We start from the raw sequence: 72,089 nt of genomic DNA on the forward strand, positions 1-72,089 counted from the left end.
GTGATTCCCCAATAATAATAATGGTAAGCTTCTGAACAAATACTTTAACCTCCCACCCCATCCCCAAAGCTTTGACCTTGGCCATGTTATCAAATTGTTACTACACAAGCTTAGGGGGTTTTCGGTAGATTTTCAAAGAGGGAACCCCAGAGTAACCTATACATTCTGATAGGTTAAACCTCATGCAATGCCTGGCCACCTTCATTCTTGAGAAGTATTGTAGATCATAAGACTACGGAGTTTGGAAGTAGAGCAAGATGAATAATGACTTCCCATAACACCTCTCTTACAATCCTTGGAACTCATGGATGTCCTACTACCTTATACAGCATAAAGGATGTTACAGATATGACTAAGGGTTCTGGGATGAGAAGGTCATTCTGGGATACTTCAGAGGTCTCTAAATATAAGCAAAGTGTTCTTGTTAGAAGGAGACAGGAAGAGAACTCAAAGTCACAGTGGAAGCAAAGCTACCATCCTGTTGGCTGTAAATATGGCGCCGGTAAACATAGACAGGTCTGGGAAGTGGGAAAAGACTGGTTCTGCTCTACAGAGAGCAAGCTTACCTGGATGCTTATCATTTCCCTCCCGCCTCCCCACCCTCATCTTCCTTTGTTTCTTTGCTGTGCTGGAGGTTGTATCCAGGACCTCACAGGTGCTCTGCAAATGAGCTGCATCTGTAGCTCCTGAGCTATCCTACCACGCCAATGGAACTGGTTTTGGACTTCTGACCTCTTGAACTACAAGAGGATTTGTGTATGGTACTTGAAGGAAAAATGCATTTGTGAGTTTGCAGATGCAGGAACCATTACACACACACACACACACACACCCCCACCCCCAGTGCTTCAATTCTAACAGCCCTTCATGGCTAAACACAGAATTTAAGCCAAAGCCTCAAGGCACTAAGGCCTAACTGGGTCCCAACAGTTTATTGATAATGTGGGCTATCTGGACTGAGGACCTTCCCCACAGTACTACTCCCATGAGGACCCTGTTGGCATCAGAAGCAGTCTACAGCCTCCAAATTCAGAGATGATGTCACCTCTAGGCAACAAGGGACCCCCCCCCCAAGTTGGTTGCCATGGCAATTGCCACACATTCCCAGCGAACACTTCACCTGCCCGCTATAGTGCATTTGGTTGTCAAGGCCCAAATAAAAGGCAGAGACCCCTGACCTCTTGCCCCTTCTTCTCCATCGCCCCCTTCTTCCTCTTCTCCTCCCCACTCCCCCCCCAATAAACTTCTTGTGAAGCTGTGCTGGCCTGGTATGATCTGTCCAAGCCAACTTCTAACACAACAGACCCCATCACTGAAGAAGAAACAAAGCTGTGGTGAGGGCTTGTGGCCAACAACTGCATTTTCCAAAATCGAACCTCAGTCTACAAGAATTTGTCACCCTCCTCCTGTGTGCTCAGCATTCCGCTAGCTACTGAGGCAAACAGGGAACAGGGAGGTCACACTCTCTCCTGCTGAGTGAGACCTTGCAGAAATCACAGACACTCAAGTCCCACTTCCAGGAATGTCAAAGCTGAGACTCTCCTGCTATAAAGGATTGCTTAACTCAGGAACAGGACACATACATCACTGCTGCTTAAGGGAATAGATGATGTCAAAGCATGGGCTATCCACTCATACTTTGATTAGAAGAGCTGGAAATCAAGTCATTTCCCCATTGGTTTAGGAACCTAAGAGTACTGGGTGTATTCCAGGGTTGGTGAGGGTGTGTGTGTGTGTGTGTGTGTGTGTGTGTGTGTGTGTGTATTGGGGTTGGGGAGAATCTGTGTATTTTATCAGTAGTAGTCCCTATCAGAACATTTCAGCGAAAGGCTGGAAATTTAAAAAAAAAAAAAAAAAAAAAAAAAAAAAGATGGCAGCTGCATGGAGCTGGGGTAGCATCTCGTTTCTATGGCAACAGGTCTGCTTTGTTCCTAAGCACCATCTGGTATTTTCAGGACAACCAGGCAGGTAGTATGCAAATGCCTCTTGTGTGTGTGGGGAGGGGAGGGGAGGGCAGATATTCTTGGGATCAGATACAAATGAACCTACAGCAACACCATGCCCTTTCTAAGACTGTGAGTCAAGTAGCACAGGTATGGCAGCTCTTACCAATCTTACTGATTGTCTCCTCCTATTTCATCCTTGCTGATTACTGCTTGCTGAAAGCTCCACAGAAAGCAGAAGTAGGCAAATTTCACTCTTCACTGTGGTCCCTGGGACCCAGAAAGAAAACTATGTTTAATGCAACCTGTGCAACACTGATGCACCAGCCCCTAGCTCTCTTCGGAGCATATTTATCTCATGAACAAACCTCTCTTGATTTTTCTAAGTAAGTCCAATGGGATATCTTTACTAAGTCATAATTTACCTAAAGTACAATGTAACTTTAAAGATTTATTGCCATGCTTATTTGAAACACACAGTGGAACATCATTTGCCGTTTGTCAGGCATTCAAGTTTAATCAAGCAGGGTATATTTTTGTTTGACAAATCTTGCAACTCTGTACATAGATCAGAATGTAGGCCTTTAAAATCATTTTCCCATTTAGGCATTGATAGGGTTATAAAAACACTAATATGCTGAATTGAGTATTGATTTCCAGACTTTTCTTGTTACTGAAACGAATATTTAAATGCTTGTTGTTTTCAGTAGAAACTGTTGTCTCCTAATGCATGCATTCTCCTTTATTCCATTTCTCTTACTTCATTAAACACCAAGTGATTGAACACCTACTACTTACCCGACCCTTCTGGAGGCTGCAGTCAGTGCCTAAGATCCATGGGTCCAGCCTACCACTGGACTCCTGGTTCTTTTTTGAGGACATTCACTCTCATTGTGTACGAGTCCGTGTCTGACCCACTAAGATCCATTAGATATGGCTCCTGCCACTCAAGAGAAGATAAAGCACAGAAGATTAACTATCGATTACATATCTTAACATTTCCCCAAAGCTCTTCAGCCAGTCCCATGGGTACTGAATCACTGCATTCAGAGTGTCAGTATCTTCCATGACAGGGGATGACTGGGTATGGAAGAGTTGCTGGTACACATTTACAGCAATGTATGGAGCCTCTTCTTTTCCTCATTAGCCTCCAACTGGAGGGTCCCTCTTCCACCCTACTCCTCCATGAGCCCTCACTAGAAATTTGGACCTTGGCAGTGAGAGAGACAACCTTTCCCACTTTTCCTCAACTACTTCTCTCTCTCTCTCTCTCTCTCTCTCTCTCTCTCTCTGTGTGTGTCTCTCTCCTCTCTCTGTCTCTCTGTCTCTCTCTCTCTCTCTCTCTCCTAATTGTTTCATATTGTTACTTACCAACTAAGAGGAGAAAACTCAAAGTCTATGGTGCTCCTGGAAGCTCTTGAGATACAGGTTTACTCAGGTTTTTCTGTGTAGCTTGTGGTATGTATTTCATATTTCCCCCTTTTGATTGTGACACATTTTTATGAGGATTCTGATTATCTCACTGCATATACTACAGCGTGATGGTTAAATATACAACTACTCTATAGAGAAAATAATGGCCCCGAAGGAATCTATAACTCAATCCCCCCTAATCAGGTATATGATATTTCTTTCACACGGCCAAAGGGATATTGAAGACGTGATAAAATAAGGATTTTAAGATGAGGAGATTATACTGAGTTACAGGATACAAGCAAGGGAGCCCTGTCGTGTGGGATAGTGGGGAACCCTGAGGATATTATTTACTGTCCCCAAAGAAGAAACCAGAGACCAATGAGGATGAGCAGATTTTACAAAGTGGACACAGCAAGAAAATGTATCATCTCCCAAAGTCCCTAGGGAAAAAAATAATTTTGCTCCTAAAGACAGACCTCCTGTCAGAGTTCAGGGATTGCAGTATCACACAGCACAGTGGCCCTGGTAAGGCTGTTTAAGTCTGCAATGATTTAGGAGAGCGGCTATAAAATACCAACACTCCTGTAGGTCCAGGTGCTGTGCAGACAGAACTGACCCAGAGGAGGAGCCCTGGTGGGTTTTGCTAAGCCAGGTGTTTCCTGGCTACAGAATAGGATGTGGGTAGATCTGTGTGGCAATGGAATTGGACAGCAGAAGTGATGTGTTGGCATTGTGGGGCAAGGACAGTGGCTGTTTACAATACCCGTGTGATTATTTCCACATATTTAAAGTCAGAATAGGTATACCTACCAATGGATTTCTATAATATACAGGCTGACAAACAATTGACTTGGAGGGATATAAAGAGATTTCTCCCACAGACCATGGACTTTCTCTTCCCTAACCTTTAACTAAAATGGCCAAGGCAATGGTTTTGATAGATTGCATGATTCTTGTCGCTGTCCGTCACGATCTGAAATCTCTGCTCGTAAGTATGGCGTGTTTCTGTCTCCTTTACTCCTCTCTCTGCTCATAAGTGTGGCATGTTTCTGTCTCCTCCCCAGTGGCTCCCTTTTCCTTTACTCTGCCTCTTTGATTCTCATCTGAAAACAGGTGAATAGAAAGACTCAGTGGCTCTCTCAAGGTCGCACAGCTGATGGCCACATCAGCCAAAGGGAACCCTAGACCTCTGTCCGCGTGTGCCCTCTATTCCACTTAGGGAGCAGAAGGCTTTTCTCACTCTCTCTCTTCTTTTTTCATCCTAAAAGGCAATACTTTCTCCACACAAGCCTTTAGAATCAGCCAGCACATTTTGAATAACATCCAAACCCCCTGCATTGTCTTCTGAGGCTCAGGATGGTTGGGCTTTGTGCTGGCCCTTCTGTAAATCAACACCATGGCCTTTTCTCCACTCTGCGGATGCCAAGCCGGCCCAGTCTGAAAAACTGCTGGAGGTTAAATGTGTTGTCCTCAAGTGCCTACCCCACATTAATATGTTTGAGGCAAACACTTACTGCATTTGTTTTTAAAGGAATGAGTCTGTGTGTTATGTTTCTTGGTGTCCCCGTAGAACTGGTTTGTGTAGAAAGATCACTGTTTTTTCTTCATTGTTGTGTCAGAGTTTACCACACCAGGTCCCCAGTAAACATTGACTGGCGTCTGTAGTCAATCCTTGTGGGTGCACCCAAAGGCTGTAACGAATGCCACTTAAGGCACACAAAAGCTAGTTGTCTTGTAAACCTTCCAAATAGTCTGCCAACCAAATGCTGGGACATAACTAAGAAAGAAAAGGTGTCTGGTCAGTTACATAAAATACCACACAGTGCTGAAAGGAAGTGAAATCCATTTTGTGCCCTCTGCAATCATCATCTTACAGTCAAGCAGATTTAAATCTCCTCATCTACACCTGGATGAGAACATTACATCTCACGTGCAGTTACAGCCCCATGGACAGAAATGTCACATTTTATGAGTAATAGCATCTGTAAGTAAGGTAAAAGACATCACAAAAGGAACGAAAGCGTTTAAAATACAACAATTACCAAACTAAAATCATCTTGAGGACATTCTTCTGACAAGTTCTCTCAGGCTCTCTTAATTTCCTCTAAGAATATCGCCATGAATCTCTTTTATGAGTGTTGGCATCCCGTAAGCACAGTCCTTGGGTGTCTTCACGGGGCGGGGGGGGGGGGGGGGGGGGCTGGGGAGTGTTGCTAAGCCGTGTGCTGAGTTAGTCGGCCTCTGTGGCACCCTGGTTACTGCCTTGAGAAAGGTAAAGTAAGATTATCAAATGGGTTTGGAAACACATTTACACATTTCCTAAGTTGAACTGTGAGCTCTGAATGGAGACAGTCTCCATCTCCTTTGTCATCCTAACAGGTTGCAGTGTCTCCCTGTGTGTCTTAGAATTGAATTCCTTTGCTTTTTGGTTTGTTGTTTTTGTCATCCCACTCACTTAACTGTGAGATACTTGCGATATCCTTAGGTATGGACAGTGTCTCTGTGTGTGTGTCTGTGTGTGTGTCTATGTCTGTGTGTGCCTGTGTGTGTGCCTGTGTTTGTGTGTGTGTCTCTGTGTTTGTGTGTGTATGTGTCTCTGTGTTTGTGTGTGTGTCTCTGTGTGCCTGTGTGTGTCTCTGTGTTTGTGCCTGTGTGTGTCTGTGTCTCTCTCTGTATGTATCTCTGTGTTTGTGACTGTGTGTGTGTGTCTGTGTCTCTGTGTGTAACTCTGTGTGTGTCCGTGTTTGTGTGTGTGACTTTGTGTGTCTCTGTGTTTGTGATTGTGACTCTGTGTGTGTTTGTGTGTGTGCCTGTGTATGTCTGTGTGTATGTCTCTGTGTGTGTCTCTGTGTTTGTGTGTGTGTTTATGTGTTTCTCTCTGTGTTTGTAACTCTGTTTATGTGTGCCTGTGTGTGTCTGTGTCTGTGTGTGCTTATTTATTTAAATGTGAACTAATTATTTCCTTTAGCTCTCTCTGGGAGTTTTTGATATTCTATTATCAACGGCCTGCAATGTCAAATAAAAGATAAGGTTTATGAGCCATGTACACTATGATAAAACATTTTGAGCTGTCTGTGTCATTGTAGAAAGAAAATAGTGGCAGTGTCTGGATTATATAATGTAACACTGCTGTACTACGGCCAAGAAGGTCATTTTAAGCATTGAAAGTGTGAAATAATTTTATCCTGATAAATGAACAACTTGGCAAAGTATTTTAGAAATAAATAGAATTTAAAGCTCATCCTGCCGATTTATGCACAGGTAAATACGTACAATAACTTTTAAAAATGATCCAGTGTCATTGTGAAAAAAATTCAGAGACTTTAAAATTCACCCAACTTCTCAAGAAATCACATTCACTTAAAATAATAAAAAAGTCATCATTCACAGACACTGCAGTAACAAAGCATATAAGAGAGCAACATGTGGTTTAAATTCAGACTCCTTAATTAAGATTCAATTGTTTAGGACCAGGGAGACAGATCACCAGCTAAGAGCATTTGCTGCCAAGTAGGGTGACCTGCCTCACATCTCTGAGACTCACACACTCGAAGGAGAGAACCAATGTCCACAGTCGTTCTCTGGCGTGCACACGTGTGCAGGGACACCATTCCCTCAGAGAGTCAAAAAAGTGTAATAAAACTTTTTAGAAAGCTAAAATAGTCAATTATTTAGTGAGGATGCATTAGATAAGCAAAGACTATACTAGTAATTTAACAAACGTGCATGCGTGTGTGTGTGTGTGTGTGTGTGTGTGTGTGTGTGTGTGTGTGTGTGTGTATGAGCACACCCACATGGGCAGGCCACAAACAGAAGGTGAAGGTCAAAGGACAACTCATAGGAGTCAGTTCTCTCCTTCTAGCCCGTGACTTTTAGGAGTGAACCTCAGGTCACCAGGCTTGGAGGCAAATGCTTTACCCTCTGAGCCGTCTCCCCAGCCCTATATGGATAATTTAAATAAGGACTCAGTAACAAGAGAAGAGTCTTTAGTTTTACTTGTATTCATGTAACATCAAACCACTAAATTTTGTTGTCATGGAAACTACAACTTGACACATGCTTACTGCAAACTCCTTGTCTTACTCTTCCTCAGCACAACACACTCCTGTTGGCCTTATATATTGTACTACTCAATAAGTATTCATTAAATAAACAAATGAACTATTTGTAGCCGAAAATATGATTTCCAAGTGTTTTTGTTTTCCAGGACTGACAGCCTGCTCTTGTGAAGAAGGCAACTGATACACTTTTGTGTTCTCTATGCTGGGGTCTGAGTTCAGATGTTATAAAATTCCCTGTCCCCAGACATGCCACAGATTGTCCCCAAAGGCTTTGACCTTCAATGACCCTTAAAGTGATGGTGGAATTTTTCATACACTCTCAGAGCCAAGAGGAAAGTGTTCTGTCAAGTTATCACTTCATTAATGACTGTGAGGTAGGGGTATAAATTAAAACAATAACTGTGACACACCTTTAATCCCAGCACTTCAGAGACAGAGGCAGGTGGATTCAAGGCCAACACATCCTTGTCTACCCAATGAGTTCCATGCCAGCCAGGGTTACACAGAAAGACCCTGTATCAAAAAATGTGGAATGAGGAATGGTTGTATACGATTTCTTTTTCCTTTTCTTTTTCTTTTCCTTTTCCTTTTCCTTTTTCTTTTTCTTTTTCTTTTTCTTTTTCTTTTTCTTTTTCTTTTTCTTTTTCTTTTTAGACAGGTACAGGTGTCTGTGGAGGCAGGAACATTGAATCCTCATATAGCTGGAGTTATAGGTGGTTCCAAGCTACGCAGCATGGGTGCTAGGAACCAAATGAGTCCACTTCAAGAGCAGTGCACACGCTTAGCCACTGAGCCGTCTCTCAGTCCCTGTGTGATGTGTTAAAAGCCCCTTTAAACTAATATGCTTTGATTACAATACTGAGAAAAAAAATCTGCTTTGTTTCAAGAAAAAAAAAGTAAAAAGCTTAATAGTTTCCTACAGCTTCACTTTTCAGTCTGTTCTGGATAGAGTGTCTTCTCCGAGGGTGTGCTGAAGTCATCACCTCCAGAGCTACCAGATGTGACCACAACTGGGATATTTGCAGGTATGATCGGCTAAGATGAGGTCATACTGAGGAGCTGTAGTCCTCTTATCCAAGATGACTGGTGTTCTTCAAATGAGAAAGGAGAAAAGAGAAAGACAAACATGGGGTTGGGGGTGGGGGGTAGGGTGAGAAATCCCATATGACAACAGAGGAAGAAATAGGAGATCCATGCCCCCAGAGTCCCAGCAAAGACCGGAAGCTGGGAAGAGGCAACCAAGAGATTCCCTTGAGAGCAGCAGAGGGAAGCAACCATACCAGTACCTTCGTTCTGTGCTGAAGCCACCTGGGCTGTGGTCATAGTTCTCTTGTCCTGAACCCCTGAGTGTGGCGTGGTTACAGAACAATGCACATATGGAAAAACTAATGCAGCACCTCACAGAGATTTCTAGTCTAGCTTCATGCACCAAATACACTGTTGAGGTTTGGTCTGTTGCTATGAATTGTAATGCTAAGTACTGGCCCTGGTTACCCCCAGGGAGGAGGAGATTTTTCACATAGACACAAGGGATGCTGTGTAACCTTGCTCCTCACCCACTCAAGTTATCCCTGATTAGTGACTAAAGATGCCTACAGCCTATAGCTGGTCAGAAGAGAGATAAACAGTTTCGGTTCCCAAACTTGGGGTCTGAGGAAGACCACCAGGAGAGAAGAGAGAGAATAAGCTAGGGAGAGAAGATGCCATGGGGCAAGAGATAATGAGAACTGGCCATGAGGGTTAGCCAATAGGAGGAAGAGCAGCCCAGATGGAACATGGCAAGTCATATCTTAGGGTTATTGGCAGGAAAGTAGAAGGTTGCCCGGCTCTAGTGTTTTAAAGACTTATTATAGATATCAAGCTTGTGTGTCTTTTATCTGGGAACTGAATGATTAAAGGTAGGGTAGAAACCCCTGTTTGAGATTAAAAAGTTGTAACAATTTAATTAAATAATTACACATGGTTGACTAAATATGTTTCTAAAAGCGTGACCCTTAACACAGAGTCTAACTCTGTAGCCATGGCTGACCTCAGACTTAGAGAGATCTGCCTGACTCTGCCTCCTGAGTGCGAAGATTAAAGGCATGCGCCATCAACTTCAACTCACAACTACCCTTCTTTCAGTCATATTTTATTTAAACTCATATTAAAATATGGGATATATACCTGAAACTGTCTTTATGGCGATGAATTGGTAATAAGCAATCTTTTTTATTTTTATTTTTTGAAGTGTCTATCTTTAAATGGAACAGATGCTGAAAACATCTTTCCTCCCATCTGGAGGTTTCAGAGACTGGAGAAGCTCACAAAGACAGAGATGCTCATCCTGACTCTGTTCTTCCCACCTGCTCCTGCACTACGGACAAGCTACCCAGCTCTCTCCGCCCAGTGTTGCACACATTAAAAGCGCTGTTCTCACCTGGCGTCCGAGTTGATTATGATGGTTCATTTGTTGGTGACTCCCACAGGGTCGGCACACGATGAACATGACTTGATTATGGTGGTTGGCACACAATGAGTGAGCTCTGATGTGAATGTTTGTGTCTACCTCTCTGCTTGTCCGACTCTAACTCATACTCTGATGCTACTACGTGTGGTGCTTGATCGGCCAATTAGACAAGGAGGGTGGGGCTCGGGTGATTGAAATTTGTGTTCCTAGGAAAAACGAACTACTGTTTCCTACTTTCTGAGTGAAGACTCGAGTTGTCTATGAACTTGGAAACAGGCCCACACTGAATGCATAGACACCCCGATGGTGAATTTCACTGCTTCTTCACGATGAGAAATAAATTTCCAATGTTTATTAACTACTCAGTGTGTGTTATGTTGTGATAGAGGCCCAAATGGACTAAGACAGCACAATACTCAATATTCAACATGCAAACAAGTAGTCTCATTCTCTTACTGCTTCTAACCCAGTGGAGTCAATTTATTCCGCACATCAATGTGGCCATCCCATTCACACACTGGAAGCACTGAATGAAGCTATACCAGTACATGAAAATGCAAAACACCTAATACTGGTCCTGTATGGCTTTCTGCCTTTTCCCTTCTTTTCAACTAAAAGTCTAGCTTCCATTTACCTCTATTGACAAGTCTCCCTAGACTGTCCATATCAGACATATCCTCTCTCCCCTACCATAATTTGAAAGCACATGTATGAAAATATTACATAGAACTTATTCTGAAGTTATTTGAGTAACCTCTACACCATTTGACTGACTGTGACCTCCAGGAGGGCAGGGCTGGTATCTTTCCAACTCTGTAGCCTTCTTAATACCCAGGGAAACAAACCTCTAAACTTAGCAGATACTCAACAAATGGTTGGTAAACTTAGTTGAACCCATTTTTTTTTCTTTATGGTAGATGTCCTTAGAAAAACATAAAATAAATGAATTACTTTTCCTCTGTTCACTGCGACATATATGCCCTGGGCTAGTGGGTATTTGCAAGCTTGGGTTAGAACTTAGGAAAGTCGTCAATCTAAGAAAGGGGAAGAGACACATTTAAATCAAAGAGCCTTGTGTAAGGCCTTCTAGCAAAACAATTATTGATGTCTGCACATCCCAGGTGCTAAGTGATCAGGAGAAGCATCAGAGGGCAGGGATAATGACCGATCCCCACTCATGCTCCAAAGGTAGGCAATTCACTCAAATGTGCACAGATGGGAAGTTTAGGTCTGAGAATCATGTGTGGGTGTCATAATGCAAATAACTGACTTTCTTTCTAAAGAACATCTGTCGAAGCATCTGAAAGCAATTGTTTATCCTGCTGCCAAAATGCTGTAAAATATAATAATTCTCTATTGAGGTTAGAATTATCCAGGGGAAGCAAAACGTTTTTTCTTCTTCTTGTTTTTTTTTTTTTTAACGTAACTCTGTTTTTATTAAATCTTGTGGTTGTTTCTCTAACATGGTGCATGGGAACTGTTCAGTAATATTTGTTGAATGACTGTTGAATGAAAAGCAGAAACTCATTAAACAGTTGTCGGATGAATCATTTCCCGTTTTTAGATTCAGAAGATACATTTTCAGAAAATAGTATGCCCACAGAGCTTTATCATGCCATATACCATTTTTATTTGGCATAAATTTAAATAATACCCCTCTTGCTCTGTACATTATGAGGTGTAATCAGCATACATTGCTATAAAAGGGAAAAAGTCTTAACACTATTCACAATGTATGAATAAAGTTGATTTTAATATCTTAATATGATGTTACTTTAATTCATCATTATGAAAACGGTAGAATTTGAATTGTGGGCTCACATAATTATGTGTGCCTCAATAAACAAAATTAAAATTTAAAACACAGCTAATGTCTATAGTTGTAATGCCTCTAAGAAGATTTTACTAGGATTTAAAGACACTAGAATGCTGTGGGGTGTAAGACGATGACTACGGAGTTTGACAATGACATCCTTCCACATCACCCTCCTCTCAAATCTCCAGTGTCTTTCTTCTGTGTTCCGATGAGAGAAAGGCAAGTGGACTTCCAACAGCTTTCCAGAATCCACTCTGCCAAGTTTCAGTACAGATGGAGGTGTGTTAAATAACAAAGGGAGTTCAAGTGCAACCAGTAAAACTGTAATGCTGAAAAAGTATCACGGTTTTGAAAACCAGCCTTTCTGTGAGAATGGCCGCCATTGCAAGCCCACAGGAAATCACTCTGAAGGGCGCGATGTTATTAGTCTTGTACTTTATCTTTAAAAAGCTCCTACCTTTGATAGTATTTGTGTTACAGTTCAGGAACCTCCAAAGGAGTTGCTCAGAGAAAATGGTTGGAGCCATAATAAGTGTCATTTTCCATCCTTGAATACATGGAAGAGTTTGGTTTCTTTTGGTACATCTAAACTAGATACATACACATATGTATCAGAGGATTATTAGTTACAAAGTATAACCATGAAGAGCTTTGAATGCAATGGTAAGTTCACTATGCTTATGGTGTGGAAGAAAATAACAGCGGAATCCAAAGCTAAATTCAGGGCTCTCAACCCCTGTTTTCTTGGTCTCGGCTTACTTTCCTGTACAAAGTATGCCTCTTCATGAGACACAGGATTCGAATGCTGATTCGGCTACATCCTAGTGATCAAACATGACTGTGGGCAAGTTACTTAGCCTTTCAAGTAACAAAAACATAGTTCTAATGGGATAATTGGCTTGATTAAAAGAATTAGTACACATCAAGGTTTCAGATAGTGACTGAACTGAATAGTCTCATGAATTCATTTTTATTGGAATATTTTGAGTCTGTCTCCTTAACTATATCAGATAAGAAATGACAAAAATCATCTCAAATAGATGTAGAATGCTCAGAAAGAGAGTGCTTAGCAAACAAACAATAAATATTGAATTACATAATAATTATTATATCAAAACACAAGTAACAAAATAATGTTATTATTCCTTATTCATGGGACTTCAAGGTTGTAAATAAGAAGTTCTTGTCAAGAAGGGCTACCCAAAAGACAGAAGATCTACCCAAAAAAACAAAAGGGCTACCCAAAAGATAGTGAGAAAATTTTCATCAATACTTGCTTCTGAATAGCTCCAAGTAATTGTTTTCAACTTCATTTCAAATTTCAGTGTGTATTCTGATAGTTCAAACATTAAACTTTATGCAGACATGACCAGATGAAAATTAAGGTAGAAATTTAGAATAGGTTAGAATTTATAACTGATTATATTGTGGCATTAATGGGCTATTAATTAAGCCTATTCTATGTGACAAAAAATTTCATTTACCTTATTTTACATAATTTAAAACACATTCAAACTAAAAGTTACTTTAAAAAGTCTAGCCAGTGTCAGTTTTACATTTATAATAAAGTCAAATATTTATTACAATGTCAATATTTTGAGCTACCGAAACTGAAAATATTTTTTAATTAAAAAAAGAAGAAAGAAAAACTCATGTAAAAGCCCCAAAGGTGCCTTTCACATTTAAGCCTTAATTAGCAACCACTTTGGTCTCTGACACACATTGTGCAGATATTGAAGTGTTAATATTACCAAGGCTTGATTACAAAAGGCAATGATTAATTTCGGAGCAGACAAAAAAAAAAAATATGCCCTGATTACGAAGGAATGATTACGACGGAATGTCAGATATTGTACGTTTGTCTTTGTGAGCCTCCCAGCATAAGACTTTGCAAAAGTTTATATTTAGAATCACTGGTACTTTGCACTTTGTAATCCTTGAAGACTGGGCGTCCCACCTCTAGAAAGACCCCAGACCCGTGAGCGCAGACCCTGCAGACTGGCCCCACCAGGCTCCCGTAGCTGACTTCTCGCGAGATCAGTGGAGGCCGCCTGCGCTGGACACACGTGAGGGGACGAGGGGACGTCGCCAGCCCCTGACCACAGGCATCTTCCCCTGGGGGAGCGAGGGAGCTGGGGAAGGGAAGCATGGCCCCAGCCAAGGCTGCCATGTCTGTTCTCCAAGACTTTCCTGTGGGAGCTGCACCCAGCACAGAAGCAGGCCGCGCTGTGGGCGAGCATGGAGGAACAGGCCGAGCTCCCCCATGGGGCTCCACTGGGCAGGGGTGGGTGGTGCGGGCAGCCCAGCAGGGAGCAGCCGGACAGCCCTCTCTCTTCGCTGTGCTTTCCAGGATCCTCAGACTCCCTTATCAAATATTAAGGGCGAGCCGGCCGGAGATGAGTCTGGAGTCCTTGTTTCAGCACATCATCTTCAGTGAGCATCAGGCGGAGGAGAGCCGCAGAGTGATGCGGGAAGGTGGGGCCTGCCCCCGGGGGGCCTTCGGCGTTTGGAGCTGGGTGTTTGCACCTCAGACTGGAGGGGAAGGGAAGGCTTGAGTGGAGTTTGCAACCTGGAGGGAAACCTCACATGCCAACAGCTCCTAAGATGGAGGCTTCAGAAAGGTGAATGCAAGTAAAGATTTTGTTTGTATTACAGTAAGGTCGGAGATTACCAGATGTCGTGGGAAAATTAAGAAAGCAACAGAGGACCTGAGTGAAGAGAAAATCAAGTTGGAATCCAAGGTATTGATGCATAGAACATGCTAAGGGTTACTTGAAGAAGTGTCTTGAGCTTGGCTTTGGGGAGCTATTTACTGTCTACGTATCCTTCAGCTAGGAGCCGCAACAGCTATATACTGTGGTTCAATGTTGTCTAGAACCTAAGATTCTGAATCCGCTATCTTTAGTTCTTAACAGGAAGTGGCTCCAAGGAATCCAGACTTACCGAATTCCTTGTCCATTTTGTGGAATGGTTAATGTTTATAAGAGAAGTGTCATTTGGAAGAATAATTGTTCCTTAGTGCAGCATATGAATTTTAAATACTAAGTAATTTAAGCGTGCAATGTGGATGTAACAGACTGTATATATCTTTCAAACGATGGCTTTCTGCTTTTCAGTTCACGACCACGTTTTTGAGTATGTCTCAGCCAAAAGAATCTCTTCCCTGCTCTCATTTCTCTCTTTGGCTGCATTTGTAAAGTTCTGCCTTTTGAAAAATAGGACCAAGGGAACCTCACAGCTTCAAGGAAGAGGTTGAACCAAGGATAGACTTTTGAGAAAGAAAAGAGATTTAGTAGGAGAGACCTTTGGTAGCAGTAGGGGGCAGATCTTCCCCAGGCACATTGAGAGAGGACTCTGGGCGCCAGCAGAGGGCTGCTGAGAGAGCTGGAAGGGAATTGTCCAGAGGGGGGGCAGTGAACGTGCTGTCAGGGGTCTCCTTGTGCTCTGATCACAAAGATGGGGGTGGACAGTGAAGATGGTGAGGGTGTGCTGAAGGCCTCAGTCCAACAGGAGGGATTCCGTGTCCAGTGAGTCCACAGTGATAATGTTCCAACACCTAAAGATGAGCTAGGGGAGCAGTGCATAGGGGCAGACTATTTTACTTAATCACTCAAAGGATTTTGTTAATAAAATCTTCATTTTATTACATATTAAATATAAATTTATATTTAACAGAAATATAAGCTATACATTTATGTATATAAAGTATTACTCTATTAACTTAGCATGTATCTGTGAGGAGTTTTCAGTTTTCTGTGGATAAAATAATTCTTGCACTTTTACCACGTGGTGAATGCTCTCTCTTCTTTCCATATCCTGCTCATATATCTTAAAGCCTTCCTAGACAGCTCTGTAAAATCTCTTAGCTAACTGTCAACATGCAGTTGTGTTTGTAGCCCCGGTTTCTTTAAGAGGAACGTACTTAGTTCTTTTAATTCACCTTTATTCTCTTTGTGTTTGTTGCATAGCAAACATTGTGCACGAGTGTATTCACTACTGAGAGAGGGTAACAAGGAAAGAATGGTCTAGATGATTTGACAAATAAAAGTTGTGCATGTTTATAGGTTCCATGTTATTTGTTACATATTTTGTAATGCTCAACTCCAGGTTAATATATCTGTGCCAACATTTATCCTGTGTTTGTGGTGAAAATACTACAAATCTTTGAATTTTTAGTATATGTCATTAACTATAGTCACCTTGCTATGTATTCTAATACCAGTATTTATCCCTCCTAACTGTGAGCACTTACTAACCAAGCAACCTTTCCTATCTGCCCCCTTCACCTAAAAGAAACTGGCTATCTTTTAAAACAGAATTTGGGACGAGTATTCATTGAGCCCTAGGTCTGATTTTTCCCAGGGTAAAAGAGAAAGTAGGCTAGTGACAGTGGGGAACCCTGGTGGGGTGGGCAGAGGTGGAGAGTATCCTCATGGAGCAGTCTTTTCCTTGAAGAAGAATTAAGATGCTTTGAAAGTTGGGTTGGCAAGTAGAAGTCAACAGAAGAAAAGGGACATACACACAGGCATACGCTCACATGCCACACACCACACACACACCCCCCAAATACTCATACCACACATACCACACATGCACACTTACCACACGCACACTACAAACACACTACATACATATACCACACATATACCACACCCACACACACATACCACACATGCACACACAGCACACACACATACCACTCACACACCACACACACACACACACACACACACACACACACACACCACATAACCCACACACATACACATACATACCACACACAGAGACTACATATACACTCCACACATGGCAAGGGGCCGAGGTGAGTTCAGCCCCTCTCTACTCTTGGTGTCTTGGCAGCTAAGTGACCATGTGCTGGGAACTATTCGAAGACTGAGTTAACCTTTTTAGTTCTATCAGAAACTCTTGAGAGGAGGAGTGATCATTCCCCATTTACAGGCAAAGAAGCTGAGACATCTTTTAAATGACTTGTTCATGGTATATAATAGAAAACCAAATAACCAGCATAATAAAGGTAACAGTTGGTTAAGGAAAACATTACTCTATTAAAACAGATTCTTGAGCTCATCTTGAACATTTTTTTCCATGACATACAATAAAACATCTGAAGCTTTGCATCTGGGGCAATATTTTTAAAGGTCACTTATGCAAGTTGTATAAAGTGCAGTTTTCTGGGGTTGGTGAAGATACTGACCTGACATGTAGGAAATGTTTTATTTTAAATGAGGTATTTTTTCTTTGTAATGTTTCCTTTGTGAGACAAATTATTATTCTGTATAATATTGTTTTGTTAGCAGCCTATTTTACCTGAAAATAGAAATGTAGTGTTGAGAGCCAAGCGGTGGTGGCGCATGCCTTTAATCCCAGCACTTGGGAGGCAGAGGCAGGCAGATTTCTGAGTTCAAGGCCAACCTGGTCTACAGAGTGAGTTCCAGAACAGCCAGGGCTATATAGAGAAACCCTGTCTTGAAAAACAAACAAACAAAACAACAAAAAATAGATACTGTACATATGTAACAAAAATGTTGATTTAATTGTTTATGCTAAAGAAAACATAGCAAATCTCTAATATTGTTTAAAGGCATTCATGAAATTGCTAATTAATACAGGCTCATAAATGTGCATTGGTTTTTAATCAGCTCATATGCATGGGTAATAATATAATTGTATTTTACTAATAAAACTAGCATATGAGGGTCACAGTTCATACAACACTAATTTGTAATTGAGGTAATTTGATTTATAATTAGAGTCAAGATGGTGTGTGTGTATTAGATTTAAATGTAGAACTAAGAAGATAATGTGAGTGAGTAACGGGAAGAGCTAAGGAAGGAATCATAAATTGATTCTCTGTTTTTTTCCTCAGAGTTAATTATATGCCTGCCAATAACAATGAAAATATATTTACTTGAACATTTGACTTGGTGTTTATTGACCCATTCATCAAGCAAGCAGCATGAAGAGAAGCTAGGGCATAATTTGAGTAGAGCAATACTTGAGCTATTGTATACTCACATGTTCAAAAAATATTTGGGCATATATTTAGGAAACTGCTTGAAGTAAAAAAAAAAACGTATTTAGGAAATATAGTATTCTTTCCCCCTCGGTCTGTAGAACCTAGGTAGCTTGCAATTAGAGCCTGAATGATAGCATCTGATTTCAGGGCTGGATGAGTCTCTTAAAATATATGGTTGCAAGCAGTCACAGATCATGTGAGTGCTTTGTGACTTGGGCAGGTACAGTGCACCTGGTTGAGCTGGGCCCTGAGAAAAGGGAAGGATGGGAGTACGGTGTGGTCTGCACTGAGAATGGGAGGGAGCACGGTGTGGTCTGCACTGAGAATGGGAGCACCGTGTGGTAAGGCTGTCTAAAGCTTCAGTTGTCTATGGAAGGTTTTATAGTGTTGATGTCAGATAAACTAAAATTGAGGCTTGTAAAACATAATGTTTTTTTCAGAAACAACTCACTGAGTTTCTTATGTGTAAAAATGGGCATGTAGTTATAATTTGGGGAGTTCTTACAAGCATCTTATATAAAACCCAGTGCTGTGAGAGGGAAAGGAGGAAGGATTAGGCAGCATTAGTGTATTTTACATATTTTTCCCTTTTCAACTTATTGGACATAAATATCTTTTTTCTTTTTACTTTTTTAAGTTTGCAGTTATAATTACAACAGTCCCCTTTCCCTTTCTTCCTCAGAACCATCCATATAGTTACCCCCCCCCACACCACAGACTTCAAACTCATGGGCTACTTTTTTATTGCATGCTTGTGCATATATGTATGTACGTATATATTCCTAAATAGAACCTGCTCAGTCTGATTAATATTATTTATATGTATTCAGAAAGATATATACATTAAGAACAATAAAATAATGTTTTATGAATTTTAAAGAAAATATTTTGGAATGAAGTAACAAAATGGCCCATTTACATTTTTACTTAAAAATGTAGATGTTCTGCCTTTTGATTGGTGAAGTTAGAACTTTATCTCTCAGAATTTGAGAAATCATGCTTTGCTGCTGAATTACTAAGTCAAGGAGGGAACAAAACCAGGAATTATTGTCATTTATAATAGTGAGATGCAAGTTTTTAGCTAGAAAAGTTTCTGTTCTCCTTATACTTAGTTTTATCACTGATTAAGATTTCTACTTAAAAACAGTGGACTCTGACAGCTTATGTGACAACAGGAATTCTGCTTAAATAACCTTTGGATGTAGCTGACTTTTAACTGGAGACCAACGTTTCACTCATGGGTTTGTCAGCTGTGATGTCGTCAGGCCACGATGGAGATCCTTGCCCTTGTGGCTTTACTGAGCAGTGGTTAGGTTTTCTCTTGTAATACAAGTCTGAAAGGGTGGGAGGGGGGGCATTTATGTTCAAAGAGATCCTGAAGCATCCGCTCATTTTGCCATTCTTGTCACCCACAAGACCAAAAGTCACTTCTCTACCATGCAGTGTAGTATTGAAAGGTTTTATGAAGGAAGATCTTAAAGAATTTCAGCCTGCTGCTGAAAGGTTAGAAATTTGTAGTAAACATTGGCAGGAGAATATAAGATTTTGTTGCTGCTGTTTGGGTGGGTGGGTGGCTTTTTTGGAGATGGGATCTCATCTCAGTCTTTAGTTGTGGCTGTCCTTAAAATCAACATCTGTTTTAGACTGTCCTTGAACCCTTGGTGGGCCACTTGTTTCAGCCTACTGGGATTACCCAAAGTCACAAAACACTTCATTTGGGAGTTTATTATTGGCACCAAACAAAGATGGAGTTGTATTAGTCAAGTAAAAAGGTAAAATTCATGACTGCCTGTGTGTCCCCTCATAGGTACTAATATCTAAGGTCGTGTACTTCTCTGTTCAAAATCAGAGTGAGAAGGATGTTCCCAGGCTACTCTGCAGGCAGGGACATTCCCACCATCTGTCACATAGACAAGGTTTTTTTCTCCCATGATCTGTGAACCAGGGATGGTCTTCCAGTACAATGAGAATGGGCCAGGTGTCAGAGAAGCATTAACTATTCAGTAAGAAAATGAAGAGTGTGTGTCAGGGAGGCAAACATAGATAGTGTCTATGAAAAAGGTTTTAGTGGTAAAGTCAGAATGACCCTGTAGAAAGCCCTACAACTGTCTAAGATGGTCCACTATGGATAATATTTATCATCCACTGCATGCAGCACACTATTCTGTATGATTCTCCCCTGCCCCAAATTCTCTCAGCTAAGAATGCTCATGCCTTTAAAAGCCTTTCAGGTTATAAAATACACTTTCATTCTGAATAAATAATTAGTGGAGTGTGGGGTACCTGGAGAGGCCTACAACCCAACTGATAGACAGGGAGGCAAAGATTAGCTTAGCTTCTAACCCGAGTCACATGGCTTCAGAACCTCAGGGTCAGGGGTCACTTTAAAAAGCCATGGAGTGATCCGAGAACAATTCATCTCCAGAACAGAGTGTGTTAAAGAACAACCTCTAGATGTTGTGTCACTGTGAGGAGCTGCCACATGTACAGAGCACAGGTCTGTCCTGTGAGGCTGCCACATGTACAGAGCACAGGTCTGTCCTGTGAGGCTGCCACATGTACAGAGCACAGGTCTGTCCTGTGAGGCTGCCACATGTACAGAGCACAGGTCTGTCCTGTGAGGCTGCCACATGTACAGAGCACAGGTCTGTCCTGTGAGGCTGCCACATGTACAGAGCACAGGTCTGTCCTGTGAGGCTGCCACATGTACAGAGCACAGGTCTGTCCTGTGAGGCTGGTAAGCGCAGTAAAGGACCATGACAGTCATAGGATGATAAATAGCACATCAAGGTAGCATTGTCCCTGAGGCAGATAACTAATCAGGGAAGGTATACAGGGCACTTTAGCTATACATCAGACCTTGTGTGTTTTCTTAAGATTAGAGTGGAACACAGCTGCTAGGTCACTTTACAAAAAATACACTTTTTGAAAGTTAGAAAGCAGTGATTTATAACTTTTCACAAGATGTTATGATCATTGATTTTAGAACATTTTCATCTTCCCATAAAGAAATACTACCTCTATTAGTAGCCACCTTATTCACCCTAAGACTCCAAGCTTCACGCAGTCCAGGTCCTAGGCATTCTATTTCTTTTGCATCTAGACATGTATGGATGGAGGTACACAGTATTAGCACTGGAAGCACACAGTAGGTACACAGTAGTAGCATTTTGTGACTCATCTGTTTTCTGTTTCCAGCCCGACACTGTATCACGCTGAAGTGTGAGAACAATGTTCCTTGTATCCACTCACTGTCTTGTGTGTCAGTTGGACCACTTTGAGTAGTTGTTTTGAATAGCATTGCCATAAATATTTGTGCACAGTGTTTTTATAAACACATTTCAAATCTGAGCACTTCATCTAGGAGTGGAATTGTTAGGTCTTACAGGACCATTGGAATTGTTGTCTGTTTTTTTTTTTTTTTTTTTTTTTTTCTATTTTTCTTCAGGAGATGTCAGGTGATTTTCAAAACAGTCGCATGCTTTTATGTTTACACCAGTGTGTGTGTGTGTGTGTGTGTGTGTGAAGGCTCCGTGTCTCTGTCCTGGTCAACATATTACCCTCTGTTTCAGTGACTTTAAAAATCTATCTTTGTGGGTATCAGTAGTACCTTATGTTAGACTGCATTTCTTATTTCTTCAGGACACTTATTGAAGACCTTTCTAGGTGCTTGTTGACTGTTTTCTAGGTGCTTGTTGACTGTTTGGCACACTTGTTCTTGGCACTGGTGCCTGATAAATGCTGTGCTCATGACTGATGACTGGTTCTTTTGAGAGAAGGCCTGGTCACACATAGAAGGAGAAGTTGCACTTCTTTTTTATGGTCACAGACCTAAGATGATTAAAGAAAATATTTTATATAGCATTTATTGAGCTCTTTTATCTTGATGTTGTCTTCATGACTTTTGGAAAATCCAAAGAATGTTTAGAATAGCAGTGTAGATCAAACTATAACAACTTACACATTTGCCCTTCTGATGTAGGAGATTGTAAGCCACTCAGTGCCAAGCTTCATGGCTTGCATCCACAGAGTAGAGCATCCACTCAGCTGTTCCTAATTGTAAAACTCAGGATTCTGCTTCCCTTCCTATTTTCAGAAGAAGTGCTCTAAATAAATTGTAAAACATGAAATGTCAGAAATGCTTTGAACAGAAAAATAATCTCCTGGAACCAAGAGGAAAATACTTTGAAAAACAGTGAGTTTTGCCTTAATTTGCAGAAAGTATGAGATTCAGTTTGAGTCTGCAGCCCCATGAGCTGCAACACAGAGTACACTTTCAGGGCTACTTTGTGATTTATGAGTTTTTAGAAAATCAGTTAATTATGATTCTCAGATCTTCTAACCATCTCAACTCCAGCTATTCAATGTACATTCACTGACAAACTCTAGGTCACACTGTGAATTATTGGTAAATAAATTATAGAATACACATGTTATTTATCTACATACTTATTATACATGTGTGTGCCTGTGTATAGACAGGTGCATGTGTGTATGTGCTGAGGAGGCCAGAAGAAGACACCCAGGGTGGAACTGGAGTTGTAAATGGATGTGAGTCGACTGGACTGGGTTCCGGGAAAGGAACTGTGGTCCTCTGAAAGAGCAGGAAGTGCTCCGACCATCTGAGTCGTCCCTCCAGCCCTGAGATACCTTTCATAATGAGGAATGGCCATTAAATAATTCCAGTTATATACTATTAGCTGTAAACTCAAGATTTCTGAGGTTCTCATGAAACATAATTAGTTTTAATTTTTCCTGTAATTTTTCAAGGAAAGCCTTATCATGCCTGTCATGAGAATTATCTAAAACTTGGAAACAGGCAAAAGGAGTATAGATTCCGGGCACTGAACTCAGGTCTACTGTAAGAACAGTATTTACTTTGAGCTTTTGAAACATCTCTCCAGCCCCCTGCATTTATTTACTTATATTATTTAATACTTGCTTATTTTTCCTCAAATTATTTGCATTTTCTTTTTGTTATATTTAGAGTCTCTCCATGAATATAGATCTACAGCAGTTTGTTTGTTTTGGGTTTTTTGAGACAGGGTTTCTCTGTGTAGCCCTGGCTTTCCTGGAACTCACTTTGTACACCAGGCCGGCCTCAAACTCAGAAATCTGCCTGCCTCTGCCTCCCGAGTGCTGGGATTAAAGGCATGCGCCACCATGCCCAGCTCAGCAGGTTTTATAGTCGCATAGTATTTCAGTAAATACTTTGCTATATTTTAGTTAAGTAATTTTCTACTGACAAGTATGCACTGTTATTTCAGTAAATTCCTGCCACTGACACATGTGATGGCAGTCCTGCATTTTCTGGTTTTTTAGAATAGCACAACTCAAACTGTTGTGCCAATGAAGACATATTTTTAAGGTTTTTAATAGTTTCTCCCAGAAAGATTATTATAGTCTAAACTGCCAAAACATCATTTGTATATTAGAAATTAGTGTGTCTTATAAGCAAAAGAATGTTGTCTGTACAGTGTTAGTTACAGTGTTGCTCACTTGCAGAATTTGTGGCATCGTCTCCATGATTTCAGCTTTTCATGCTGAACCTTGTGTCACTTACTGAAAATTTCATTATTTAAATCTGACTTATGGTGTGTTTTTCTCATAAAAGTTCATAATTTGTATAGTGTTATAATCTTTGATAGTAATTATGTATTTGCTTAATTCCTTAGTTATGTGTTTGCTTCTGAACTCCTTTCAGTCTTGAGAAAGCCTGTTTCTCTACAGGATTTTAAACAGTATATTTTCTGGTACACTGAAGGATCATGGTGAAGTCTGTGCAAAAGGTAGAGAGAGGAGTTTCTGGTGTGTTTGAAGAACAGCCAGGAAAGCAGTGGGTGGGGAATGGAGAGTGAGGAGGCTGTGAGAGGCTGGAGAAGGGTGGCTGTGCAGACATGCTAAGGCTGAAAGGCTGGCACAGTCCCATACTGAAGCTTCCTTGCTTGCCACATGAGGGTTACTGTGCCAGAGTGGTAAAGCTGATTTAGAAACACTAGCACCTGGTTTTTAAAAATCTAAAGCTTGCTGGGTGTGGTAGTATACGCCATTAATCTCAGCACTGGAGAGGCAGAGACAGGTAAAGCTCTGTAACTTTGAGGCCAGCCTGGTCTAAATAAGGAGATCCTGGCCAGCCAAGGCTACATAGTGAGACTTTTTCTCTAAAAATAAAGCTAAGGCCTTAATATCTGTTGTCAACTTGCTCAGTGGTGCAGTCTGGTGTTAGAAGTGTATTCTGTTGTGGTTGTAAGAGCCCTGGGCCTTTTCCTTGGTTCTTGTATGGTATTAGCCATATGAAGTCTGCATGTCTCCTTGTGTATCTTGTGTAAAGTTGCCTCTTGTGCTGTGAGCAGATGACATGACAGGCAGAGCTGCTTGCTGGAGACTGAGCTGGCTTTGACAGCGTCAGTTACACAAGGAGTGTCGTGGACAGACCAATGCTGATCCATAACATGCTGTGCTTACTTTCAGTTTCTAAGTACCTGAAGGCATGCAGGCAACAAAGCAGTGAAGAGCCATGGATAGCAGCTCTGTTGACCACAGACCTAGCCACCAGATAAGTCAGCTCAGTATCCAAGAGGAATGAGCAGGGGTGGGGAAGCCTTTAATACTGAAAGAGGCAGACTTAACAAGGGAGATGGCACTGCTGTAAGCTAAATTGTACCAAAACAGTGACACTTTCTGACAAAGGTTGGCCATTTGGGTCTAGAATGCAACATTAAGGCTTTATACAAATATTTTCATTTTCAGTCAGGAAACAGACAGAGGTAAGAAAGAGAAATCTGTGTTCCTGCCATTAGGAACTTCCCACCCCTTTCTTTATATTGCATGCTGTCTCTTGAGGTCAGGAGCAATTTAGGAGACAGAGTCAATAATTTCTTTAGTTTCTGTTTACTGTAGACTAAACGGCTCACACTGCCATAGGCATGTTAGTGTCTCAGCTCAAACTTGATACGTCTGAAATCATTTCTCACACAGTACAGTTTGTGGCTTTACAGTATTTCCCTATCAGATCCCTCCTTGGCTGTTATCTTGTAACAAAGCAGAGGTAAGACGTCTGCAAGACAGTAATTCTGTGAGTGAGTAGTACACTCATCCTGTGAGTAAGTCAGGATTATATGTAGCTGGACTCTGGTTACTTTGTGGGTTCTTCTTTCTTCCACCCTTTCAATTTCCTAACACTAAACAAGAGAAAAAAGGATGGAGAGTGAAGGAAGAGATCCCTGAATAAAGCCAGGGTCAGTGAGGGGTCGAAGTCATCATTAGACGGCTTCCTGCTGAGTACAGCCTTGAGGTCCTGGGGGCATGGGTCATTTCTGCCATCAGAACATCTCAGTTCTTCTTGTTTCTTTGTGTACAACTACTTAACAGATCACAACCAACAGCAACCAGCCAAAAACCCACCAACATTTCACCTTATCTCTCAGGATCCTAGCATCTATATACACTCTGAAATGTTCCCAAAATTCCCAACATCACACAATTGCAGAAACTGTTTGCAGCTGGAAAGATCACATCCCCACCAGAGCAGGAGGCAAATCATAGTCAGCTGCTGTGGACAGTCTGCCGCCCATACCCCACACCTGGGATTAAGCTGTTGCTCCTGAAGGCAAAACTTACACGTAGCAAAGAACCAGGCAAAGCCAAGTGCTTGTCTCTTAAGTTCTAATAAAGAATAGAGCCAGGTCACCCAATTTCAGTGTCACCTCATCTGTACCCTGACCCATTGATGACCATAGCACTGGGAGGCGGCATGTAGGAAGCCCATCTCCCTTCGGGGCAGTGACTTTCCACCTTCTCCCACTTCCTCTGTTGTGCTTTCCCCTTGGTTGTCACGAGTGTTAAAAAAAGTGCGTGTGTGTGTGTGTGTGTGTGTGTGTGTCTGTGTGAAGGAGAAAGTGAGTGAGTAAGCATGGGTGGGTGTGGCTGTGAGTGTGTGGAGCTCAGAGGACGACTTTGTGCAGTTGGTTCTTTTCCTTCCACCCTCTGTTTTCTGAGAATCCGTATCAGAAACAGAAGTCAAGAATGTCAATCCTGAATGTGTACTATTAGCACATTAACCAGAGCCTGCAGCCTGAGTGCCCGCCCCTTAGTCCAGGACACTTAAGGAAAATACGAGACTCATTTGCCATTTTTTCTCTCTTTTTTTTTTTTTTTTTTTTTTTTGGTAACTCACGTGTACAGTTTTCCAACGTGATCTGTGTCTGAGACACTGTTGAGTCACAGTGTCACACGGCTGGGCACTGCTGACTCATCTGTGTCTGAAGCATTGTTATGGGCAGTGGTGCTGAAGTTCTTTTTATTATCAGAATTACTCAGAGGCAGCTTTAGCATTTCCATTTTAATGCCGTGATTTAGCAAGAAGGATGCTGAGAGACCTGGATTTTAACCCCATGCTTACCCCTAATCAATTAAACGTCCTTTATAAAATCTTGAACTTGTGGGCTGATCTTAGTCTCCTTTGTATAACAGCAATGAAGCGTCGTCGTGTTCTTACACTGAACAAATGAGGGGCTGCTTTGATCCTTTCCTTGTCTGCCCTGCTGCCTTGCGTGTGACGTTAAAGTCTGGAAACTGCATTTCCTGATTCTGCATCAGGGACACGAAGCCCCTCACTGTCCTCCCGGGGGTTTCAGGCATTACCTCAGTCATGCAAATGTATGTCTTTATCTGTGTCTGTGTCTTCAGATACGGTTGATGGGAACTGCACCCAGGACCCAGGTCGGGCGGCTGTGCTACACCTTATAGAAATGGAAGATCGTGTTTCTATTTCACGTCAGCTATTTTTTTCTAAATGCCAGTATTCCTAGGACTTACTAGCTGTAATATTTCAAAATGTCTTTGAAGCCAACCCCGTGGCTCTGGAATAGACTGCTCCCAGGCTCTTTACTGCTCAGTGTCTTCTGGGACACAGATTTCACAACCCGTCTCTCACCTTGAGGAAGTTCTTATAACTAACATAAATCTTGCTTTCTGCAATTTAAGTTGAATTTATATCATTTTTCTTTTCTCTGTAGAGATGAGAACAGCCCCAAGCTGGAGGTAACACACTGTCATGAGGACCAGTACTGAATGCTGCAGACAAACTATTTTAGTTTCTTGGCCTTTCATTCTGACTTTGTCTCAGAAGGAACTGTTTTTAAAGTCCAAATGAAATAATATCGGTGCTTATGAAATCTTTTGCTCTTTAGAATAAAATGGGGCACAAAAGTTAAATTTTTGGGAGGGAGGGGGAGATGGTGGTCTCTGATCCTGTTTGTAAGGATCTGTTGGGTGAATGCCTGCAAGAGGCAAGGATGGATTTCGCTTCCTTAGCTTTCAGCCACCTGCCAGTGCTGACCTTGCTACCTACCACTGAGCCTCTAAAAATAAGACCCCTGAGTAAATGGGTAAAATTCAAAGGTTGGGTTCTCAAAATGTATTTGGGATATTTAGCCAAATTTACGTCTACTTTATGCATAGTTAACGTCATAAACCTGGGTCTGGGCTGTAGAGATTTTCCCATGTTTGGTGGTCACAGCGATTGATTCTTTCTAAGTTGTGAGACTAGAAGCCTGCTCCTTGAAACAAGCTGTCCAGACGTGGGCTTCAGTGTGCATGGTCAGATGCTGCAGTACTCAGCTAACACTTGTGCTGAATGTGGGAGGAAAAAGAAACCAGCTGTGCCCCTCAGGAGCCCAGAGTCTGTCTACTCTGTAAGCTGTGAGGACACTGAGCTCAGGACCGGCAGTCACTTAGAGCAGTGCATGCAGGGAGTCGTATGTAACAATTGCAGGCCTGTTCAATTAACTGAGCCCTCAGATCTGTATCCATTTGCTTCGTTCTGATTTCTGTATTTTCCTTTTGAAGGTTCAGCAGTTGTCTGAGAAATCTTTCCTCTTAGAGCTTCTGAAAACCCATGAAAACGCATTAGAGAGACAGCTCAGTGAGATTATCAGCGAGCGGGACACACTGCTCCAAGCCTGCGTAAGTCTCCAGCCACTGAGAAACATCTCAGTCAGCAATCTAACTGTGTCAAAGGCGTTTCAGTATGTGCAGCTTCACTTTGACAAAGTTATCTGTACCCGTATCAGCTGACAGTACTATTCAAACAACAAGTCTTAAGGGCTGTTTGAAGCCAGCCAGGAGAGCAGTACAGCTGGAAAGACTTGTCCTGGATGGGAGACTTGAGGATGTAATGTGGGAACTATCTGCAGTTGGATGGGCCCAAGAGAAGCAGTACCACTGCTTTTAACCACTCTGGTGTTGAGACCCACTTTTAATGCTCCTGGTTAGCAGAGAAGTTTTATACTTCTAGGCATACTTATGGGCATGGCTGAAAAGATATTGCTAATCTTTTTATCTTAAGTCAAAGTCAACAAGCCAAGCAGCAGTTATGATTACAGGGCAATTTGGAGATGTGACTAGTCCTGAGTTGACATTTTGAAGAAAATACATTTGAGCCAATGAGAGGACTCAGTGGATAAAGGTGTCGCCATCAAATCTGATGATCTTTCAGTCCCTGGAACCAGCCGTGGAAGGAGAGAACTGGCTCCTGCAAGTTGTCCCCCGACCTTCACATGTGTGCCACAGTACAGTCACACCAAAACTTACACACACCCCCCAAATAAGTAAATGAAAGGAATTACATAAAATATATTTAAGAATAATAAAAATACAGCTTAGGACATGACCAACTTCTAAATGTGATTCCTCATAGTTGGCATACAGCCAAAAATAAAAATACAGAAACCAGTGAATCTAGTGCTGTCATAAGATAGATTTTTGCACCATCCAGAGATTCTTTTAAATTCATATTTTCATGTCCTGTGGACATTTCATTCGCAACACAAAAGCTTATTTAGAACTAACTTTGGAATGACTGCATAATCTGGCTTCAGATGATCAGGTTTTCCTTCTCCTGTAAGCAGCCATTGTTCCTTTGAGTAAAGGTTGTAATTTTCCATTTTGATGTTACTCCTCCACCTAATTGTACATTATGTCGACAAAGTAGCATATATGATTATGAAGTAAATTCACAGATAAATGTCAGAATTTCTACTTCATTAATTCTCACAAATCTGTAAAGATAAAGCTTGCAAATGGAGGCTGTCGTGGAACAGCCTCGGTCTTTAAAGCGCATCCTTGGGCAGCACAGCACAGGCTGCTGAGGGGACAACAGAGGCAGGGCCGTCAACACTGCTGCTGACCTCAGATAATTGTACTCTGATCATGTAGGGATGGTGCAGCCCGTGTGTGTCACATTTGGTCACTTACTTATTTCTGCTTTTCAGGAGGCTATAAAGAATAAAACCACAGAGGAAGAGGAAAGATTTATTAAGGAAATTACAGACTTCAATGACAATTATGAAATAACCAAGAAAAGAGATACTTTGATGAAAGAAAATATCGAGATGGAAATGGCTGACTTAGACAGCCAGGCAGATGTTTTGAGAAGGGGTATGAGTACACAGTTACCATTTGTCTGTTGTTCATGAAATGGAGGTGGTGTTTGCATGTTTGTTTTTGAAGCAGGATTCACTATGTCACACAGACTGGCTTGGAACTTGTAGTGCAGGCTGGCCTCAGACTTGCTGTGACCTTCCTGTGTCAGATCTGCAAGTGCTGAGGTTTACAAATAAGCATCGTCAGGCCCAGTTACAATGAGTCACTGTGAGTGAACATGTTTCCAGGTCAGCGTGTGTAAAGGTAAATTCCATCACTATGGGGTTAGGCCTTTCACTTAATAAATGTATACTGTCCTCATGAATATATGGTTTTGTTATGAGCAGTGTCAGATTCTTCAGAGGTACACTGTGAACTGAGCATTTGATTTTCCATCTAATGTGAATGTTTGATGTCTTATGAGACCAGAAGACAGCATGGTGCCATTGTCCCACAGTGGCCTTGTTAGGACTAGGTCACCGTCCTGCTGCGTGTGGCTGCCATGCAGAGTGTTAGTTCCTCCCTCTGTTTTCCTGCTTCCAGTCTGGGCCATTCCTTCCTTTTTTTGTGAAGGATGCCTTGTGCTTGCAGCAACACCTTTTTAAAGCTTGCTTCTGTTCTGTAGGAGTTTGGGCAGTTAAGGGCTTCTTTGACATTTTTACCGTGACTGGGCTTATGGAAATATGGTTCTCTTAAAGACTTTGTGACTCTAGATGAATCTTACTGCGGTTAATTCAACTAGGGAGAAAAGAAAAGGCTGTAACCACAAATCTTCCTGAGATCAGACTTTTTGATTTTGGCTTTTGCTGAAACACAACACTGAGAAACAATATTCTTAAGTGTTTTCCCTCTATTGAAAATAGATTCTTTTTCATACAATATATCCTGATTACAACTTGCCCTCTCTCTATACCTGGCCAGCAAGCTTGACTGAATGATTTTCTGAAGCATCATGGTAGATTTATTTCTGATCAAAACAAAGAGTTTAAATTTATACAGTGTGTTTTATCTTTAGATCATGATTTCCTAGCAGGGCTGTGGGTTTATCTTCACTGACACGTGTTTGTTTTAATTCCTAAAGCAGCCAGTAAGGAAATGCAAAGATGCGTTGCTAGAGCAGCACACAAATCAAAGGTAATCTCAGAATATCTCGTGATGTAGCCAGAGTGAGACGTGTAAGGAAGAGCAAACCAGTGAAGCAAATATCAACACAGTAGACTGTTCATCTGTGTTACCAATTAACAGTTAATGTTAGTGAGCCAGTCACTGCAGCTAGAAGACAGAGCAGAACAGACTGACACACATATACTCCTCTATGTACCATGGAGGAGAAAGGCAAAGAGACTTTGAGGTGCAGCTTGGCTGAAAGCTAATGGAGGAGGCTGGAGAGATGTTTCAGCAGGGAAGGGCGTGCATCATTTTTGATGGACACCCAAGGTCCACTCCCAGCACCCACATCAGGCAGATCACAGCTGCCTGTATGCTCAGCTCTATGGGATCTGAAATGCCTCTGATCTGCTTGAACATGTGCACATACACATACATACATACATACATACATAATTAACAAGTATTTTAAGTTAATAAATAATTTGTGTATACAATAACCATAACAAGCTAACAGTTATATTGTTATATAACTAAATAAAGAGATGTCACTGAGGTTAAAAGAATTTTATTTTGAAAAGTTTAGTTTTCAGTCAGTTATAATACACTGTATTTTCTCAACATAAGTTAATAACTAAAAAAAAATAACAAGCATAAAAAGTATCCAGCAAAATATAAACATTTGAAAATTAGATGGCATACCTATAAATAACTCACTGATTAAGGGGAAATAAAGGAGCATTAATTGAGTTATAATGTAAATTTAACATACTAAAATTTTATAGTTCAGGCAGCATATTTTGGAGGTTTGTAAGTAACTAATGCTTATGTTAACTTAAATAAAAGAATATCTAAGGCTGGTAGGGTTTATATGATAAAGATCCCAAATACAAATAAACTCACATGAAGAAAGAAACATGAATTTCATATCACTTACAACTTTTCATATCAATTATTCTGTATAAATTTTCTTAGGTAAGAGTTAAGTTTTGTAAAGTTAAAAAGTGTCTTGTATTTTAATTTGAGTTACATTAATTTATTAGTGAACTTAGGGAGAATTGTTATCTTCTAATCACTATCTCCTAATCCTGAGTCTTTCTATCAGAAAACTAAAGATGGGGCAGCAAGGTGGTTCAGCAGCTTAAGGGCTTGCAGCTAAGCCCAAGGACCTGACTTTGATCTCATGGTGGAAGTAAAGAACTGACTCTTACAAGTTGTCTTCTTACTACTACATGTATGATGTAGTATGCATGCACCTGCACATGCGCACACACACATGCAAGCATGCACACACAATGTAAGAAATGTTTCAGTTGTCTTGACTTTTCTTGTTACTGTTTCTTTAAGTATCAGTATATTTTAAGTGAGTTTCCCCACTGAGTTTTCTTATGATTATTGCCTGTCTATAGGTAAAGAACCTTGTTCTACATTCAGATTTCCTAACACAAATGAACCTGATTTTGCGGTTCTCTGGCCTCAATGCACATACATACATACGTGGACAAATGTAAATACACGTGCCCACACAAAAATAGCAATAAACCATGGAAGATATGTGACACAGAAAGGAGGCACTTGAGGAGGAAAATATAATAACAACAGCCATGAAGAGTAGACGTGGGGATTATACAGAATGCAGTGCACTTCTGTGGCTCATCGCTGTTATAGGATAAAAGGAAGATAAAAACGGAGGAAGCTGAGGGTGGCCGAATATGGGGACGCACATGTCAGGGGATAACAAATGTGGTGGCACAGATTAAAAGCAGGAATGGAAGAGTAAACCCTGACAAGCAAAAAGACAAATGAAAGCGACCACACTGCACTGTCCTGGTGGCTCCACTGTCTGCTCAAAGTTGAAGGGTTCCTTTTCTGTACTTCCACTGCCACATGCACGGGCCCTAGATACAGCTTAGTGCTTGAGTCTGTTCAAAACGTGCAGGAACATAGCCACCTGTGATTGCAGTTCCAGGATGCAACCAACAGCTTCTGCCTCTGAGGGCATGTGTGCCTACATGTGGTACACATACACACACACACACACACACACACACACACACACACACACGATAAGTAGGTAGATAGGTAGATACATAGATGGTCAGACAAACAAATTATTCTGACAGCTGTTGAGTAGATTCCCAAACAGGGCAATGTAGAGTGAGCAGGAGAGAGCAGCTGGAGTCTGGAGGAGAGAGGTTATACTTGGGTAAGGGTTGTAGCGACAGTGTCAACAGTGCACAGCATCTGGTTCTCTTGTGAAGATCCACGGGGTAGAGGCCAGCATTTGGCACCTGAGTAATTAGGAATGTGGAATAACTGGTTTCATATGTATATGTATATACACACATATACATACACACATATATATACACACACACATATGTATATATATGCATGTGTGTGTATATATATATATATAAAACTTGTGAAACATCAAGTTTATCTGCTATAAACTTTTGGTAATTTACAAATTGATGGCTTAACCATTTCATGTTTGTCATAACTTTTGCTTAGAGTATTTTCTGTGTTCACTTCTCTCAAGTCATAAATCAGTTTTTTTTCTGGATAGGAAATAAGATACATACTATAATTTGACACTGATTAATAATCAATTCATTGTTAGTCTATTAATGATTTGCAGTGAATATATAGTAAACTGTTAAAAGATGAGAGTGAATTTGCTTATCTGAGTTTGGTTTAATAATTATAACCATAAAAACCTAGTTATTAGTCTGGCTTGGTGGTACACAATTAATTCCAGTATTCAGTAGGCTGAGCTCTGCAGGCAGAAAGAACTTTGTGAGTTTGAGTTTGAGATCAGCGAGCTCTGCACAGGAAGTTTCAGACTAGCCAGTGAGACCCTGTTTAGAAATCAATCAATCAAACACACCAAACCAGGAAAACAAAAAGCATCAGAGTTATCGATAGATGACTAGGAAGAAAATGAAAGCAATTACTCTAATCAGTTGTAGCTCAGTAAGTCTGTAAATTAAAATGTAAAATAAAAATGAGGCAGTAGGAAAATGGAGAGGAGAGCTTACCTTAAAACACAGGGTTTAATTCCTCAGTTCTGTGAGTGTTGTTGGGAGGTTGTCCATTGTTTTTTTTTTTGTGTGCTTAAACAATCAGTTTTCAAGGAAGAGGGGCCATGTCTAGATAGAAAGATGGTGAGCTGTCAGAACGAGCAGATTTTTTTCCTCCCTCTTCTGACCTGAGTCCAGAGCTGGGCAGGCTTTTTCTCCTGTCAGTAGGGTTCCCCCAACCCCCATCTGTTTTCAAACTGACCAAACCTAAATGGGGGAAGGAAGACACCCCCCCAAAGACCATTAAAATACTCACCCATCAAGGAGAAACTGGGTTTAGCCTCCCAAGATCCCCTGCAGTAGACCAGATCTTCTTTTTGTGAACTTTGTATTTCCTCACACCTAATTTTTTACTGGCAGATAGATAGATAGATAGATAGATAGATAGATAGATAGATAGATAGATAGATAGATACTGGCAAATAAAGTAGATAGGCAGACAGACAGACAGATAAATCTTCAGATTATTTAGCCTAGATAGAGAGACAGGACTGAAAACAGCATATTCTGTGTCTCAGGGATATTTAAATCCACAATGTCTCCGTTATTCTTTACTCAGTGTCATAAGGCTGACTGTGGAAGCATATTGGATCATGCTGACCACCATGCTGAGGCACCGTGGTATCAGAAGGCCCATGTGTGTCCTGAGCGCATCAGTGAGCCCTTTGCTCCACTCTTTCATTGATGAAAGAAGTAGGAGACAGCTCTTCTTTTCATAGACATTTTGTTTAATTAATGAACAGAAAAAAATATTTTAAAAGTATAGTTAATTTTGTGTGTTGATGCCTAAGTGTCTGCATCATAGGCACGCAGGAGCCTGAAGAGGGCAGAAGTGGAGTCGGACCCCTAGTACTGAGCTGCATGTGGACACAGGGAACCCAACCTAGGTCCTCTGCAAGAACAACTGTTCTTAACCTCTGCCAGCTGTCCTGGCTAGAAACAAATAGTTAAAGGCAACTGCGATCCGTTGAATTAAGTTCCACATGTTTTCTTGTGAACCTATCATATGCTGTGCAAATTCTGTGCCAGAAATAAGCAACGAAATTTAAAGATAGGAGTTTGTATTGTAGTGTAGAAGCAAGGTCAGGGAAAGAATGATTGAACGTGGTGTGGACAGTTTCCACTCATGATCACAACAGTCAGATGGCTCAGTGGTCAAGAGCACCTGTTGCTCTTGAAGAGGACTCTGTACAGTTCCAGTACCTACACGGTGCCTCACAATCATGTGTAACTCCAGTTCTACAAGATTCAGTGTGCTATTTGACCATGGCAGGCACCAGGTTCATATATAGTGTGCATACACTTTTACACAATAAAAAGTAAAATCTATCTGAAAAGAATGACATTAAGAAATAGCCTATGACTAGATGTTCCCTTAGACTCCCCCTTTAAAAATGTTATAAACCTGACTTCAAAGCAACTTACCCACCCATCAGTATGAGCCCCAGCAAACCTTAGAAGAAAGCAAAGCTCACGTGTTCAACAGTATTGGTAATATAATGTCTAACATGCAGTAAGAAAGCTCCTAAACATATTATCAAGTGACGGATTATTACTTAGGGCAGTGAAACAAGTGGCTTAGCCAAAGTGTAAACAGAAATGACAGAGATGATGCAATTAGAATGGAAAATGAAACCTGCCCCAGTGAGTGTAAGAATATTCAGGGACATGACTATCCTGGAATGCTAAATGGGCGGTATAAAAAATAAACATAGGAAACTAATTGGCAAGATCTAGTGCCAGGTTCTGATAAAACATCTAGTCAGCTGAAACTAGAAGGGAATTTCCTCAGCTTAAAGGGAATTTGAGGAAAACTCAAAGCTCATATTAGGCTTGATGGTAGAAGAAGGAAAAGTTGCCTGCCTAAGAGCAAAGTAAGTGTGTCTACACTAGCCAGGTTCACACAGCACAGTGCTGGAGATTGTAGCTAGAAGTCCAGGAAGAAAGCAGCTGGAGGGTACTTGTATGAAAAAGGAAGAAGTAAAAGACTTCATATGTGAAGAAATGGGCTTGTGTTATGGTTCAAGTGTGAAGTGTGTTGATGGCCTGGTCCCCAGCTGCTGATAAGAGATGATTGGATCATGAACTCCGGGTTGCCTGGGCCACGTGGGGAGTGCTTTAAAGGGTGCTTGTCCCCATCTACTACTGTATGTCTACTTCTGGCTTCCATGAGGAAGCTCTGCTCTACCTCACACCCACACCTCAGTATTCTGTCCCCTCTGAGACTTGAGAGCCAGAATAAGCTCCATAGAACTGTTTCTCTTAGGTGTGTGTCCCAGCTGACAGTCTGACCTCTCCCCTATAAAATCCCAAGGAAGCCAAAAAATAAAAGCTCCTGGGGCCAGCAAGCCCAACAGAATTGTGGGGTGAAACAACATGCAAGATGCAATCATGGGGGATCAGGACTTTAAAATACATGTTCTCTCACAGAGGATTCATCTGTAACTCCAGATTCAGGGGATCAGATAACCTCCTCTGACCTCTGCAGGCATACACATACATTCAGGCCAGCACTCACATACACAATAAATAATGATTTAAAAATGTAAAAGAAAATCCATTACAATATAAATACAAAATAAAATACAATGATATCCAAAAGCTAAAATACTTAGGAATGTATTAAATAGAAGTTCAAGATACACATGATAAGAAGTATAGACAACATCATTGAAGGGAATCCAAGAACTAAAGTAAACTTTTGTGGAGTCTGTGATTATAGATTGGAACCCAATACTTTTGAGATGGCCACACTGCCAGATGAAGGAGAAAGAATCAGCAACACCTGTTACCAACATTAGCTAAATGACTGTAAAATAACCAGCACACAGTACTGATATCGGTGAGGAGAGACCCAGACCTCCCAGGTATAAACTTCCATAGATGAGATGTAGTAAAGATACTGTGGTATTGGTCAAAGATGGTCATGTAGATCAATTAGATGTAATTAAAGTCAAGAAACAGTGTCACCCACAGTCAGATGATTTGTGATGAGAATGGTCACATACTTCAGTGGGAAAGAATAGTTTCTTATAGTGTTAACACTGGGCAGTCACATGCAAAATGGTGAATCGAGCATCTGCTGATTCTGCACAAAAAAGTCACTCGTGATGAACCAAAGGCCTAAACATGGGAGCCAGAGACACAGAACACCTAAAACAGAACACAGATATAACTCCATGACCTTGAATTTTAAAGACAGTCAATATTATGATATATGCACGAAGTATAGATAATTTGGACTTCCTCAAGGATGCTGTCTGCAGAGGGAAAAGGCCTGCAAAATGGGAGAAAGCATTTGTAAACATCTGATAAGAGTGGGAACCAGAATATGACAACCCTTACAAACCCTTACTGAAAAATAGCCAGGTTTTAAATGGACAAATATTTAAGCAGATTCACCCCAAAAGATGCAGGAAAGGGCAAATGTAGCTCAATGCCATGAGCCGTCAAGAAAGCAAATTAGAAGTGCAGTGGCACAGCCCAAGTACGTAACAGACCCGTCTGTGGTAGTGTGGCATGCATGCAAAGACACTGAGAACTGCAGTGGGAAGGTCGTGGGCACAACTGCACCAAGAAACAGGTGATTCCTTAGACCATTCATCCTAAAAAATACATGAATTCCTAATTTTACATGTAGGTATTTAAGATAATTAAACAGGAATCACATAAGAACGTGTACAAATATGTTTACAGAGGTACCAGAGTAGCCCCATAAGCAACCCCAGAGCTTCTGAATGCCAAAACGAGGTATATCTATATCATAGAATTTGGAGGGGCTCATTTTTTTAAAGAAAAAGAATAAAACACAAATACATGTAGAGCGTAGATCTTAAAATCATTGCATTGTATAAAATAACCCAGACACAAAATTACGCTTACTGTGATTCTTCTTTGGTTCAGTGTCCTGAATACGCAGACAAATCCACAGCAGGTGCAGCAGTGGCTGCCCAGGAGGATCTGGGGGCACTACGCAGTGCTAACACCAGTGGGGCTATGGAGTGCTCCCAAATAGCGGGAGCAGACGAGGGTCTGATAACGTGGTACAGCCTGCTGAAGTGTGTGCTTTAAAGGGCTGATTATACAGTAGTTCTATCTCAGTAAGAGGCGTTTTATGAAAATGAAAGGAACACCTGGGGCTGACAGTAACTGATGAGGACAGTTCCCTAGAAGGTATTAAAGCCAGAGAGTGCAGAAACAGTGGAAATAGAACTGAGTTTAAAAACTCAGAGGCCTGTGGAATGCGTGATTAGAGACACGAAATCTGTGGCAGAAGAGGAAAACTAAGAACCAGGAAACAGGCTTAAAGCGGATTGGTGTTCCCTGGGGAGCAGGCAGCAGGTAGAGGCCGTTAGGCATGGCAAAAGCTGGTAGCCCTGTCTGGACATTCTGCGGATGCCATCCTGAGTGTCAGTTACGAAGTGTGGCTTTCTTAGCATCTTGGCAAGTTGTGACGTTTTCTTTTGTTTGGTCTTAACGGCATATTTCTGCATTCATTCTGCTAGCCTGTCGTATTGGCGATTGCTGCATGCTGGTTAGTTTACTAAAGATGGCTCCTGAAGGGGTCACAGGAGGCTTGTTGGGACTTAAAATTGACCAGATGTTGCTTGGATTTTTATTGGACGATGGAAGATTAGTCATGATGATCTATTCAAAGACACCAAAGCCTAGATGCTTTCTTCTATTTGTCTCTCTTTCAGATTTGCATTTTCTATTTCTGTGAATAAGGACTATCCTTAGCAGTTTTTATGGGGTTGACGCTGCATGTGTGCACTGCTCTGGGAGTCTGGGTAGTTCAACGGTATCGATTCTCATTCACGAGATGGCTATTTGTGTTTAGTTCTGTCGTCAATGCTAGCAGGGATGGTTTGCAGTGCGCAGAGTGTTTACCTCTGTGATTCCATTCACCCCTGGGTAACTCTGTGGTGTTAACTGTATTCGTTTCTAGAAATGAAGTCGGTGGAACGTAACCGTGGACAGTTATGGGAACTCCAAAAACTAAAAAATGAACTGTTACAAGAATTATTTACTCTCCAGAAAAAGCTTAAAGGTACTAGCTTCACGAGTCCATTTATCTTGCTGACAAATACAGTATTGTGTGTACTGCCGTGCTGCTTCAGTATCTAAAAATATGCTGTCACTGTGGACCGTGCTTCTGCTGTTTTGCAGAACTGGATCAAACACGCAACTGAGTCGGTCAGTGTTTGAGCCGGGTGTCTATTTTGCTTGTTTTTCCACTTGTGGAGACTGGGTGTAGGCTGCACAAGCTGTGTAATGCGGATTGCGTTTAGGCTGCACAAGCTGCCCGAGCTGCCCGAGCTCCAGGAGCTGTGCCCACGCTCACCATCCAGCTGTATCCTCAGAGCTTTACTATTTTGTGTTTGAAGGAAAGTCTTAAGTTGCCCATGAAGTCCTTGGACTTGCAACCCTCCTGCCTTAGCTTCTCACACAGCTGGGCTTACAGGCCTGGCTAGAGCTGGTTCTCGTTATGTCCAAAATGTGCCTTTAATTGCTAGGTTAAATTAGAAAATAAAAGTTGCGGTTTTGTATATTTGGTACACAGCACAAAAGTTAAGAGTTTTTCATGAGTCAAAGATAACATCTGGGCTCAATCCTTCAATGATTGTAGACATTTTCTTAATTGTTTAGTTCTTAAAGATGAAGAGACTGAAGCCATTTGTATCACCAAACAGCTAGAGGCAGAAAAAACCAAAGTAAGAGATAAGCCTCAACATGATCCCGAGTGCGTGCGGTAAGCAGCTTTTAGTGCTTATTCATAAAGTTAGCTGTTTTGAGTTAGTAGAACTCAGTGTAAAGCTGAGAGTGGGCTTCTAAAGCCCCAGATAAAGTCATCACTTCAGTCTGTGTGTACCCTGAAACTTGCTGATAGGCGGACTCCACTGGCCAGAGCACGCTGCACCGCAGCTCCGTCAGCTCACGGCATGGAGCTGACAGTGAGGAGTCAGCCCTGCTCTCTCATGGATGCTTACACAAATCTCAGGAGTTAATGCGGCCCCTTTCCTGCAGTTGTAACAGAGTCAACATGTCTGCTGTCTAGAATAAAGAGAGCCTACTTTCTTACTTTACGTTCACTTTACAGTTACTCTGGTTCCGTTCCTAAGAAGTAGAAATGTTTTCTGTGTGGAGTACATCTCTACTTTACTCCTTCTGTGTAATGCAATAATGACTGAAGTCTGACTGAAGTCTCACGTTACACCACCATCAATGCAAGGGGAGAGAACTTGAAGTCTTTTTCTTTGATGATTATTTTTTTTAATTAGGTATTTTCCTCATTTACATTTTCAATGCTATCCCAAAGGTCCCCCATACCCACCCCCCCAATCCCCTACCCACCCACTCCCCCTTTTTGGCCCTGGCGTTCCCCTGTACTGGGGCATATAAAGTTTGCAAGTCCAATGGGCCTCTCTTTGCAGTGATGGCCGACTAGGCCATCTTTTGATACATATGCAGCTAGAGTCAAGAGCTCCGGGGTACTGGTTAGTTCATAATGTTGTTCCACCTATAGGGTTGCAGATCCCTTTAGCTCCTTGGGTAATTTCTCTAGCTCCTCCATTGGGGGCCGTGTGACCCATCCAATAGCTGACTGTGAGCATCCACTTCTGTGTTTGCTAGGCCCAGGCATAGTCTCACAAGAGAGAGCTATATCTGGGTCCTTTCAGCAAAATCTTGCTAGTGTATGCAATGGTGTCAGCATTTGGAAGCTGATTATGGGATGGATCCCTGCATATAGCAATCACTAGATGGTCCATCCTTTCGTCACAGCTCCAAATTTTGTCTCTGTAACTCCTTCCATGGGTGTTTTGTTCCCATTTTGATGATTATTTTTTATTATTCATGGTCATCTTTGCCAGAATTGTTTGAGAGAAGGTGCCATACTTCCCAGGATTCATAGAAAAGACAACCACATTACTGATACAGAGAAGTCAATGGAGCTTGCTTCCACATAGATCTCCCAGGAAATATGTCCACCAAAGCTGAACAAATGCTTCATATTAACAGTGAATTGCCCCTGGCCACCATTGTAAGAGACTGAGAAAATATTTTCAATTGACTGTTGTATTAAGCTTTATAAGCATAAAATATCAGCCTCTTGGGGCATTGCGTGTGATGAGGGATGAGTTTCTGTAATGACAGTCTGCTCTTAGTTTCTGACACTTGTTAGTGGCAGATTCTGCTGGTGTCATGGTTTTTGGCTGTGGACAGGCTTCTAGTATAAGCTCTGACTTTATCACTCGGTTACAGGCATCTCCCGTGAGTTAATACGAAACACTCAACTCTGAGAGAGAATGTTTTTCCCTTCACAAATGGTAGCAAGGAGTTTGGAAAAGAAACGTCAGTGTGTGTGTGCCGCATCCGTTTTTTACTTTAGTACTTCCTAATGCGACACCAGCATTTATCAATTTACATTTGACATCTCTTGGTATGTGTATTTTTATGTTACTAGTGTATTTCATAAAAAAGCCCTAAGTATAAAGAAAATAAAAGTGTTGAACATTAGGATTTTGGAAAAAAGATCAGCCTTGCACTAGTGGAATAACAAGAAGCTATTACATTAGACTAAGACAAAAAAGTTACATTAGATTTATTGGACCACATCAAAAAGGCCAACATTAAGCTGGTTATATTTTTACTTTGGATTTAATACCTTATGTGTGCATTTAAAGGCATGTTGAATTCTATACTAGCTATAGTTTTCTTAAATTCTCAGATTTGATCTCTTTTCAGGGTAGATACGATGTTATACAGCAATATTTCTAAGACTTGGTACTATTTAAAATTTAGGCCAGGCTATTTTTGTTTTAGGTTCTGTCCCATGCATTGTAAGGTATTTAGTAGCTACCATGTGCCCAGAGCACTCCTCGGCTCTGGTGACACAAACGAGGCCTCTTATGTCAGTGCTGGGGGTTAGGAAAATTATACCTGACTACAGTTCTGCTTTTACTGTTACTAGAGCATGCCAGCATGGCTGTCCATTTCTCCAGTAGTCCCCTTCTTACTCGGTTTACTTTCTTTGGTTCCAGGTGTCTATGGCAACTGTGGCCTGAAATTTTTTTACAAGTATCTCTGCATATATACAGTCACCTTCTCCCCACATGTGAGGGGACATTCCAAGACTCCAGTGGCTGCGTAGAGCCATAGTTCCAAATCTACTATGTACTGTTTTTTTTTTGTTTGTTTGTTTGTTTTTTTGTTTTGTTTTTAAATTTTATTTTTGAGTACACTGTAGCTGTCTTCAGACACACCAGAAGAGGGCATTGGATCCCATTACAGATGGTTGTGAGCCTCCATGTGGTTGCTGAGAATTGAACTCAGGACCTCTGGAAGAATAGTGAGTGCTCTTAACTACTGAGCCATTTCTTCAGCTCCATACTGTTGTTTGATAAACATACATTCCTATGAGTGTTCAATACACACAACAGCTAATAATAAATAGAACAGTTATTATAATGTTCCACAATAAGATTATTTCTGGAATTTTCCATTTGAAAAGATTAGACTCCAGATAATGAAAAGTAGACAAAGAGGTAGGTAGGGATGGTGTGTGTGTGTGTGTGTGTGTGTGTGTGTGTGTGTGTGTGTGTGTAAACTTGTAATTATTATTGTTTATATTTTTTAGAGTTAATCTATTTTTCAGGTGATTTGATGTCATATTTAATGCAGAGTACCAACTTAGTATTTTATAATAGCAAGGATATAATGGGACCTTCTGTAGTACTATTTCCCTAGTTAGAAAAATTACAGTGCTTATTTATTTCAAAGATTCTGATTTGAATAGGGTGGGATGAGTTAACACAAGCTAAATGTGCAGAATTGGAGACAGGAGCCAAGGAAGCCTTGTGTGACTGCACAGAGTGGACTAGGTCCTGTGTAAGGGTGTGTTGGTGTCATGGGCATGGTGGGGCGAGGGCACGGGAACTGGCAGAGCTTTCCTTTTGGTGAGGCTCAGCAGCAGTGTGTGCAAGCACTAACACCTGCAGCTTCCTTCTTCCTCCTTGGTAACCACAACCTGAGGCTGCAACCCTAGGACCCCTCGCTGAGGCCAGCTGGCCCCACCAGTCTGCAATCTATCATGCTTTTTACTAAAGCCACCCACTGATTGCCGGGCAGTGGTGGCACACGCCTTAAACCCCAGCACTTGGGAGGCAGAGACAGGTGGATTTCTGAGTTCAAGGCCAGCCTGGTCTACAGAGTGAGTTCCAGGACAGCCAGGGCTACACAGAGAAACCCTGTCTCAAAAAACCAAACCAAAACAAAAAAACCTAGAGCTGCCCACTGGCTTCCTACTGGACATAATAAACCTAAAGTCCTTCTTGTGGCCTGAGTGACCTCAGTAGAGCCCCTTCTTGCTCTGCCACCTCAGACCTGTCAAGCTTTCATCCACCTGAAGCCTTTGTAATTACTCTTCTCCTTGTCCCCAAGTTATCCGTTTACTACGGAACCTGCTTCCCTACCCCATGGTGCCATGGTGAGCACAAACCCTTCCCAGGTATCTGTTGAAATATTTCTTCAAACAATCGCCCTCCCTGTTACTTTTGGCCCAGTATCCTACCTGTTTCCCTTATAGTAAATATATCCTGTCTTATAGTTACATGGCTCTGTGTGTGTGTGTGTATGTGTGTGTTTGTGTGTGTGTGTGTGTGTGTTTACTGTCATTGTCTTTACAGTGTGCCAGATAAAAAAGGCTCTTGTCTACTCTGGGCTGCAGTGTGACCTACAGTCAAATACTGTGGTGGTAAATAGAGGAAAAACAAGGAATGGACAGACTATGGAGGGTTTCCACTGTTGTTTGATTCTCAGGGCTTGGGCTTTGTTAAATCCCATGCTACAGACACATGTCTGTCTGTCTGTCTGTCTGTCTGTCTGTCTGTCTCACCATTCTGGAATGCCTTGTGTTTCTTTGTAGCATAGTCCAGGCATATGGGCCTGATACATACTTGTCCCAGTGACAGGGCCTGAGAGTCATTGAAGTTTCACTGCAAAATACACAGTTCTTAATTATTGGTCTTCCTTCCTTCCTTCCTTCCTTCCTTCCTTCCTTCCTTCCTTCCTTCCTTCCATGATTCCTGATGATAACAACAGGGCATTAAGGAAAAAATCTTAAGTTACTTGGACTCTTTTTCTCTTTGACTCAAGAGCCCCTCAGTGGCCAGGCAAGAGGCTTGGAGTTTGTGAACTTTTCGAGAGCCAGAGAGAAAATAAAAGAAAGGAAGAAAGGCAGTCAGGCATGTGCATACATACACACACACACACACACACACACACACACACACACACACGCACACTGGTCAGGCCAAGCCACCTGTTTCATCAATGTCACAAGTGTGCATGCATCCTTAGAGACACACACATATACTTACATATGTATGTATGTACATATAGATAGACAGACATATATACACATATATTTGTTGGGTGGATGGAGCAGAGCCCCAACAGCCACACCTCATTTCTTCTTTCAGCCTTTTTATGCCTTCTTAGACAAAAGTTCCTTATAAAATTACTTCATAGATGAACTGTTACACAAAAAGGGAGTTAGGTAAGGATGCTGATGGTAAGTTCAAAGCAGCGTTTCATTGTATGAGCTCACCATAAGTTCAAAGCAGCCGTTTCCCATGGCCTCGCTTTACTGTATTGCGCATCTGTGGCCTCATCCTTGGACCTGGCCTAGAATGAATGTTTCTCCTTGACCGCATGCACATCGCTCTCCAGCCTGTTTCTCTTCTTAGCACAGTTTATGAAAGCACACTGTTTTCCTTACTAAGCAGCCTTTCCTTACTATAATGAGGAGGGGCACATTCTATTCTTGATTCTAACTTTATTACATCTTTCTGGCAAAACAACTAAAACCATCTCCTTAAACTTTATTCCTAAAATTATTTGAATCAAATCAAGAATTCTATAAAATCATTAATTCATCTAAACATTGATTTATGAAAGTTCATCTTGTCAATTTGCAGGAAATTTGCCCAATAAGGTGGGCTAATGCCCAGGATTCATAAGGCTATGTAATACTGACAGGAAGGGCGTATCCCTTAACCATACCTTTGCCTCCTTGGCCAGGTGAGCTGCAGGGCCTGCTCTCCAGTCAGTGAGGGCCAGGGACAGCTCCCCTACTTTCATGACTTCGGGGACCAGCTCTTCTGTGCTTTCACCCTTGAGGCTGGCTCCCCTGTGCCCTGCTATGCTGCCCAGGCGAGGTGCAGGGCTCAGTCTCCAAAGGGCTGCCACTAGTAAGAGATGGGGCCAGCTCTCCGTATGCTGCAGCCATTGAGGGACACAGTCAGTTCTGCACCACCCGTGGACATCTACATGGTCCTAGGTGGCTACTCAGACCAGGAACATTCTCATGGTCTCTAGAAGTAATGTGAGCCACAGACATCAACACTGACCCCTGCTGTCACATATTCATGGAGAGCAAATCTATAAGCAAGAAGACCTATCAGACCCTTCTTGGCCTCTGCATCAGCTCCTGCCTCTGGGTTCCTGCCCTGCTTTAGTTTCTGCCCTCCCTGCTTTTTGATAATGAACTTTATATTCATTTTTTTTCTCACCAAGTTGCTCTTGGTCATGGTATTTATTACAGTAACAATAACCCTAAGACACTAGTCTTCATTTAGAAAATAGTATAATTCATTTGTTCCTTGTTTATTATTAAGGAATCAACTCAAAGTTGGCAAGTGTAAAAATGTCTTTGCTCAGAGGTTTCTATAAAATTCTAGTCAAATAATTTTATCTGAACACAATCCACATTGTCTTTCTCTTTTAAAAACATTTATAATAGATGGAAATTTTCATTTAATTTCATGATCACTTGTAGCTGTGTACTTTGTTGATTCTGCATCTTTTTCTAGTAGAGCAATGTCCTTTACTCACTAACAGAAGTGTCTGCACAGCATTGGTGAACAGCTTCAAGCTGAGAGAGCTGCCCGTTTCCTGAAGTCTCAGCATGTGCTGTCATTATTAAAGCTCTACATAAATATAGGGAAAGTTTGCTCTTAGACTCATTTGACTTCAAAGTTATATTCTGCTATAAATGTACCCATTTATCTCTGAAATTAAAAAATGGTATTTACAAGTAATATATAAATTATCAAAATAATTATTTACAGGTAATATGTAGCTCAACAAAAAGTATTTATTTATAAGCTATCTGTAATGTTGCAGTGATCTTTTCGTGTTCATATACTTATTGTTAAATCTTTTTAGGGACGATGACAGAAGATATATGTTAACCTTTAATTCTAGTGCTCAGGAGATAGAGGCAGACAGATCTCTGTGAGTTCAAGGCCAGTCTGGTCTACATAGTGAGCTTCAGGCTATATAATGAGACCCTGTTTGAAGAACAAGGGGAAGGTGATGAGGTCAGCCACCGGAGAAACTGGGGTAAGAGAAAGCCTGCCTAAGCCAGCTCCTTCTCAGCACAGTTCCACGGGCCTGAGTGCAACCTGTCAGTGGGGCCTAGACTAAGGGAAGCAGACAGCTGACCATGCCTCTTTCAAACACTCACTTTCATAAATAAATCACATGCGAAATAGGAATTCCTCCTTAGCATTTAAAAGTAAAATGACAGCCGGGTATGGTGGCACATGCCTTTAATCCCAGCACTTGGGAGGCAGAGGCAGGCAGATTTCTGAATTCGAGGACAGCCTGGTCTACAAAGTGAGAAACCCTGTCTGTCTCAGGAAAAAAAAAAAAAAAAGTAAAATCGCAGTAGAGTCTCCATATGAATTAGTGCAGAGAGATACATGAAGAAGCCAGGCCATGGGAAACTCATAGAAAGTAGAAAAGATGGCCGAGGGGTAAGGAGGTGGCTGAGCAGTTGGTTGCCCACCCCATGGCATGAGACCTGGGGGCTGGTGGGGGGGCGACCTCCTGGCTCCCACATAGGAAACTGGCCATAGTGGTGCACACCTGTAATCCTAGCATTGTGCAGACTATGCCAGAGGGTGTCCAGTCTGTAAAAAGTCCTGTGGAAATCAACAGGGAAACACACTGCTCTGTTCTCACCTGTGCTGCAGTGATGAACAGTGACAAAAAGAAGCTTAGGGCGAAGGGGAAGCACTGCTTGCTGGCTTGCTCATGCTCAGACAGCTTCCCTGTACAGCCAGGAGCCTCTGCCCAGGGAAGGAGATGCTCAGCATTGCCTCTGCCCCGAAGTGCTGGAGTTAAAGGCACCCCCGCCATGCCCAGCCTCCATTGAATTTTTAATTTGATTATTGAGGTCTTCCCTTCTGATTTTTTTCTTTAGAATCTGTCTCAACTGAATCTCTACTCATGTCTTGTAATTTCTTTGCTTTATTCATGAGTTTTAGGTCTTGTTTTTCTTCCCGGGAGAACTTGGGATAAAGCCGGGGTCCTGGTTGTACTGGACACATGCTCTACCACTGAACTACATCCCCATGTTTGTCATTCAGCTCTTGTAGCTCACATGTTATTCTGTGTCAAGCAGTAATGGCTCCTCCCCTGAGCTGAGTGGCTACACTTGACCTGGTGGATGTTGAAAACATCAGCATGACTCAAAAGTTAAAGCCACGTGTAAAGACACAGACAGAGGGGTCACCTTGATTTCCATATTTCCGAGCACTTCTGCTCACTGTTCCATAGTACCACTGTCCTTAGCCTCTGGCTTATCCTCCTGTGTTTCCTTTACAGAAATCAAGGGACAAACACTGGTCTTTATCTGTGATATATATAGTAGATATTTCCTGTAGACTATAGGCTCCTTTTAGTCTCTATACATACAGTTTCTGCTATATAAATTTTTTAACACAGCTTAATTGAAATGTTTTTCTTTTAAATTAAATCTCATTTGTATTTGAATAATAGTTGAAGCCCCATCCACCAGTTATATAATTATATAATTATATAGTTTACCTGTGCCTTTGCCCTGTCCTGTATAGTTTTATCTTCTTAACATACAAATACTTGATCCATTTTGAGTGGATATGCTGTGAAATACAGATCCAGTTTTGCCTTTGAGATCCATTTACAAGTTGTCAAGTTGTCCCAGTATGCTTTATTGAAAAAGTTGTCCCAGTATGCTTTATTGAAAAAGTTGTCCCAGTATGCTTTTATTGAGAAGCCGTCGTCGTCTCCTGGGAACCGATGCTGTCTCCACCCTACTAACCCTGTTTTGCTGTGTTGCTTAATTATGAACGGTTAACACTGGGATTTAGTAGTTAGCATTTGTTTTCCAGCATTCCAGAGCTTGTTGGAATTTTTTTCCCTGTGAGCTACAGTGTTGGAGTTGGTCTTGTGCACTGTGTATCCGGGTGCTGAGTTCTGTGCTCCTGAAGATCAGGATGCAGTCTGACCAGTGTGCTGTAAAGAATGCGCCCCGTAATCTCAGACTGGCTAATAAAAGGCTAGAGCTGTGGCTAGGCAGGAGACAAGAGCAAGGCAAGACAGGACGTGAGATCAGGTGGGCATTCTCATGTAGGGAGCAGGAGGAGTAGGGAAAAGGGGAGAGGGGACGTCACCACGGGGCGGGATGGACCACGAGCACGTGGCCAGGGGAAAATTGCCCTGAGGACACACATGGAGCAGAGCAAACACAGCGAGGCTCAGCCCGCAAGTAACACAGGGCCTATGGCTGAATGTGGGTTAGACTAGCTCGGAGCATGCCCAGTTTAGGCTTATAGCTTGTTAATGAAAATACCAGCTTTCTGTGTCTTTTATTCAGGAGGTATACAGGCTAGAATGAGGCAGAACCCCATAAAATTACATCCATACTACAGATCAACTTGCCGCATACCAAGGAGGATAAAACATGTTTGTGTTTTTATTGTGATCACATTCAGAGGATTTAACTTGGAATTATTAACATTTTTATGACTTTCTATCTGAGAAAAAGTCATCTTCACCATTATCAATGATAATAAAGTCTATTTATTTGAGTATACTAATTCTATATTTTGCAAACTTCCTAAATTATTTTCTTTGCACTAATTTTCACTAACTCTGCACATATGTATAGTTGTATCATCTGAAAATTGAAGTTTTTTATTTTTTCATCCTGCTTTTATGCCTTCAGTTATTTTCTATAGATTAAAAATATTTTAATACATACTATTAAAATTACTATAGAGAAAATAACTAAAGGCATAAGATCTGGAAGTTTAAAAAAGAGGAAACATTAAGAACTAAAGCTGATAAACAAGTGTCCCTTTCTCTGACCTCAGCCAGAAAATAAGACTCTCCCATGGGGCCAGACATGCATGCCTATTATATAAAAATGTATCGTGTCAACTTTATTGTTTCAAAGTTTTTGTCAGATAATTTTTTATATTTCAAAGTGGTTTCAGCACCTTAAAAGATAATCATATTTATCTCAAATATTTAAGATTATTTCTAGGCCCAATAGAGAGTTATACTGAGGATTTCACATAACATGCAGTTTAATAACCCTGGACACTCACACTAGGGAAAGACACATAAGAGATCCAATAGCCCAAGGAAGGAAAGGGATTTCTTATATTGAGATGTAAGCCAATCTGAGCTAAATGGGGCAGGTCTAACTAAGGTCTCTGAGTGTAGCAGATTAGTGCGTGTATTAGATAGAATAAAACCTTAATTTAGGAAGCAGATCTACCGACTCACAGAACCGTAGAGGAGGCTCTAGCTGGGACCTGAGTCCAACATAGGCTCTGCACTCTGAGCAGCTCATTCTCTGTGGAAGCGTTAGTACTGTCAGCTCCAACAGACTCACTCCTGGAGTTAGCCAACCTAAACTGTCAGTGCCACAACCTCCCGGTGGTTCTGTGCTTGTTTTGCAGGTCATTGTGTTGCGTATTGTATCATCAGCAGGGTTAAATAACAATATCCAGGCTGCTTTAGGAGGGAACTACCTGTTGTCCTTAGCTCTGAATTATGCCATCTGCGAATTATTTATCTGACTTCTAAAGGCCTGGTTCCTAATGTGGTTCTTTTAAAGTTTTCTAAAAACAAGACAAAGGAAAAAAAAATCCCATTTAACTATGAGAATCTACACAGAAGTAACTGTAAACTTTCAAGACAAGAAGGAAGAAGTTTGAATTAAGAGCCCAGGAGAGACAAAGATTATTAACTTTAAAAATAAAAAGACCTTTCCACTCAAAAGAATAAGCAAGCCATTGGCTTTTAGAGCCTCTTTCAACTCTCTGGAGTTGGTCTGCCCAGGTGTGAGGCCCAGACCTATGGGTAGTGTTTCCCATGTGGGTGGTGGAGGGTACCTTCCCTTCCTGGGGACATTTGACCTGGGTTTCAGTCCTCTGTGCCTCTTTGTCATCTTTCTGATTGCTACTGAGTGTCCCACTGAAGCAGGCTTGTCAGCTGAATTTGTGTGTGTATTGCCCTAGTTAACTGTGATGCTACATACGTAGCATTTTCTATTTCCTACTTAGCAGGTTATAGGGAACTCTAGTTTATATTCACAAGATTGGCCCTTTTGTTACACATGCCACCTGTGAGTTGAACACTGAGTAGCATCACACTGAGACCCAGACTCCTCCTCTGATCCACCTCAAACCTCCTCTCCTGCTCACTTACCGTTCTGCCTGTTTCACCACTGCCCCTCTTCTGCTTTCTAACATTATGGAAACAGTGCTGTGCCACGGGGCCTCTTGGCTCTGCTTTTAAAATTGAGCATAGTACATTTGCCATTCATCTGTAGTATTGCATTGCGAGAGATCGTAGCAAAACATTTTATAAACATAATGAAATACATTGAAACACAATACTCAGATGCCACCAAGAAGCATCTTAAGAAATTGAACTTCTGTACACATATTTAAATCTCTGAAAAGCTGACATAAGGGAAAATCGTGCAGAAAAGAAGAGGAAAAAGAGATAAAGACACATTGGCTAAAAGGAAAGACAAGAATGAGACCTCTTATCTGAAATGATGTAACCAGAAGACATGTCACACTGACTGGCCATGAGAGCTGTCCAGCTAACGTAGTGCAGGCAAACGTGAGTCAACTGAATCCTCAGCAGTACAGAGCACTCTAAAGACGGAGGCTGCAGTAAGGTTTCCAAGGGGAAGGATGGGATTCCAAGTAGAAAGGTAGTGTTAGCTCCAGACACAGCTGGGCATAGGTAAATATAAAATGCTGTGAGTGTAAGTCACTTTAGAAAACAAGTAACAGAGGCAAATTAGCCCTATATATATATTAGATGTATAATATATGGGAAATGTCTGGTGATGGCAATAGAATAAAAAACTTAGGGGAAAATGAAAAATATATTGCTGCAACATTCTTCTCTCTAAGCACAGCAGTGTCGTATTACTCGATAAAACAGTTCCAAGTGTGTGCTCTAAACGCCACTGTGAGCTATATAAAAGTTTTAAAGTAAGTATAATAAAGCCAGGAGGTGGTAGTGCACACCTTTAATCCCAGCACTCAGGAGGCAGGGGCAGGCAGATCTCTGAGTTCAAGGACAGCCTGGTCTACAAAGTGAGTTCCAGGACAGCCAGGGCTGGTCATACTGAGAAGCCCTGTCTCAAAAATGAAATAAATAAAAAATAAATAAAAAGTAGCTGTAATAAAAAAGTCTGTAGAGGAGATAATAAGTGCCCCCATTATAGATGGGAGGGGAGGGGAGGGAAACCTATAGGATAAACAGAAAACAACTAGAAAAAAACTATATTTTGAATCCTACCATATAAGTAACTATAATATGTGTAAATGTCTGTAACATGCCAGTAAAAAATGAGAGATTTTCATATTAAAGAGTAATACAGGCTGCACATGGTTCCTACCAAAAACCCCATAAAACCTTAAGTATGAAGATGTGAGTTAAAGGTAAAAGGGAGGGATGAAGTATCCTGCACCAGGCAGTGCAGTTCCACCTTCCTACCTCCTCTCCCCTCCTGTCCCCTCCCCTCCTGTCCCCTCCCCTCCTGCCCCCACCCCCCTTCCCCTTCTCCTTTTCCTTACTGAGTTGGGTCTCACTATGGAGCTCTGGCTAGCCTGGCTCATGCAGAACTAACTCCACCTGCTCCTGCCTCTGGAATACCATGGCCTTTGCCCTTCCCCCTGGCTGTTCCTTGGTGTGTCCCTAGTTACTGACACAGTTGACACTATCTCATATTCTTATTAGACAATGGATAGCTGTTACAAATAACCTGCTAAGAGTTGGAGGTTTTCTATCAAGAAGAAGGAAGACCAAAGTGTGGATACTTTATTCCTCCTTAGAATAGGGAACAAAATACCCATGGAAGGAGTTACAGAGACAAAGTTTGGAGCAGAGACGAAAGAATGGACCATCCAGAGACTACCCATCCCATAATCAGCCACCAAACCCAGACACTATTGCATATGCCAGAAAGATTTTTGCTGAAAGGACCCTGATATAGCTGTCTCGTATGAGGCTATGCCAGTGCCTGACAAATACAGAAGTGGATGCTCATAGTCATCTATTGGATGGAACACAGGGCCCCCAATGGCGGAGCTAGAGAAAGTACCCAAGGAGCTGAAGGGGTCTGCAACCCTACAGGTGGAACAATATGGACTAACCAGTACCCCCAGAGCTTGTGTCTCTAGCTGCATATGTAGCAGAAGATGGTCTAGTTGGCCATCATTGGGAAGAGAGGCCCCTTGGTCTTGCAAACTTTATATGCCCCAGTACAGGGGAATGCCAGGGCCAAGAAGTGGGAGTGGGTGGGTAGGGGAGCAGGGTGGGGGGGGTATAGGGATCTTTCAGGATAGCATTTGAAATGTAAATGAAGAAAATATCTAATAAAAAATTGAAAGAAAAGAGTTGAAGGTTTTCTTATGCTTATTTTGTGTCCATTTTTCATGTTTTTTGTTGAATTGTAGTTCTTTCAGATTTAGATATTGCCTGCTTCTTGCATCTGCTGATTGTACTAGATTTTCTTACTGGTGTGCTTGGTGATGTTTACTGCAAGTTTGTTGTTTACTGTGCATCTGTGGAAGCCCCATGGGTCTGAGTGTGGATAGGCTGCCCTCAAAGAGGACTTCCAGTAGCTGTTGTTGGCTCACAGGGAGAAAAGCTGATCTAAGCACCTTTTCCTTGAGGGTTGGGGCTTGGCCAAGGGTGAGGTGACTGTATCTGTCATCTTGTCGCAGCTGAGTTGCTTAGCCTGATGAGAGCATTCTTGCTTGTGGCCTCTGCCCTCAGATTCACACAAACCAGGTAGAGCCAGGCCTCATGTTTCACCCCTTGCTACAGCCTAGGGCTTTGGCTGATGTTTTTCTTTGTGGGATAAAACCATTAGTCATTTCTCAAGATGGAAGAGAGCTTCTTTCCTAATCTCCACATTGAATTCAGACAAAAATAATCTTTATATTCAATAAGTTATTCAAAAATTTAAAGATACAATTGGTAAAAATAAAATCTAATGTTTCATTCCAGACTCATACAGTGTAATTATATATGTATTATATGTTGTCTTTCATTTTAGAGCAAAAACAAATGTCACAAGTAATTTCTTTACTTAAGTTTCGTATTAGGATCCGGGAAGCCAATGACTCACCCATGTGTTTAGCTCCTCAGGAGAACTACTCAAAAGTCTTTAGACAGAATTCTGCCCTCGTCACATTAACCCACCAGGACTTCTTACATTACTGTGACTTATCTGTGATTTATTTTCTGCCTTATTTTTAAAGGAAGTTTCTTTTCAAAATTTTATGTAGTTTATATAGAATCATAGAGTAAATTTTTCTAAATACTTTGGGTTTTTAACTTGAATCCTGATTTTTTTTTGAGAATACAAACCTGACACTCTGTATGTAATAAAATTATTGTAAAAGTTTAGTATCAAACTAATGGAGCGATTTTCCCTTAAGACAGGCTTAAAAGGGAGTTAGATCTGTATAAAGCAGAAGACATGGAAAGTGTCTACAGAGCTCTCCAAGCAGAAGTAGACCTCCTGGAGTTGGTAAGCCCCTGCTGCTCTCTTCCCCTCTCTCCAGCAGTCTCTGCTGCTGCGAAGCCAGGCTTTACCTAGGGCATTGCACCTCTGCAAAACCCCACAAGCAAGGGAGTGAAAGCAAAGTCAGGATGTAAACTGTAAGGTGTTGTAAGGTGTTTTAAACTCCTGGAGGGGCAGCACCATGTCACCAAGGAAAGCAGGATGGCTTCATGCTGAGTTCTAACCCATCCAACCTCCCATCCTTCCACTGAGACAGTTCTGCCCTGGTGTCTAAGGCTTGGTCACCTCAGCTTCTAGCAGGCGTGAACCATGCTGACTACATCTAATCCCGAGCTTTCTACTACAGCCCACCATGATCTTAGAGCTGTAGGTGTTCAGGTTCTGTGAGAGCTCTGCCTGTAACTAAGGTAGAGATGAGAGCAGGGTTTGCTATAGTGTATCTTAATGGTTTAGAGGGTGTTATATACTCTTAAGCATTTGCTTGTTTAAACTGTTAGAATTATGTTTTGTTTCATAATTTCTACAAGAACTTTGGAAAACCTGAGTCAAAAATCCTCAGAATTATTGCTGTACTAAATTTAGGTAAATGTGTTATGGTCTCTTTAAAAAATGAGTGTAGGTTGGCTATGTAGCTGGGTAGTTGTACATTCATCTAGCATGTCCGTGACCCTGGGCTGAGAAACAGCACATCAGAGTGTGCTGTCCCTTAACAGATGCATGCACATCAGAATGTGCTGTCCCTTACAGATATGTCAGAGTGTGCTGTCCCTTACAAATGTGTGCACATCAGAGTGCACTGTCCCTTACAGATGTGTGCACAACAGAGTGTGCTGTCCCTTATAGATGTGTGCACATCAGAGTGCACTGTCCCTTACAGATGTGTCAGAGTGTGCTGTCCCTTACAAATGTGTGCACATCAGAGTGTGCTGTCCCTTACAGATGTGTGCACAACAGAGTACACTGTCCCTTATAGATGTGTCCACATCAGAGTGTTCTGTCCTTACAGATGTGTGCACATCAGAGTGCACTGTCCCTTACAGATGTGTGTGCACATCAGTGTGCTGTCCCTTACAGATGTGTGCACATTAGAGTGCTGTCCCTTACAGATGTATGCACATCAGAGTGTGCTGTCCCTTAAAGATGTGTGTCCACATCAGAGTGTGCTGTCCCTTACAGATGTGTGTGCACATCAGAGTGTGCTGTCCCTTACAGATGTGTGCACATCAGAGTGCACTGTCCCTTTCAGATGTGTATGCACATCAGAGTGTGCTGTCCCTTATAGATGTTTGCACATCAGAGTATGCTGTCCCTTACAGATGTGTTCTGCATGTTTACTTTTTAGGCACTGGCACCAAAGGATCCCCAGGACAGTAACTCCTTGAGTCATGAGCCACCCCACACTTGAGCATCAGAGAACCACACATGAGTGGAGCCTGTAGAGCTGATCTCTACGTGAACATGAGGATCAGGCAGTGCAGAGGAGTGATGACTCTATTGCATAATACATTTTATCTTGTTACCTAAGAGGTCCTTGTACAGTTTCTAAGGGGAGAGAAAGAAGAAGATACTAAACTCCAGATTTAAGTTGGTCTGTCCTTTCTGATCTGCCTGTCTCATTTTTTACTGTAGCTTACCTTACATCCTGTCAAACATACACAGAAAGAAGTGTTCAGATTATTGATTCAATTTTGTTGGTGCCATTTCTGCCAGGGAAGAGTGCTTACTTTGATTTTATTCTTTCTTCAATCATCAAATGTCTGTCAACAGCGATCATTTGAGGCCTTTCATTCCTGTGTGTGTCTACAGAACTTCACAGTGTGAGGCATCTCCAGGCAGCCATTCCCCACTGGTTCCTGTGCCCACCACTTCTTCTCCAAATGACAGCCTTGGTTGGGAATAAGGAAGTTCTTCAGTTGGTGGGCAGGGGGGCATGGAATGTCCAGCATTGTGCACTGTCCCGCTTCCAGATCGGGTATTTTCACTAGGATTGGAGCTGTTGTGTTTTCACTAGTGGTTCACTAGGATTGGAGCTGTTGTATTTTCACTAGTGTTTTGCTAGGATTGGAGCTGTTTAGTCAGGGCCTAGACGAGGCTAGGTGGGAGGATCTTGTGTCAGAATTGTTAAGTTTTGATGTTGGAGCCATGTTCCTTTGAATTTGTTTAGTGAGCTGCCTCACATGACCAGTTCAGAAATGTCTCAGATCCATTTGGGTTAAAGTAGAGTGCCAAGGCTTTAATTTCAGAGCAAGTATTACTTTGCCACAACTATTTTTGTAATTGTTGTTGTATATTCTTAGTTTTGAAAAAAAAAATGGGAAACTTGCATTTATGGGCCAAGGCACTAGAATCTTAGGTCTGTGACTATTATATAATGTTAATGAGCTGAGAGTATCTAAGTACACACATCTTTCCACTCAGCCATTTGTGCACATGGCTGGGTCTAGAATGAAACTCTGGTGTGGACTGTGGGTGCCCTGTTGTGCACGCATACAGAATACCACCACTTATATGACTGTCATCTGCTAGCGTGCCGTATGGACCTGTAGGTAGAAATTTAGTGACAGCAGCAGGAACAGTGTGAGCTGAGCATGGGAGAAGGACTGAGACTTGGTGTTTCTACTATTTAAAATGAAAGAAATAACTCAAGATTTAAGCCACTGTTCACGTCATCAAAGGTATGATGTGCACTGTGTGGGAGAGCCACACAGTACTAACCATGTGACTGGCTGTGTTTACGGGACAGGTTCTGTGAAGAGGAGGAAACAGCAGGTAGCAGCCATGGGTTAAAACCGAGCTGTTCCCACTGGCTTGGGTCTTCAGTTGTTGCTTTCTTCTCCTTCCCCGTGTGTGTCAGTCATAAAACTCTTGGAAGGACAATGAACTGAAATTGTGTGCATATAAATACGTCACAGACTGAATTTAATTACTCTGGAAGTGAGACAGCGTCTATAGAGAGAGACAGTTTGTGAGCAAGTGAGTAGTACATAAATTCATTCAATTGGTTGTGCATTTAGTCATGAGCAGAGTGCCACTAACCCATGTGATCCCAACGCCACGCCTGCACAGCCTGCCATGCCGTCGTGGATCTTTAATGCCACCCTACTTCTTTTCAAAAAGCAATTTCTAATTTTTACCTCTATTGGAGACTATTAGAATGCATAGCTTGGTACATATTCTCTTGTTGACTAATGAAGCCACTTGGCTAGAGAAAAAATAGCAGTAAAATCATAGGATGTGGAGTAAACCCTAGTGGAGACTCCATCCTCTTCTTAGACCTTACTGTTGATAGGTGGGGCAATGCCAGACATGGCTGCCTCCCCAGTGGTTTGTTCAGAATAAATTGTTTTTGGTAAAAGATAAAGAGCATTTGCCTGCCTGCCTGCCTGCCTGCCTGCCTGCCTGCCTGCCTGCCTGCCTGCCTGGCTTTTCTTGGAACTTGTACAACTAGGATGAGATTTTAAAAGCCTAAAAGAAGGTTGGGGTTATTGCATTATAATCAATTAGGACCAGGAAACAGACTGAGGTGGGGTTGGTCCCTCCTGTGGAATGGGAGCTCTGCTGTGAATGACCCATGGAGTCTCTTACCAGATGGGCATGCTGGGTGCTTACAGATGGACAGACAGCACACACTGGCCCAGCCCCTTCTCAGCTTTGGCTGAGGACAAAGTCCTTTTCTATTTTGCAGTGATCAATCATAACTAACTACGTCACACTGTGATGAACAATTTGTTTATTTGCAGTCCAGAAACCATGATTGCAGTTCAGGAGCGTGATCAGCAATGAAGGAGACACTTGGGGGGGTTGAGGGGGGAGGCAAGGAGGGTAAGATGCTCTGTCTTAAATGTCTATTGTGGTATAAATTTGAACTGTGACATTGGTCAGCACCTAGCGAACCTTCAGCACTCAGAGTTGGTCTATTTTAGGTGGGCTTCCATGCTTGCTTGTTCTGCCTCTCTTCTGTCTTTGTCATTTGAAAAAAAAAAATGTAAGTTCGACTCTCAGAATCCAGTTCAGAACATTTCCTGTCAAGGGCATTTTTTTTTTTTTTCAGGATGTGAACTAAAAGTGAAAAATATCTCATGTCATTAGCCTGGAGCAGGGATTAAGTTGTAGAGGTGTGTGCCCCTTTTATCTTAATACAACAGGTTTTGTTTTATTTTATTTTATTTTTAATGTAAGAATGAAGCAGAGTTATCTCTGAAAACATTTGAGGTAGGAATGCAGAGTTAGCTGACTTTGTACTTTGTAAATATTGTATTTTAAAGTTACATGGCCTGTTTTGGCTTCATCTAAGAGTCAAATGATCGTACTGGAGATTCAGCTTCATTTTCTTATTAATTCACTCAGGATATGAGATAAATAATACTGACACGACACTGACTAATAATCCATGAAGGATGTTGTATTAGGCCCCCTCCCCCATACAGGAGAAGGAAGATTTACTATTGGTTGTTGGTGGAGGCTCCTGTTTATTAAACATGAGGACAACCTGCACAAGGTAGCGCGTGTTAGGAGAGCTGGCTTTCTTTGACTGGAAGAAGAAGGAACACACAGCAAAGACAGGCTGGCCTGGTTGTGGAGTGTGCTCCCAGCTGCTGCCATGGGAAGTACCGAGCTGTTGGAATTGAGTGCTTATTTAAACAACTGCTTCTAATACATAGCAAATTTATCTTTAAAAAGCCTTTATAAAATCAACAGCACCAGAATTCAGATGTTGGGGAAAATAAAGAGCAAGTGAAATGTGAAATTAATAGCGATGACTGACATAGAGCCATTCTCAGGCACAGGAAGCAGGAGAAATGCTTTTGTTTTTCTCTTTACAGCCAGAAGAGCTCCACTCCTCTCATAATTCTAAGTTCATTATTTTCATACTTGTAATAAATTGCCATCCTAATTAGTTGGTAAATAAAGTCTTGTTCAAATAAAACCCTCTTAATCTCCATCTAATAGATGCAAATACAACACTAATGAGTACTTCTGGATCCAGCTTTGTGGTTGCTAAAGCCACCATTGTACTGCCATTGTTGGAACAGTTTCTGTGGGTGTTGGATAAGAAGCCCCTACAGTGTGAGCTAAGGGGGTGGGGCACAGGGCCAGTGCTGTAGAAGTTCTAAATCCAGCACCAGTCAAAGTTTGCAGAGCATGGAGATTATATTCCCAGGAGCATCTTTAACCAGAGGCATCAGCAGGCTTTAGAGTGCCCAGGTGCATGGCAAGCGTCTTCACAGGCTTTGCAGAAAGGGTTGAGGCCTGAGTTAACGGTCTTATTAGTGTGAGGTCACCAAGAGCTATAGTAGGCTCTTTATTTACACTTCAGTTGCTCAGACTCCAGTGATAACACCTCAAAGAGTATTGGTTTTGAATTTTTGCTTGGAATTAAAAATCTACACAACAGCCATTGTCAGAGAGATTTGAAAATTATTTAGATAAGCCTTTGATTCTAGAAATCATGGAATTAGTCACGATCAGCAAATAGGAGTTTCACATAACTGAGACTGTCTTCTTCTTGTCCCAGATAAGAAAGGGTCCTCAGTACAGAGCAGGCTGGAATGCTTACGAGAATTTGACCTGAGAATCTCTTGGAAACAATACCTACCCATCCTTCTTTGTTAGCCTTTGTACAGATGTGTGTGTTAGCATTGCCGTGTGGTCACTGATATGTCCCAAGGGATGGTAACGTCCGTGCGGGAGGTCCTCACCCTTGCCAGTCTGCTAAGGCAGGAGTGCAGACTCACACACCTTCCAGAAGGGATGCATGCAGAAGAATCAGCTGACCTCACTGAAGCGTCCCTGCTTAGTCCAGCTTCCCCACTTACATTCTGCTCTCTGTCTGTCTTGCAAGCCTCGCCCATCCTAGCTCCAGGCCTGCCCTACTCCTCTTTGCATCCTCTTCTTCAGCTTCATGGGCTGGCTCTGTGTTCTCCAAATTGAACCAACCTGTTCTGGCCTTGGGGACACCTCATGAGCTGTTCTGTGCTTGGAGTGCTTCCCATCACCCATCCCTGTTCGGCACCAACTTCTGTCAGTCAAGTGTCAGATGATATATCACCCCACAGGGATGGCTTCCTTCAGACAGTCTTACATTTCTGTATAGTTGTTATGGCTGAAACTCCTGCTATAGATGCCTGTGCTCTGGGCTTGGAAGATGGTGGACCGTAGGTGGTGAAGCCTTTCTAGAGAAAGTAGATCCGTGGGAGATGATTATGAAGTTTAAACTTTGATCCTGTCTCTTGTCTCCCTCCTTCTGCCCTAATGTTTAGCCGTACCTCAGACCCAAAGTGATGGATCCATCCGTGAATTGCAGATACTGCACGTAGCCTCTCAGAAGCTATAACATAACATAACACCTTCACTAAACTCCCATCCTTGTGTCCAATCCCAATGGCTTTCTCACTTTTCTTTTCTGTTATTATCATTCAACCCTGAGTTTTATGAGGGCCACTGCCTTGCACTCCATTTTCCTCTCAGGACACAGCCATGTCTGCCTGGCACAATATGTGTTGAATATGATTTGAATTAGTTCTTTATTTCATCGATATATATTAAAATAAATTGATTCTCTAGTTAACTCGAGTTCATTCATTAATGACTTTCGTGGTTGAATTACTCCATCTTCCTAGTTCTCATTAATCCTGAACCCGATTACTTCACTGGAAAGCAGGTAATGATAATCCTTGATAATTCCAGAACTTCTCTGTGTAGAACAGTCTATAAAATGAACTATGAGAAAATAATGATCCCGCATCCCATCATGGAAGAAGTTTGTAAGCCTCTCAGTGGTCACTTAGAGCTCTCCATTATCAAGCTGTTGATTGACACATAATGGTTATGAACGCCTGCTTCCACCAGATGCTAGACTGGAAAGTGAACCTTGCATGCTGCTTGCGAGCTGTGAATGTGCACGCGAGTCCCTTAAAAGCATTGTTTCTCTGTGGTAATAGGAAATTTCAAAATGTATTTGCTTCTGTGGGTTGGTTCAATCTTTCTGATCTGCAATACAGTTTTAACAATTGTGTTTTCAAGTTAGCACCATATTTAGATAAATATATGAGCGCCACCTGCTGGAATTCTCTAGTACCACATTAAGCAGAATGGTTCAACAAAATTGGTGGGATTGGTTTGGGGGCTCAAGTTTGGGCAAGACTGGCTCAGGAGGAATGATGGTTTCTGCTTGTAATCCTGGCCTTCTGCAGCTGGGGGCAAGAGGAGCAGGGCGACATATTGAAAGCCCTGTCTCTAACAAAACAAAACAACCTTTTCTTCTTTCCTTTCCACAGCTTTTTCCAAATATAAATTTTGTATCTCTGTGTAATTTATATTTTCTCAACATTATACAATTTGAATATATCTAAAACTTTTTTTTTATTTTTTTCAAGACAGGGTTTCTCTGTGTAGCCTTGGCTGTCCTGGAACTCATTGTGTAGACCAGGCTGTCCTCGAACTCAGAAATCTGCCTGCCTCTGCCTCCCAATTCCTGGGATTAAAGACGTGCGCCACCATACCTGGCTATTTTTAAAATTAATACATTATACTTTTTCCACCTTTGCTAACCTCAAAGGAGCTTAATTAATAAATTTCCTCACTTTTAGCTGACAACATTCTCTTATTTGGTGTTTGTTATTAGTTCTCAAACATTTATTCATGAATTTTTGACTCATCAAATACAGTCAGTCTATGCAAGGTCTGTCATGGCTGTGGCATGTCCCTGTTGAGGTGACCAGAACAGTGGATACCCATCATTGGGTCGGGGAGGAAGTGTCCCCTGTTGACCCGTTGGAGCTCCCTGGTGAGTGGTGGTGCTCTGGAGGTTGTGGGAACCTCGGGAGACAGGACAAAGCTGGCAGCTATCAGTCACTAGAGGCATTTGCTATTTTTACTTGTTTTCTGCTACTATGATAAAACCCTGGCCAAGCCAGTGGGGAGGGAACGGTTTACCTGGCTTGAAGCCTATGTTCCATCAGAAAGGGATACCAAGCCAAGAAGAACCAGGACCCATGAGAAGCCAACCCATTGGTTAAGATGTTGACTGCTTTTATTTAGAAGATCTAGGCAAGGTTATGTAAGGTCTTTGCACCTCAGAAAGATTTTCTGTCATGTAAATTCTCTTGACCAGAAATCTATCTGGTGACTTACTGTATATCTATAATAATCTTCAATGAAATTCTTCTTACACAGATTCATGGAACTATTAAATGTACCCCAATAGCACTTAATTTGTTGAAGTTTTTCTGGTACGTGCCGTATGAGTTTCTAAGTGGCACAACCCATAAGAAGCTTAAAATCAAATAAGATATATTACAGAATCAGTTTGGGCTTTGGAGTTCAGAGTCAATGCATTCTGTTTGCATTCGTATCTAATTCAAATTGATCTTGTGGTAGTAGCCACTGAGGCAACCTCAGCCTTGTTCTGACTCCACCTGTGCTCTCTGGCCTTGGCTTGTAACTCTTCTGAGTTCATTTTCTAATGGTGACAAACAAATCAGGCAATCTCTGTTTTGCTAGGTTATGTAGACTCCCTGCAACAGTGTACATAAAACAGTGAGGTCTTTGCAGCTTCCTTTTAAAATAAAGAGTTGATATTTACAGGGTAGACCTTGTAAACAACACCAACCTGAGACGGAGACAGCCACTTATAGGACAATGGAATAAGACATTTGTTGCTGGACAGCACAGCAGAGCTGACCCGAGTGACAGGGTGACCCAGGTGAGCCGTCCTCAAGGGCATGAGAGAGAGCCAGCTCCACCATTTGTCGGTCTTGTGGTGATGTGTACAAGGGAGAGATGCCCTCCCCGCTCTCCTCACCCCTTGCCACCTTGGCAGGTGGGAGCCGTGCCCGGTGTGCATTCACTCATGCAGACAAAACACTCATATGCATAAATAAACGAACACATTTTAAAGTACATTTTAAAATGTACTATCACAAGGGGCTGGTCCAGGTATCCCTTGCCTGTAAGGATGAAGCATGACGTTTGAGCTCTTGTGCATGAGGAGGTAAGAGGTATTTCTCACTCCAGAGCTACAGGCTACACTCAGCCTCCATAGCCACTGAGAATTTTGCTAGTAAGAGAAAGATTGCTAGGGAAATGAGAAGCCTATGCCTTTGTGGACAAGAGCAGAGAGGTGAGACCTGCCGAGAAGACAGGATGCAGTAGATATGAATCTGACTGCAGAGGAGGTTGAATTCTGCCCTAGTGTGTGGTACTCAGACACCACACAGACTATGCTAATCTTTGACTATAAATAAAGGACAGGATTTGTTTTCTGGTGCTTGCTAAGAATGACATCAATTGGCTTAAGGATTCCAATAGATTAAAATGGGCTTGATAACGAACCCCTGTAGTGTTGCTTAACTAGTCTCCCCCATTCCGTTCTGAGTAAAATCCAGAGCCTTCCTTGAACTCAACAAACCATTCCCTTACAGTGCACTGTGCTTCTGTGGCCATTTGCAAGATGAAGGAGCATCTTCACCAGTATTCTGTCACTTTAACAAATACCAGGAAACCAGATCTGCAGGTAGGAGATTTTAATTCGGGACTGCATCAGACCTGGTGTTTGTCACATGGGAGCAGCTATAGCCTTCCTAAAACCATTCCCCTCAGGGCCTTCTGTGAGAAAGAAAGAGACAACAGCACAGAGCAGGCAGGGGCTGGGCACATCGCATGGGACTGGAAGACATCTGACTAGGCCCGACAATTTAGACCTTCTCCTGCATCTCAGTAGGACCATTCTGGAAAAGCAGGAAAGTAGTAATTAAGAACTTGTGGTGTGTCACTTCCTAAGGAAACAATCGAAATGCCTCATACCTTAGGTACACGGGGAAACATGTTGTTTTGCAAAGTGAATTGAGAAACTAAACTTACAGGAAAAAAAAAAAAAGTTAAGAAAAAGCCAGCACCATGGGAACTCATTCTGATAAACCCAGGATCTGAAAGAGTTGAGGTGGGGAATATACAGGCAAAAGAGGGAGAAAGTGGGAGAGAAAACAGAAAACAAAAACAAAACAAAACAAAAAAAACTATCTCTCAGGTTGCCTTTGAGGTAGAAAGCCACACACACTCTGCCTTCTCTCTGTCTAAGTCTCCCAGGAAGAGAGAAGAATTTGTAGAAGGGGAAAGAGTCCACAGGACTCAAAAGGGCAGCTTCACGTGGCCGTGAGACCACACACATGCAAGCACAAACCAGACCAAATGCAGTCGTGGAAAGAAGAGGCAGAGAGAAAGACCCACTTCTATCCAGGTGACTATGTGTTCCCCCTGGTAGTTCCAGTGGAGTCCACACATTCAAGAACGCTAGGCAACACACACTCGGCCTGATGGGTGATTTATGAAGAAAAGGAGGACACATAGGCGTGTTAGCAGGACAGATTTGTTGTGGGACGAGTTGTGGGAGAGGTGGATTTGAGCAGCACATTGCATAAAATTCTCAAGTAATGAAAAATTAAGTGCCAAAAAGACTAACAAGAACAACAGCCCGATACTTCAGTTAGCATACAAGGAACTTTCTGTGACATTTTCACGTGTGTAAATCATTGTGCATAGCCTCTCAGTGTCCTCCTCAAGATGTGCTTCCCGTCATACACACACCCGCACATGTGTAGACACACATTGCATATACGCTTTAGACATTTAAAAAAAAAATCCAGATTCCTCATGAGATTTGCCTTTCTGACTCCTGTTTCTCACTTTACATGATCTCTGGTTCCATCCATTTTCAAGCCCATAACAATTTTATTTTACTTTTTTTTTAAGGGGGGGTGGGCTCACATAACCCAGGGTGTTCCAAAGTTACATGTAGCTGAGGGTAACTCTAACTCTTCAGCCTGTACCTCATTAAGACTGAATAAAACTCCATTGTGCATGAATACTGCCTCGTCTTTATCCATCCCTCTGATGATGGGCGTCTGGACCCTCTCCCTGTTTTGGCTATTGTGAACAAGTGAATGAGCAAGTATCTCTCCACAGGGGAAGGGGGGGAGCCAGCAGTAAGTGATTGGTAGTTGTTGAACAATTGAGCAAACTGCTTTGTTATAACTTCAGGTGAGAGAGTGCTTGCAGGCAAAGGGAATTAGGAAGTGACCTTCAAGGCAAAGTGTGCCGCAGACCCTCTGGGCCCCTTTGTCTGCGTGGAACAGGTCTCTAGTCGCAGGTGGGCAAAGCGTTGGATGGAATGACAAACAGATGCGCACAGGAGAGGTTGTGTAGAATCTGAATGTAATGTGTCAAATGGAGCATCAAACTTTTTATACAGAAGAAAATAGGGAAGTTTGGTGACACACCCACAAGGTACAAAGAGGTTACTGGATTCAAAACAGAGGACTACAAACACAGAAGGTCTAACAGGAACCACCTGGGATAGAATTCATTGATAACAACTGGGATCAAAAAGAGCTCCACCTAAAGTTCACTTAATCTTAGAAGCCAGGGTCAAGGGCTTCGTGCCCTTGCCATAGTTCCTATTTTAGTCTATTGTATAGTCCACCTTCCCCCTAGGCCATTGTAAATACGTGTGTATGGGTGTAACTCAGTTATCTATAGTTCTAAGTATCTACTCTGATTCCTCCTTAGGTCTCAAACTTCCTTCTTCCTAGATGATGGTAAATTCCTGTGTAGGGCAGTGACTTAGCTTTTATTCAAAGTGATAGTGTAATACCAGAGGCAATTCTGAATGTCACTGAATAGGCAACATTCTTACTGAATTCCAAGCCCATGGTCTGCTCAAGGACTTTCTAGGATGTTGGAACACTGGTGAAGGCCTAGCTATGTCAGAATTCAATCTTAAAAGGCACTTATAATAAGGTAATACTAAAAGAGAGCACGTGGATCCATACACCAGACTAACTCGGGAATGGAATATGAATGTATGGGTTAGAGAGAACGCCAGACTCCAGGAGGTGAGTTTCTGTGAAACTCTGCCTCGTGAGTGGCTTCCAGGCCTCTCGGCCTGTCAAGCTGACTCGACCAGAGTGCATGGCAAAAGTGAAGGTTGATAGGTAAGAATTCATAGCCGGGAGGTGGTGGCACATGCCTTTAATCCCAATCCCAACATGTTGGGAGGCAAAGGCAGGCAGATTTCTGAGTTCGAGGCCAGCCTGGTCTACAAAGTAAGTTCCAGGACAGCCAGGGGTATACAGAGAAACCCTGTCTCGAAAAACAACAACAACAAAAACAAAAACAAAAAAAAGAATCCATTAGGACATATCCAGGAAAACAGGATTTCTGCCTTGAAAGGACTGTTTTCCACGTGTAGCTAGCTCTTAGCTCTCAATTCCTTGTAGAAGCTCTGCCACCTTCTAGCCAGGTCCTGTGGAGCATCTGAGACTGAAAAGTGCGTTCAGCCCACTTAACAGTATGCCAGAGGGCATGGGGATGCACACATAATCCAATGGACTCCGTTGCTGGATCAAGTGGGAAGACAGTTCTCTCGATGCTTCACATTGTGGCAAAGGCTCAAACGACAGATGCCACCAGAAGTCACCGCCTCTTGTCCAGCAAAGAGTATTTCTCATCAAGGCAGTAGAACACAGTGAGTATGAGGCTAGCTGGCACCTGCCACACCTTTACTTCATGAAGGGTGAGTTGCTCCCAAGGACGAGTGGATAAAGACTTTTCTGCTGCTCTTCTTGAGAGCCAGAATCACATTTTAGTATGAATTACTTTAATGTTATTAAGAGAAACAAATTACCCTATTAAAAATGGGGTACAGAACTAAACAAAGAATTCTCAACTGGAGAATACAAAATGGCTGAGAAGCACCTAAAAAAATGTTCAACATCCTTAGTCATCAGGGAAATGCAAATCAAAGCAACCCGGAGATTCCACCTCACACCAGTCAGAATAGCTAAGATCAAAAATTCAGGTGACGGCAGATGCTGGCGAGGATGTGGAAGAGGAACACTCCTCCATTGTTGGTGGGATTGCAAGCTGGTACAACCACTCTGGAAATCAGTTTGGCAGTTCCACAGAAAATTGGACATAGTACTACCTGAAGACCCAGCAATACCTCTCCTGGGCATATATCCAGAAGATGCTCCAACCGGTAAGAAGGACACATGCTCCACTATGTTCATAGCAGCCTTATTTATAATAGCCAGAAGCTGGAAAGAACCCAGATGTCCCTAAATAGAGGAATGGATACAGAAAATGAGGTACATTTACACAATGGAGTACTGCACAGCTATTAAAAACAATGAATTTATGAAATTCCTAGGCAAATGGATGGATCTGGAGGACATCATCCTGAGTGAGGTAACCCAATCACAAAAGGCAGCTTCATTAGAACAGTTAGATCTAATGTTTCCTTAACAGCAAAAGAAAGAAGAAGCTGCTCAGGGTAGGGAGTGGGTGGAAGTGCGTTCTCAGAAGCCAGAGGCACGAAGAACGGTAAGCACTTCCTTTACTAAAGGCCTGGAGCTATGTGGACACATGAATGCTCATAGCGTCAGCATGTAATCATCCCAGGACAGAAGGAAGGACAGCAGACCATGCGCTGAGTGTCAGCTATCAGATGGCAACAGTCGCCTGACACTACAACAAAGTCACCCAACAGGTACACACAAAGTTGGGAAAATATATCTGTATTAAGTGATAACTGAAGTACAACATTAATATAGATAATGTAAAATATTAATAAAAAGATAATACAAAGTGGTTGGGGATATTAATAATTAAGAGAAAAGACACAAAAGCTAATATTCATATGAAAAGATGCTCAAACTCATTTATAATTTAAAAATGCAAGTAAAACCAAGGGCACTTTTTTTAAAAATTGGCAAAATTTTAAGTAAAAACATCGTGCCAGAAATGGGCATGCCTTATCTGCCATCGTTTAAAACTTATAGTTTACACCCTAACAGGCCCTACTAGATCCTAACCTCATGGTTTGAATGTTTATGCACAAGAATGAAACAGCATTTGTCATTTTAAATAACTGAAATGGCCACATTATAGAACCAGTGGCACAATGTGTGACCATTCACGGTCGCAGAATATCCGCTTTCAGTTTTATGAAATGTCCATGATATATTCTGAGAAAGCAACTTAGAAATTCTGTTGACATTATGGATAAATAACAGTGGCATCTTACAACCTTGGGTGTGCAGCTTGCACATATATGTGTGTGCTCTGTGCATGCATAGATGGTGAGCTATGTGCATGTATAGATGGTGATAGGTTTTGCAAGTTTGTGGTTAGTGTGTGACAGATTGTCACAGAGTTAGTGACTTAAAGGAGCACAGATAGTCATATTACAGTTCTGGAAGTCAGAAGAAATGAAGCCAGAAGAAGTGGCTTATACTGTAACCTTAGCATGAGGCCTCTGCATACACCTGGACTACGTAAGAGAGACTCACTCACCTTAACCAAAAGGATGGGTCTCAGTCTGGGCATGGAGGTAACCATCTTTCCCCCACACTCAGGAGGCAGGGGTAAATGGATCTCTGAGTTCAAGGCTAGCCAGAGGTACATAGTGAGGCACACTGTCTCAAAAAAAAAAAGGAAAGAAACAGGCCACATGTGGTGTGTATTCAGCATGGCATGTCTGTGTTTTCTCTGAAGCTTTAGGTGAGAGTCCATTTCCTTACCTACCAGCCTCTAGATACCTTCACATTTCTTAACTCATGACTTTGTTTCTCCATCCTCCGAGCTTGCCATGTCAGTCAGAGCTTGCAGTGACAGACACAGAGGACTCTAACTCCTAATGCAATGTGGAGGTCAAATAACAACTTCAGACTAGTTCAAGTGAAACATCCTTCTCTTGTGGAACAAATGATAATCAGATCCAATTGGACCATGCCTTAGCAAGACTGGATATTCATGGCAGAAAGAGAAGGATCCCTAGCTCCCATTATATACAAAAGTAGATTCTTAATGAAAAACAAACAAACAAAAAACCTGGATGTGAGACCTGAAACCATTAAATTACTAGAAGGAAAGGCATCACTGTAGACAGCCTTTATATATATATATATATAATATCCAAAGTCACGACAATAAGAGCAGACAAAGGGATTGTTTCAATAAAGAGCAACAAATCAGAATAATGGGAAAAACATTTGCAGACTGTTCATCCAACAAGGGGTCTATATCCAGAATATATAAGCATCTATCAATACTCAACAGCAAAATAATAATCCTTGAGATAACAGGATAATGCTCTAGATTGGCTTTGTCAAACAAAGATGCACAAGTGACCAACAAGTCTATGAGAAAAACGATCAGCAAGAGTAATAACCTGAGAAGTGAAGGTACCATACCATCCCAGCCATTCACATCACCCAGCCAGAATGGCTGTAGAGAAAAGGCAGAAACCGATAGGTGTCTGGGGCAGGGTGAATGTGTAGGGAGAAGGAAACTCATAAGCCTGGGAATAAATTCATAAAGCAGAATATGGTGAGTCCTCAACACCCTAAGATTATGATATGCCACAAGGGTCAGCATCAGCAACTCTATCGAGTGGGTAGAGAGCCACAGGGAATGAATGGAGGCTATTAAGCCAGGGAAAATTAGCCACACCTACACAGATAGCTGTTGCACATTCTTGCTGGTATCTAGAAACAGAAAAGGTGATTCCGTAGAGGCATGTAACTGTGCTTAGTAGAAGTCAGGGAGCACAGCAGCTAGAGAGGTGGTTCTACATGCAGCTTAAAGCGCTTGTGTTCCTCCAGAGGACTAGCGGTTGGTTCCTAATGTCCTTGTCAAGTGGTTCACAGTTACTTCTTAACACCAGCTCTGGGGAACCTTATGTCCTCATCTGGCTCTCATGGGTACATGCACACACATGTGCTTATATACACACAAACACACCCAAGTACTTCATAAGCAAAAATAAAACAATTGTAATGTACTAGTCAGGGTTCTCTAGAGTCACAGAACTTATGGGTAGTCTATATAATAAAGGAATTTATTGATGACTTACAGTCTGCAGTCCAATTCCCAACAATGGTAGGTAGCAGCTGTGGATGGAAGTCCAAGGATCTAGCAGTTCAAGATGACCTTGAACTCAGAGATCTCCCTATCTTAATCTTCTGGAATCCACAGCCACTATGCCTCAAGATCTCCATACCAAGATCCAGGTCAGAAACTTCTATCTCCCAGCCTTCAGATTAGGGTCACTGGTGAGCCTTCCAATTCTGGATTGTAGTTCATTCCAGATATAGTCAAGTTGACAACCAGGAATAGCCACTACCTGTAAATAAAGAAGTATAGCATGGTGCAGGGGGGTAGGCAGGGGAGGTAACAGGAGCAGTAAGGTGGCTCACAGGCGACTTTAGTTCACAGCTTAGATGTTTCATAAAGAACCGAAAGAGGGAGTCCAAAGGTTCCCAATACACAAAAGATAAAGGAAGGAGATGAAATGTCAGTCCCCATGGTGCGAGCATTCTATGCTGTATGCTAGCATCAGATCATCATGTTGTACCCCATGTATTGTAAGTCAGTGATGATAACTACATTGGAATTATTCAGGGAGCCTTAATGATTTGGCGTTAGCTTTGGTTTGCTTACTTAAAATTGAATATTTGGGACCACAGAATGCTATGGGATCAGAGAAAGCCTCAGGAGCAGAGAACATGTGGGGCTCCCATTCCCCCGCTGCTACATGCTACCACGTGGAACCTTGTAGAGCCTCAGGGATCTGAGAACTCTGCCTTTCAGTTCAGCACAGTTCTGCCAACAGTTAATCTGTTTATTTTATGGTCACTTCCTCTCACCTCCCCCCCCCTCCACACACACACACACGCTTGTGATGGTTTTGCTACTTTGTATGTTGTTCACTTGGACTTTTGTCTCCCCACCCACTTTACCAGCAGGCCTTCCTTGCTGTTCACTTGGGGCACATCACCTGTGCTCCCTCTCTCCCCTCTATACTTTTCTACTTCTCTTATCCCCATCTCTTCCTTCTTTTACCTCTTAATTATAACGTTCCACATCCTAACAGTCTCTAAAATCTGTAGACCTCCATAATCTCAAAACTTTGGCTTCATGGCCTCTTTACTCACTCACTCCACCTTCAAAACCAATCTGCCCCAGTGTAGAGGAATGCTAGGGCAGTGAGGCAGTGGTGGGTGGGTGAGGGGAAGAGCACCCTCACCGAAGCAGGGAAAGGGGGGTGGGGTGGGATAGGGGTTTTGCAGAGGGGAAACCGGGAAAAGGGATAACATTAGAAATGTAAACAAATAAAATACCTAATTAAAAAACAAACAAACCCAATCTACTACTTATCTTTATCTTTACCCATCCCACTCCCCACTCCCTGTGCTGATCTACTCCATTGAAATCCAAGTCTACTCCTTGCTTTTGAAGTCCCAAGGAGCTATTGATTGGCTAGAATGCCAACTGCATAGTGGTCATGGCATCCAGCTGTGCTCTCTTTCGTACTTAATAACCTACTGAGGAGGGAATGATACAGAGCTTAGACCAGAGAGCCAGAACCCTTGATGTGAGAAATTATTTTCTGAACTACACACTCAACACTACTACACTCAATTCTAACCTGAATATTAAAACTACTTGAACAGAAAAAAAAATGATAGCTTATCAAAATTAAGCTAAGCAAAGAAGTAACACAAGATGCAAAAAAAATCCCAACACAATAGCATGAGAAACATGAAAACTGCTTCAAATTAAAGCAATGGCATCTAGCAAGATGATATCATCTAAATATGACAGGAAAACTGCCACCATGAAATTTCAGCAAAATGGCTGCCTAAACAATACCTATGGCATGCTTAGATGGGGGAAATCTCAAAGGGCCTTACCCCTAGAAGAAAGCTACAGGAAATTAACAATTAATGAGAGACACAGAGAGAGAGAGACAGAGAGAGAGAGAGAGAGAGAGAGAGAGAGAATCTCATCTTCCCCAAAGATGATCCCTCTAAGTGGTTATAAATAGCAAGTGGTCGAACTTGAAATTATATACATACAAGCAGCACTAAACAGACTTAGCAGATTGTATGTATATATTCATTCACATATATAAAGAAAAAGAAACCTTTGAATCTGAGGCGTGGGGGGGGGTTGCATAGAAGGAATTATAGGGAGAAGGAGAGGAGAATGACGTAATTATATTTTGATTAAATTAGGCTATGGAAATTTATGACCACTAACCACTTATATGGAAGTTAGTTGAAGGATTCCTTACTAGAAAAAAAAAAAAAAACCCATCCATGAGGCAGGTTACATGAAAGGATAAATCATGACAGAATAACACAAGGGAAGAGGAGAGAGAGAGAGAGAGAGAGAGAGAGAGAGGGAGAGAGAGAGAGAGAGAGAGAGAGAGGGAGAGAGAGAGAGAGAGAGAGAGAGAGAGAGAGAGAGAGAGAGAAAGAAAAGACCCAAACACTAGAAAACCAACAACATGGAAGGAATCATTTCACAACTTTCATTAATAGCTCTTAAATATTAATGGTCTCAATTCTCTAATCAAAAGACACAGACTAACATTGGATCAAAAGGTAGGGATATTTATTTATGGCCTCTTAGGAAATGAACCCCATCATAAAAGACAGATACTATTGTGGGACTGTGACAGGCAGCTTATTTTGATTGGGGCTTGCTCCAGCGACCCAGTAGAGAACTCTACAAGGGATGGAAAATTGAGCCACATTCCCAGAGTAAGGTGCCCCAGCACAGAGCCCCAAACTCCATAATTCTGTGACTACCAGTCAAGTAGACAATGTCCTAAGCTTATGGCATTCTGGCTAGACTCCACCCCCATATACTATACTATATACTATACTATAGCCAGGTATGCTCTTCCCCACAGTTTGTTACCTGGTAACAGCAAGATAGCCCAGCCCACTCACTATAAGAGGGGCTGCTTTGCCCCTCCTCACTCTTTAAGCCCTCACCTTTCTTACTC

General features: G+C 41.9%; 1 protein-coding gene and 1 long non-coding RNA gene across 9 annotated transcripts; both read left to right on the forward strand.

The window, feature by feature from the left end:
• Positions 1-1,946: 1,946 nt before the first annotated feature.
• Gm33306 lies at positions 1,947-9,843 on the forward strand. Its single transcript, XR_386842.2, has 3 exons — positions 1,947-1,968; positions 8,343-8,445; positions 9,651-9,843. It is a non-coding gene; the product is annotated as a predicted gene, 33306 (long non-coding RNA).
• Positions 9,844-13,708: 3,865 nt separating this feature from the next.
• On the forward strand, positions 13,709-54,828 carry Ccdc172 (coiled-coil domain containing 172). 8 transcript variants are annotated; one of them, NM_029372.3, is made up of 9 exons: positions 13,709-13,790; positions 14,036-14,160; positions 14,341-14,426; positions 27,572-27,688; positions 28,996-29,161; positions 38,285-38,386; positions 38,986-39,088; positions 53,152-53,239; positions 54,576-54,828. In NM_029372.3, the coding sequence occupies exons 2-9, from the start codon at positions 14,082-14,084 to the stop codon at positions 54,636-54,638; spliced, it is 804 nt and encodes a 267-aa protein (NP_083648.1). In that variant the 5' UTR covers positions 13,709-13,790; positions 14,036-14,081; the 3' UTR covers positions 54,639-54,828. The 8 variants fall into 8 exon arrangements, with proteins under 8 accessions (NP_083648.1, NP_001360898.1, NP_001360897.2 ...); NM_001373969.2 differs by having other exon boundaries at positions 13,709-13,751; NM_001373968.2 differs by having other exon boundaries at positions 13,709-14,160.
• Positions 54,829-72,089: the final 17,261 nt, after the last annotated feature.

This window comes from Mus musculus, chromosome 19, assembly GCF_000001635.26.
Source record: "Mus musculus strain C57BL/6J chromosome 19, GRCm38.p6 C57BL/6J".
In the NCBI taxonomy this organism is placed as follows: Eukaryota; Metazoa; Chordata; class Mammalia; order Rodentia; family Muridae; genus Mus; species Mus musculus.

Coding starts and splice junctions, on each gene's coding strand:
- Ccdc172 (XM_006527422.1), top strand. CDS start 13,833: ATGGCCCCAGCCAAGGCTGCCATGTCTGTTCTCCAAGACTTTCCTGTG. Junction 14,161..14,340: donor CCGCAGAGTGATGCGGGAAG/GTGGGGCCTGCC, acceptor TTTGTATTACAG/TAAGGTCGGAGATTACCAGA. Junction 53,240..54,575: donor AAGTAGACCTCCTGGAGTTG/GTAAGCCCCTGC, acceptor TTTACTTTTTAG/GCACTGGCACCAAAGGATCC.